This window comes from Dromiciops gliroides, chromosome 4, assembly GCF_019393635.1.
Source record: "Dromiciops gliroides isolate mDroGli1 chromosome 4, mDroGli1.pri, whole genome shotgun sequence".
In the NCBI taxonomy this organism is placed as follows: Eukaryota; Metazoa; Chordata; class Mammalia; order Microbiotheria; family Microbiotheriidae; genus Dromiciops; species Dromiciops gliroides.
In genome coordinates this window covers 294235479-294307567 of record NC_057864.1, presented here as the reverse complement: position 1 = coordinate 294307567, position 72089 = coordinate 294235479, and the positions used below count along the sequence as shown (strand labels likewise).

The window sequence follows — 72089 nt, the reverse complement described above, 5'->3', positions numbered from 1 at the left end:
CAGGTCTATTTTGGGTGATAGAAAAGGCCTTAATTTGTCAATGTTAATTTTCTCCCCCTAAGGTCATCATCCTGAATCATCCAGGCCAAATCAGTGCTGGGTATGCACCTGTACTGGATTGCCACACTGCTCACATTGCTTGCAAATTTGCTGAACTGAAGGAGAAGATTGATCGTCGTTCTGGTAAGAAGCTGGAAGATGGTCCTAAATTCCTGAAATCTGGTGATGCTGCCATCGTTGACATGGTTCCAGGCAAGCCCATGTGTGTGGAGAGCTTTTCTGATTATCCTCCTCTGGGTAAGTATTTTAACTCCTGCATTAGTCTTAGTACAGGAAACACTGAGCAATTTTGCATACTACTGGATAGGAACTAATGAATCTGTTTGCCTCATGCAGGTCGTTTTGCTGTTCGTGATATGAGGCAGACTGTTGCAGTTGGTGTCATCAAGGCAGTTGACAAGAAGGCTGCTGGAGCTGGCAAGGTCACAAAATCTGCCCAGAAGGCCCAGAAGGCTAAATGAATATTCTGTACAACACCTGCCACCCCAGTCTTAATCAGTGGTGGAAGAACGGTCTCAGAACTGTTTGTCTCAATTGGCCATTTAAGTTTAATAGTAAAAGACTGGTTAATGATTACAATGCATCGTAAAAGCTTCAGGAGGAAAGGAATGTTTTTGTGGACCATTTGTTTCGTGGCAGTTTTAAGTTATTAGTTTTTAAAATCAGTAATTTTTAAATGGAAACAACTTGACCAAAAATCTGTCACAGAATTTTGAGACCATTAAAACAGTTTAATGCGAAACCTGTGTGTTCTTTGGTTCAACCATTATTAGAATTCTATGGGGGTGGAAAGCATTTAAAGTAACCAGGCACAAATTTTGTTGGCCACAGAATCTTAGCTACGATTTATGGGCACAAAAGCAAGTGAGTTCACTTGACCTACCAATTGTAATTTTTTTTAAAGTATAGTTTACCTTTGGACAAAGCTGATAGAAATGTTACCTGACCTGTTTAGGGCTGTATGTTAGCCTCTTAATGAAAATAATGGTATTCCCTTTTTTGTAGCTTAAGGGGGAAAGTTCTATAGAATTTTTTTTTAACAATGCCCTTCTAAAGCCTTTGGCTTAGTTCCATTACTTTTTCTATCTAGACAATCTCCTCTGAACCACCAGCAAGGCACCTGGTAAAGGCTTATATAACTAATTTTTAAGGAAATTGGCACTATGTTGTAGAAATTTTTATGTAATCATTTAAATAAGGATGCTTTATGGAATTTAGCATTACTTAAATTCTGATTGTGCCAAATAGAAGTAATGCTAGGGGGTTTGATAAAGGTAACTTAGTGAATTGTTAAAGCAATGAATGTCAGGTGTGCCACTAGCAGAAAACTGCCATGTTTAGCTGCTTTGTTATTTCATAAAAGTGGTGTAATAGTTATTTAGTATGTGATAGTAATAAAGTTCCCAATTATAATTTTAGCACTGAAAGCTAGCATTCTTTCTATAGAGTTTATTACCTCTTCAAATAAATTACCTCAAAAGTTCATTTTTAGAACCAAAACTTGTAATTAAGAAGGACTAAATCTGACAAATGGGGAAACTGCCTCCTTGAAAGATAAATATCCCTATTATAGGTATCTTGGAATTTTCCAGCATTGTTAAACTGCCTCAAAACAAACACTTAAGTATCTAAGTAGGGTGTTGGATATGTTTTAGGGGGTTAAATTTTCTTGATGAAAATAAACATGCATGTTGCATTGTGTTGGGATTCTATAGCAGATGATAGAAGATGAAAGCTGGGAAACTGAAGTAAAATCTTTATGTAATTGACAGAAGGTAAAACTTGCTTTTGCAATTATAGTAAGAAGCATTGTGATCTTAAAGGGTTTATTTTGTGGAAAATAAAGGGCCTACATAAGTTTTTAAAGTGTGGAAGCTTGACAATCCACTTAATCTGAATTTTTGTCAGGAAGTAATAGCATTGATAGTATTCTACCAGGATGAATTGGATAAACGGGCAGTTTATTAAAATGACTCAATTCAAGTAAAATTTTTTTACAAGTTCAGTTGGGTGGTTTTCTTAATGTTTAATTTAGTTAAGCTGTATTAATACCTACTTAGTTGTGGGTATTGTATTAGACATGAGTTAGCATTAAGTAGAGGTTGTTGGAGAACCTCTTCAGTAAAAAGACATGAGCAAGGTATTTGAGCCCACATTTGACACCTGTATGGACAAATGGGAGTTTACTTGGGATGAGTTTACTCCTAATAAGTCATTTACCTAAATGATTTATGTGGCCAGTTCAAATTTTACTGGCACCACAATATTAAGTTACCTTGAGACATCACCAATGATTGCCAAGGATGGCTGGGTTGACTATAATTCCCTAGAATTTTCCTCAATTGTTCTGGATTCTACTTTTTTGCAGTTACTCTAAACCATGTGTCTTAAGAATTCTCTTGGGAAGCCACTGATGCTTTTAAAGTTTGTCCCTGCTGACTGGCTTTGTCTTCTGTAAATAATATGCATAGGCAAAAGTTTTCTTAGAGGCTTCAAGTATGGCTAAATCGCTAGGGCTGTTCAAGCAAACCCATAAACCTGGTTCTGTGTTGGATTTTTTCTTTGACTCAATTTAAATTGTCCTTTAGACTTTTGCAATTGACTATTTACATAATTTGATCAGCTTTCTATAGTGAATTGTAGTTTACTGCTGTGAACCTTGTGGAAAGTGTAGGCTAACTAAAACAGTAAGATTTGGGAAAATGGCCATCTTAGAAATGTAATGTGTAAGAACTGGAAAATGACCGTCTTCATTCTTAAAAAAGCCTTTGGGAACAATAGACTGGGTACTCAATGAATATTCATGGATTACTAGAGCCATAATACTCCCACAAGCACAGCATTGCCAAGGAATCATTGCCAGGTTCTACTGCAATGTTCATTTTTTTCCTTGACATTTGGAAGATTTTAGTTTGTCAGTAACTGTAGACGTGAATCACTGGGTTAACTGGTAACAATTTACTTTGAATATTGCTCATGTTTACATTTGACATGTTTGGAATCTTGAGAACATTTAGGTTCCCATTTGTGATGCCTAATGTCTTAAATTTAGCTTAGCTTAAGGATAACACTTAGGTATGCCATCTAAAAGTACAGTCTATGGGATATTTAAGGTAGAAAATAAGTTAGCTAAATATTTTTCTATCGGTGTAAGAGGTCTTACTGCTATACGTTCAAGATAAAGGAGATGGTCAATAACCTCTTTAACCTAGTGCCATGAGTGGAATTTCAGTGTTTAGTAACTACCACTAACAGGCTTGGGGAGGGGAGAAAAAAATGTATTAGGGTATGGTACCATGTAATGGTTATAGTGAAAAATTACCAGAAAATTGACAAATCTAGATTGTTCTGTTTAATTAGGTTAGATAACCTTGGAATCAAACCTAAGTAAAATTGCAAAACAAGTTGTTGAAACTTCATGAGAGAATCAGAACACTGAGCCCAAATATACCTCTTGCTAGAATTTGAAAACATCAGTGATAATGACCAAGGCACTGTAAGATCATAAAATACCTTTTGTTAAATATTAAATTTTGTTCAGCATAGTTTGTGTGAATTGTATTTAAATTCTTTGAGAGATAGCAATCTGTATGTTGATGCATGTAGCAAGAATAACCAGAATACCCTTACTCCCTAAACCATTTTACTATTTGGAATATTTACTGAAATTTGGTGTCAACACATTTTACCTCATTGACACAATTTGAAAGATGTATAAGCTTACAGTAACTTGATTATAAGTGATGGAGTTGTCTCATTCATTTTCAAAGTCCTTTTCCCATCCAGAATTTAGTAGATTTGGATGAAGAAAAACATTTTGTCTAGCTGAACTGCTTACTTTGGGTGACCAAAGTTCTGTTAGCAAAGGGTGTGGGGGGGTAAATAATGAACAGTTAGACATGTGAGTCGTTACTTAGTTTATGGGAGCACCAAAATAAATTTTGGATTATAACAGGGCTTAAGCTTTTTCCACTTGTGACCCCATTTTTGCCTGAGATTTTTGGTTACTCCTGGTATAGTTATATAAAAGGTATATACCCATTACACATACCTAACTTTACAGTTGTCAAATTTAAGCGCCCCCCCCCCATTCAGTTACATGATCCCCATATGGTCTGTAAAGTGAAATTTTGCATTTTTAAAAATTCAGCTGTCATGAGCCATCCTGACTTAGTGGATAAGAGAGCAAGCTTATATCATTTCATTATAGTGCAAAACCCAATAACACTCAAGTTCAGAATTTGTTGTTGACAGTGTGGACCTGGACAAGTCACAACCTCTTTAGAGCCTCTTAAATTTTCTAAGAATAAATTTTAGTATAGTTGCTGATCACTATGGAAGTTTTCTCACCAGGGGTTCTTTATACCAGTTAGAACAAAGGGAACATACCTTGATCTGTATTTAAACATGTTGAAGGGTTAGGAACTTGCCTAGTGAAATTTGAGGTAGCATGTATTCCCAAAGGAAATGTGATAACTTAGGTTAATCTTAGCAATGTATCAGCAAAGAATTTGGAAATTGTCTTCCCAGTAAAGAGACCGTTAAAAGTTCTATGTGAAGACTCCTCAATTTAGCAATTTTTCCTCCACTTAATCCCAAATCTTACTCTTCCATCAACCAACTGGCCTAGGGCAACAAATGTTCATGAAATATATTTTCTTGAAATCAGTCACCTGAAATGTTTGGATTATCTGTTTTGGAAGCTAAGATGGGTAAATGGCTCTTAAAACCAGTACATTTTGGGCAAGAAAACTACCTAGAGGGTTATATTAATTTACTTGGTTGTAAAAGCTGCTCAATGAATTACTTATAGGAAAATAACCAGGACCATGTGGTACTGGAATGTGCTGAGTAGTGTAAATGATGCTCAGCAAGAAGGAATATACACAAAAGTGGAGCTAACTCAGCTGTATTCACTTTTGCTATCAGTGTATGTAGCTGGGGTAATTTAACTGCCGCAACACTTAAATTGTTACCACCAATCACCTCCACCCTAGTTCAGTGACTGGAGGTAGTAATAATGGCTTTGGCTTATCTTGGGAAGCCTTTTTTAAAGTAGAATGTTCTTGATAGTTATTTGGGGAAAATTGTATTTTTTTTTTATCCATTAACCTGACCCTTGAGTAAAATGTTTCGGTTGTTTGGTACCTTTTCACGTCGAACAGATTTGAAAAACCTAAGGATGAACAAAGGTAACTGTGGCCTGTTTAAAGAAATGTATAAATTCAAAAGTAAAATTAATTATCTGGCCAGTGGTGGAAGTTTATGTCAATGCCCAATGTTTATCTTGTTTCTCCTCAGATACAAAATTTTATAGGCTCTGGGAGAGAATTATTAAATTATGAAGTAGATTTCTTTCTAAAAAAAAAAACCAAACCCATACCCAGCCCATAAATAAGCCATGATACTTAGGTGTTTGCTTACCCAAACTTTTGTATTAAAAAAACAATTTTGTCATGAAAAACTGGTTTAAATCCTGCTTTAGGATTTAATTTTGTGGCCATAAACCAATAAGCTTTGAACTTGAGTTTCTTGTATAAGACAGTTAACTGGAGTATACTTGTGGCAAACTTTAAAGTACTATGTAAATGGTAGTTGAAATTCATCTTTTCATTAAATCCAAGTATAAAGGAAAAATGGTTCAGGGAGATTGATGGCTCAAATTCTGTCCACTGAAAGGCCCGAGACCTATCTTTGTCAATAGCTTCCCTAATCTACAACTGTTAACAATCCTCAAACCCTTCCATTGTGCTAACTCCTAAATGTTACTGTATCTGGGGGCAGCTAGGTGGTGAAGTGGATACACTTATTAGCTGTGTGACCCTGGGCAAGTCACTTAACCCTCATTGCCCCACAAAAAAAATATATCTGGCCTATATACCTCAGAGTAAATAGTAGAAAAAATGTTAACTTTATACACACAAACACCTTAGTAGAAAAGTGTCCAGGAAATGAAGAACAGATCAGCATCAACATTTTTCACTGGAAGCATAATTTGGAAAGGTCATATAGTCCTGCCAGAGGGACATCTGATGCACTTAGTTTATATCTCCTAATCTGAAATTAGGAGGTTGAACCAGATAATCTCTTTTAAAACTTTATTTTTTTTTAAACTATTTGATTCTAGGGGCAGCTAGGTGATGCAGTGGATAGAGCGCTGGCCTTGGTGGATTCAGGAGGACCTGAGTTCAAATCCAGCCTCAGATACTTAACACTAGCTGTGTGACTCTGGGCAAGTCACAACCCCAATTGCCTCACCCCCCAAAAAAAATTATAGAAAAAACTATTTGATTCTGAGGGGCAGCTAGGTGGCACAGTGGATAAAGCACCAGCCCTGGATTCAGGAGTACCCGAGTTCAAATCTGGCCTCAGACCCTTGACACTTACTAGCTGTGTGACCTTGGGCAAGTCACTTAATACCTATTGCCCCACAAAAACCAAAAAACCCACCACCAACAAAAAAACTTTGATTCTAAGAAAGTGTTCCTACTTTAAATTTTGATAAAGGAGAGAAAGGTAATGGTTCAATTCAGAGCCTTCCCAGAGTCCCTTAAAATTAAATCACATCACATTGAGTTGCCTACTCAAAATTAGTTATATCAAACATTTCTAATAAACTTTACATTGGATGTTTTCTTTTTGAGGGGATATTCTCTTTTAAATATATTTACTCTTTAGCTTAAAATAGCCTAATGGGATTGTGGAAGAGGGTACTGGGAAGAGAATGCTTAGAGTTTTTCGATTGTCCAGTTTTTAGCACCATCTAGTGGAAGTTTTATCCAACTGGGTTACCAGGGGGCTGTCATTTAAGCATGCAGCCTGCAGTATGGTTAAAGGTTACAAATCTATAAGACAAGGACTTAACCTTTGAGTTCAGTCTGATTAGGATGAATTGGCAAGTGAATATTTTCAAAATATGTTATACATGGTGTAAACTTCCAAAAGCAACCTTGGTAGGTGGTATTTTTAGATATCAAACAATCAAAAAGGTACTCTAGGAGCTGTGCTTAATGTTCCTATTTGTTGGCCTTGAAATGGGTACCTTCTTAAGAGATGAACATCTCATGGGACATATGGGATCCTAACTGTGTTCTCAAAGACATTCCAAAGAAGTTGAATGTAACATGAATAGCATTAAATAAAATTATGAGTCAATTCAGATGATTTGTTTTGCTTTTCACTAAAAGTCACTGAAAAACAACACACAGCAAAGAATAGAAACAATGTAGTCTTTAAATCATAAAAGACCAAAACAATTTAGAATGAAAGATTTTCCAAGGATATGAAAAGGTAACATTTTAGAGTTGTGTTTCATGAAAGTAAGCATCAGAACAAAAGATAGGAACATGGATTTGGAGCTGGGAGGGATCTTCGATATCACACTCCATTACGATGACGTATTTCTCCTGCATCTATAAAGGGAAGTGATGGAGTAGAGGTACAGGAGACATACATTTTCAGATTTGGCCAGAGTATTGATTTGCTTAAACATACTTATTACAAGGGAAGAGTCAAAATTTCATATACAATTCTTTTTGTTCTTTGCACATTGGTTAGTTTTTGTGGGACAATGAGGGTTAAATGAATTGCCTAGTCACACAGCTAGTAAGTGTCAAGGGTCTGAGGCTGGATCTGAACTCAGGTTCTCCTGAATCCAGGACCGGTGCTTTATCCACTGAGCCACCTAGCTGCCCCCTTGTCAAACCCAAGTTTTTTGACTCCAGCATTTTTTTCCAGCTGCTTCCCCATCAAATACTATCAGTCATTCCTCAATAGATCAAAAGATACATGAGGAAAATAGCAATTATTAGAGGGGTTATGGGAGCACAGGGAGGGTGTGTGTGTGTGTGTGTGTGTGTGTGTGTGTGTGTGTGTGTGTGTGTGTGTGTGTGTGTGAGAGAGAGAGAGAGATTTGTCAGTCTAATGAATTAAGTCTGTGGGCCCCCTCTTAAATGCATAAAATTAAATACATAAACATACAAAAGAAACCAATTATATTGAAATTTTTTTTAAATTCAAATTTCAGGTTAAGAGCCTTTGGTGTAAGCTAACCCCTCCTCTTAGCATACTTATTTCTGTGGAGGGTGCCACCATTCTTCCATTCACCTAGATTCAAAACCTAGACATCTACAACTCCTCACTTTCTCTCACACTGATATCTAATCAGGTGTTGTTGATTCTGCCTCTACGACATCGCTTGCATCTGTTTCCTTCTGTTCATTTATATGGCCTTCATCCTAGTTCAATCCTTTATCTCTCACATAAACTATTGCAATAGCCTTCTAATTGGCCTCCTTGATGCTAGCCTCCCCCAATCCAGTTCATACTCCAGACAGTTGACAAGGTGTATTCCTAAAATAAAATTCTGCCTGATCATGTCACTTTCCTACTCAAGAAGTTTCAGTGGCTCCTAATTGCCTCTGGAATTAAATACACTCTCTTCTACGTGCCATTTAAAGCCCTTCATAATATGGTTCTAACTATCTGATTATATATTCATGTCCACACATTCTAAGTTCTTTCTTTTTCCATAATATGACATATCTCCCATCTTCATAACTTGAGGACCCTCTTTCCACACCCTTGCTTCTTGGAACCCCAAGTTCCCTTCAAAGCTCATCTCAAATGCCACAAGCTACAAGCAACTGTTCTTGATTCTCCAAGTTCTTAGTACTTTTCCCATCACCACACCACAAAAATACTTTGTATTCGTTGGGTGTGTGTGTGTATCCATCTATATATCTATCTCTGTATCTGTGTATATGTAGTTTCTTCCACTTAAATTCTTGGGGGGGCAGGTATTACTAGTACTTGGCGCATAATAGGCACATAATAAATGTTTATCAAATTGGATTATATATTGCCTTTAAAATATATTAACTAATTTGGGTCATTTAGTAACCCTTTGAGTATGTACAATTACAGGCATATTGCCCCCATTTTATATTTGGAATTTCATTTTCCCAAATTACGTGTCAAATACAAATTTTGACATCAATTTTTTTTGGGGGGGGCGTTAAGCATTTATTAAAGCATACTAGGTATTAGTAAAAAGAAAACATGTGGAGTTTAGAAAGTTAAGAAAAGACCTATCTAGCTTAGAGTTCCAGCCTGGTCTGGTTCTTCCTCAAGTTCTCCACCAGGAACCTGCTTCAACCATGAACTACTTGAGCAAACTGAGTGTGGAAGCTTTTTTTTTCTGTTTAGAATTTTATTTTTTCCAAATTATATGTAAAAGCAAATTTTGACATCAATTTTTTTTTTTAGTGAGGCAATTGGGGTTAAGTGACTTGCCCACAGTCACACAGCTAGTAAGTGTTAAGTGTCTGAGGCCAGATTTGAACTCAGGTACTCCTGATTGCAGAGCCAGTGCTCTATCCACTTCGCCACCTAGCTGCCCTTGACATCAATTTTTAAAAATCTTTGTGTTCCAACTTCTTTTCCTCCCTCCCATCCCACCTCCCCGCCAAGAATTCACACAATTCAATATAAGCTATACATGAGCAGTCATGCAAAACATTTCCACATTAGCCAGGCTGTGAAAGAAAACAGATAAAAACAAAACTTCAGATAAAGGAACTAACAAAAAAATTATGCTTCAATCTATATTCAGATACCATCAGGAAACTGAGGCCTACCTAGTTACTTCAAGGATAGAAGTAAACCTCTCCCAATGTGATGACTTACTGCCTAAGTATCATTGTTCCTTCTATTAAAAAAAAAAACTGAACTGCAATAATGAGAATTAAAGATTTACTAAAAGGAAGCTAAGTTTTCTTGAAAAACCAATGAAGATTCCAGATAAGAGATAATGAAACAGGCCTCTTCCCTGAAAGCAAATAGGTGGATGACTGCTAGAACAGAATATTTGTATACATTGTCAGATATTTTCACTGTCTTGGATGTTTTTGCTTAATTGATTTTCCTTGTCAGATGGAGGCTGACAGAATCTGGCAATAGTGAACAGTGAACAGTTCAAAGTTATGTAATAGTGAACTGTCTTTGTTACATCATGTAGATGGAGGGGCTTGGGCTGAGTCTTGAAGGAATTGAGGGGATTCTTTTTTTTTTTGGTGAGGCAATTGGGGTTAAGTGACTTGCCCAGGGTCACACAGCTAGTAAGTGGTAAGTGTCTGAGGCCCGATTTGAACTCAGGTACTCCTGAATCCAGGGCCAATGCTCTATCCACTGCACCATCTAGCTGCCCCTTGAGGGGATTCTAAGAGGCAGAAATGAAAAAAAAGTACATTCTAGGAATGTAGGACAGCTAGTACAAAGGCATGCAGACTCAACATGGAGTGTCATGGTAGGGAACAAGAAGAAGGCCTACCTGGCAGGCTACCCTGAAAAGAGTGTGTAAGGAGTGAAGATAATTAAACCTGGGAGAGCTGATTCATTTGCTGGTGAAGGAGTATAAAGAGAGACTAGAAGGGGGTCCAGTACAGAGCCTTAATTAGAGGGTGTGACATGATGATGATCCAATAAAGGAGACCAAGGAGGAATGAGACAGGTAGGAGGAGAACCAAGAGATGGTGTTATGAAAATCCAGAGAGGAGAAGGTATCCAGGAAGAAAAAGTAGTCAAGAGTGAAGAGGGGACCATCAGGTTTGACAAATAAAACATCGTTGATAACTTTGGAGAGAAACTTTCAGTTTCATGGTGAGCTCAGAAGCCAGATTACAAAGGGTTGAGAATTAAGAAAAGAGGAAGCAGAGGCAACGAATGAGGGTATACAACTTTTTCTAAGGGGTAGCTTGGCTGAAAATGGGAGAAAAAGAGATAATAATGTTTGGTGAAGGGCTTTTTTTTTTGGTGAGTTGTTTGTGTGTGTGTTTTTGCAAAGCAATGAAGGTTAAGTGACTTGCCCAGGGTCACATAGCTAGTAAGTGTCAAGTGTCTGAGACCAGCTTTGAGCTCAGGTCCTCCTGAATCCAGGGCTGGTGTTCTATCCATTGCGCCACCTAGCTGCCCCTGGTAAAGGTTTTTTTTTTTTTTCCTTTTACCAAGTGAAATTTTAATATTAATCTTTAACATTTACTCTAAATAATTAGCTATAATTCCTCTTTGTCTTAACTTAAGTGTTTAGAAGCATGTTCCTCCTCATTCTTTGGAGCAGTTAGGAAATATTCCACTCCAACAGCTAATAAAAATGCTATAAAACCCCATTTGGATCCTCTTGACAAAGCAGCCCACAAAGTAGCAGGTTTTCCATAAACGACCCATGTATCCCCAAGCTTCATTGTGGACCCATGGATCCCTGAGACCTTGCTTAGCCAACCTCTTCTGGATTCGCTGTAGTGGTGTTCCTTCTATCTTCCACTGTCTGTAATCAGGGAGTTCAATTTTTCCATGACCATGTCCATGTCCATGCTCATGTCCATGTGCCATGTCCGACAGGAATCTTGACCTCCCGAGGACATGGGAATCTCAACACCGCCCCCCCAAACCCCCAAACCGTAACCCTGGTAAAGGTTTTTTAATGGTGGGAGGTATCATCCCCTGCCTTGGGATGTAGTTTCAGACTGATGTCAACCAAGGTGGGCACTAATACTCTGAAAATGGCAGTAGTTTTCCTTTGACAATGATAGTTTCAATGTACTCCAATGGTGTGATTGATGGTCTTATTTTGGGGAAATTGTCAAGATGTTATAAAAGGAATACTGCATGGGGGTGGCAACCCCGTGACACAGCTGAGAAAAAAAAAAGTAGGAAAAGTAGGTTAAATTAAAAAACAGTTTCAGTAATGCTACTAAGAGGAAATGGCAGCAGGAGCTAGCTGAAAAATAATGTGGTGTGAAACTTGAATTGTGGAGTTTTCAGAGGTCGGTAGGAGGGCAGAGGTCACACTACTGAGCGTTCTCTGCAAGTGTGTCTCTCACTGTCTCTGTCTCTGGGTTCAACTTTTTTTTTTTTCTTTTGGTTTAAGTACTTGTCCTACTCCACCATTAATCCCATTGTTAGATTTTCAGTGTGGAAACTTACACCTTAGAATTTGGACAAACCTACAAATCAGGGGTTGATTTATTGTTTCATTGATTGTTTTGATTTAAAATTATGAGGGGGCAGCTAGGTGGCACAGTGGATAAAACACTGGCCCTGGATTCTGGAGTACCTGAGTTCAAATCTGGCCTCAGACACTAGCTGTGTGACCCCGGGCAAGTCACTTAACCCTTATTGCCCCACCAAAAAAAAAAATTTTTTTAAATTATGAAAAAAGACATTTGGAGGCAATTGGTGTTAAGTGATTTGCCTAGGATCACAAAGCTAGGGTCTGAGGTCTGATTTGAACTCAGGTCCTCTTGACTCCAGGGTCAGTGCTCTATTCAGTGTGCCACCTAGCTGCTCCTAATAAATGTTAACAATGCAGATTAAATTTAAAAGTATGTTGTTCATGATGCTGACTGAGAGGAGCAGAACCAGAACATTGTACACAGTAACAGCAACATTGTGTGATGAACAATGGTGATAGACTTGGCTCTTCTCAGCAGTGCAATGATCCAAAACAATTTTAAAGAACTCATGATAAAAAATGTTCTCAACATCTAGAAAAAAGAACTGTGGATTGTGAATACAGATTGAACCATACTGTTTCTACTTTGGGGCTGGTTTTTGTTTTCCTTTTTTGAGTTTTTTCCCTTGTGCTCTGATTCTTCTTTCACAATATGATTAATGCAGAAGTATGTTTAATGTGACTGTAAATATATAACCTATATCAGATTGCTTTCTGTCTTGGGGAGGAGGGAGGGAAGAGAGGATGGGAGAAAAATTTGGAACTAAAAATTCTATGAAAACAAATGTTGAAAACTATCCTTATGTGTAACTGGAAAATAATAAAATGTTTTTATTATTATTTTTTTAAAGTATGTTGTTCATACATATTTTTTTTCCTGGAGACCCAGTTAAATATTTACCATCATACCCCTGGGAACATACCTCAGAGTCAGATAGGAAAGGGAGAATGGATAGAGAAGAAGGGTAAGTAGTTGTGGCGTGGAAAGGAGTCTCTGGATGTTCCTTGGTTGGAACACATCAGACCTTCCTGCCTCTATCACTGCCACTTACAGGTAAAATTGACCACAGATTTGATGAGCAAATTTAGAGACCTCTCCCTCCCAAATGATGGTCATACAGACTATTTGTGCCTGATCTGTGGTAGCTCATATTGGTATGATCAGCCACAGCTGGACACACTGTACATTGACCCAACATTGTGATATAGTTTTGGTCCTCCTGGAGCATGATGGGCAAACAACCACCACCACCACCACCACCGCAACATCACAGGCACAGCAGAATGGTGACAAGTACTCAGAAGAAGTGAATGTCTTGCTCCATAGCTTCTTCCCTTTAGCACTCATAGACATTGTTCAAATTGCAGGCCTGCCACTTACTACCTTGTGTAGCCTTGGGCAAATGACTTTACCATTTTATAGAAAAGGAAACTGAGATTCAGAGACATTAGACTAGGGAATCTCTAGGATTTTTTTCCCATTTTTAAATATAATGATCTTTCCAGTTCCTACCACCCTTATTATTTCCTACAGCTCCTAACTAACTGTGCATTTCCTAGGGGGAAGAAGCCCTCTGAGTAGTTTTAATTCTTAGATTGGTAATGTGAAATTCAAATAGAAAAAGGTGAAACCATTAGAATGTGAGCTCCTTTAAGGGCAGAGATCATATTTTCAATATTCTTTGTATAACCAGTACTTCAGCACAGTGCCTGGCACATATTAAATGCTTAGTGAACGCTTGTTGACTGGACTATTCCATCTAGTTGGTATTTCACTGTAATCATCTAGTAAAATAAGGATTCCTCAAGATCTAAGAGTTTTCTGAAGGACTTATGACAAAAAATACTGTCCATCCCCAGTGTGGAAATTTATTTTGATTTGGGGACCCTACCTTTAGGCTGAGATTAGAAAGCCTTAGGCCTTCAGGGTCTCTTCTGTGTGGGAGGTGCTGGTGCTTCAACTGAGCCAAAAAGCCCCGTGGGCTGTACAAGACACCAGGTCAGTCAGCTGGGGGAAAAAAAGCCCCCAGCTCCCTCCGACCTGAGCGGAGCTATCCGAAAGATCCTGGATAGCCTGTGCTGAGGCCCGTGAGGCTGGAGTGCACCCCTCCCCAAACCCCCCATCCCCCCAACCAGCCACAGCCCTGGCTAGCAGATTAGCTTGGTGTGGGGGCGCAAGAAGCCCCGAGATTTGAGTGGAGAGAAGAAAAGGTATATATAGACCTGGGAGTTAGACAGCAAGGGTTTGGATGGACGAGACAAGGCAGAGAAGAGGTCAAGTGGCAGCTGACGAGATTAGAAGGGTTGGGGCATGGCAGACTAGAGACGGAGCTACAAGGAGGCAGCGGAGAACACAGAAGCGTTCAGCACAGGGTACAGGTTGGAGAAAGTGAAGATTAAGAGGAGTTAGAAGAAAGTAGCTGAGCAGGGAAAGTGTAATGTGCCCTGAGGCAGGAGGCAGCTAAGGCCCTTATTGTATTAAAGAAGGTCCAGGCCAGCAGGTGGGAAAGAGATGCAGTGGAAAGAGATGCAGTGGAAAGAGACACACCACAATGCAGTCAGGTTGTACATTTTATTTCCCTGTATTCTTAATTTTAAATAGTATCTCATAAATAAACTCTGCTTTGATTATTTAGTTAAGAGGCTTCTTATTTTGCTTATGAATTTGGGAGTGGAACAGTGTGGTGGAACTTTATAAACGGCCTACATTAAATTAACAGCAGTCAGATAGCCAAACAGTTGACAGTCCCCAGATTAGTCCTCCAGTCAGATTAGCCCCCCAAATTAGGCTAGTAAGTCAAAAAATATTTCTACATTTTAATGGTGACCGCAGCAGGACTTATGGCCCAATTATAATTTCTATAATAACCTATATTTTTTCACATACTTATAATTTTTTAATAAATTCAATTATATAAATTTTTCCAGGTTAGTTATAGTTATTAATAGTTAATTTTTTTACACCAGAGAAAGAACTGATAGTGTCTGAATACAGATTGAAACATTTTTTTTAACTTGAGTTTTTTTCTGGGCCATTTTACTACTGGAATGACGCCACCTGCTGGAGACTTACTGTAGAAAAGCTCCTCCATGAGGTGAAGGCCTCTGAGGGCAAGCCATTTGGTCAAGGTCCTTAGCTCAAGGAAGTGACATTTGCCTGTGGGTACTATCTATCAAGGTTACCAGCCAATCAACTTGAGGAGCCTCCCATTTCTGGGAGGGGGACATGAAGTAGGAAGCTGACTCTGGTGGAGGGGTTCTGTCTCTTTTGGTTCCTGACCTTGCTGTGGTGGGTCGGATCATAGGGTCTCTTATAAATAGTTAGATTTTTACCTTTCTCTCTGATCCTAATGCTCTTTAATAAATACTTAAACTTTTAAATACTCTTGCTAAGGCTTATGATTTGTTGGCGACCACTCATTAGATTTTGGATAGTATAACTAGAATTTTAGCCCCTTTACACTAATATGGAAATGTTTTGCATGACTACACATGTATAACTTATATTGAATTGCTTGCCTTCTTAAAGGGAGAGAATTAGGAACACAAAGTTTAAAAAATGGATGTTAGAAATTATTTTTACATGTAATTGGGGAAACATCAAATTCTTAAAAAAAAAGTTGCTTCATGAGACCTGAGACCCCAGGCCAACAGCAATGATAAATAGGTAGTGAACAGTGAACATGCACTCAGTCTTTGCTCCTTTTCCTGAGATTTGATGGTCATATGATCATAGATCTAAAACTTAAAAGAGCCCTCAGAGGTCATTTAATTCAAAACTTTTTCTAAGCAATTTTTTTTTGGTGGGGCAATGAGGGTTAAATGACTTGCTCAGAGTCATACCGCTAGTAAGTGTCAAGTGTCTGAGGTTGGATTTGAACTCAGGTCCTCCTGAATCCAGGGTTAGGTGCTTTATCCACTGGGCCACCTAACCGCCCTGAAATTCAAAACTTTTAAAACTATAGGCTGCAAAAAAATTGGCAGTAAATGTTTGATTTGTATGCCTATTTTACATACCTATATACCTGGGGTGTGAAAAAATTTTTCCTGTGAAAAGGAGTGGTATGTGGAAAAAGTTTAAAAACTCTGATTTAATTTAATTCCTCATTTTTCAGATGAGAAAATCGAGTCACAGAAAGGTTAAGGGACTTTTCCAGGTCATAGGGAGTAAATGGCAGAAGCAGTAACTATGCATAATAATAATAATAATTTGCATTTATATAGTGCATTACCATTAGAAGCATTTTTTATACTATCACGGACCAACTAGGCAATCTATTATGCTCCCTTTTTATTGTTCTGTCCACCTGGAAAAACATTTTCAGAACAGTAGCTTCTCTGAAAGACTTAGGAAACCTGATCAATGTAATAATGAACTATTATTTCAGGGTGCCAATAATAAAGAATAATACCTACCCCCTAAAAAAAAAAGAACAGTAGCTTATATGTTTTTGATACTTCATCAGGCATTGTTCAGTTGTGTCCAACTCTTCATTATCTCATTTGGGGTTTTCTTGGAAAAGATACTGGTGGAGTGGTTTGCCATTTCCTTCTCTAGCTCATTTTACAGATGAGGAAACTGAGGCAAGTAGGGTTTGAGTGACTTGCCCAGGATCACACAACTCTTAAGTTTCTGAGGCCAGATTTGAACTCCTGAAGATGAGTCTTCCTGACTCTAGGCCTGGCACTCTACTGTGCCCCCTATTATCAGTCACAGAGGTATGTAAGCTCTGCTTCAAACTGCCAACCTTGAAATGCTTCATGTTAGGGACTGGTGATGGACTAGGTGTTTCCCATTCATCCTAAGATTTGCCTAAGAATTCTAAGATCAATGTGCAAAGAGGCTAATTCATATATCTTTTGTTTTTATATCACCTTTATTTTGAGATACATCTTTTCCTTTCCTAACTGGTGAGCTATCCATTGTAACAAAGGAAAAAAAGGAAATTAAAAATAAAAAGCGTTTTAGTAAAACTCACTAACATGTTTGTCAAGTCTGTTGTGTGTGTGATGTTCTACACCCAGTTATCCACCTGTGCAGAGAGGGAGGGAGGTGCATTTTCTCATTTCTTGGGCCAAGTTTAGACATTATTAATTAGATGGCATACTTTACTCCCACCCTCAAACCATTTCCGTTGTTATGATTTTATGTGTTTTTCCTGTTTATTACTTCATTCTGCATCATTTCATGAGACTTCTCATGCTACTCAGAATTCTTCATATTCATAATTTCTTCTGTTTTTTTTTGGGGGGGGGGCAGGGCAATGAGGGTTAAGTGACTTGCCCAGGGTCACAGAGCTAGTGTCAAGTATCTGGGCTGGATTTGAACTTAGGTCCTCCTGAATCCAGGGCCTGTGCTTTATCCACTGTGCCACCTAGCTGCCCCTGGCACATTTATTTATTGATTTTTTGATTGGTTGATTGCAGGGCAATGGGGGTTAAGTGACTTGCCCAGGGTCACACAGCTAGTATGTGTAAAGTTTCTGAAGCCGGATTTGAACTCAGGTACTCCTGAATCCAGGGCCAGTGCTCTGTCCACTGCAGCACCTAACTGCCCCTGTGTGTGACTCTTCATGATCCATTTGGGGTTTTCTTGGCAAAGATGCTGGAGTAGTTTGCCATTTCCTTCTCCAGCTCATTTTACAGATAAGGAACTGAGGCAAACAGGGTTAAATGACTTGTCCAGGGTCACGTAGCTAATAAGTGTCTGAGGCAGGATCTGAACTCAGGAAGATGAGTTTTCCTAACTCCAGGCTTGGCACTCTATCCACTGCAGCACCTAGCTGCCTAATAAAAAAGTACTAGGAGTTGGCGCAGTGGATAAAGCACTGGCCCTGGATTCAGGAGGACCTCAGTTCAAATCTGATCCCAGACACTTGACACTTACTAGTTGTGTGACCTTGGGCAAGTTACTTAACCCTCATTGCCCAGCAAGAAAAAACAACAAAAACAAAAACAAAAAAAGTACTAGGAGTTAAGCATCATGTGTGGCTTTTTCGCCAAATGTATGATTAGAAAAGGAACTTGTTGCTGGTGCCTTTGCGACAGTTTCTCATGTTAAGAAATGATGAAATTGGCATTTCCTTGAGAAAATCTAAGATTGCCTAATATGAATACCAGATTTTAAGAGAAATTAATAATCATCAAGGTGATTTCTGATCTCCCTAATTTAAAAATAAAAGTAGGGGCAGCTAGGTGGTGCAGTGGATAAAGCACTGGCCCTGGATTCAGGAACACTTGAGTTCAAATCTGGCCTCAGACACTTGACACTTACTAGCTATGTGACCCTGGGCAAGTCACTTAACCCTCACTGCCCTACCAAAAAAACAAAAACAAACAAAAAAAGAAAAAGTAGAGGCTTAGCAGTAACTAGTTTGTGCTACACATAAAACAGGAATATAGTGAATCCTGGATATGTAGTACATTTACAAGTACAGTTACTTTAAAGACTAAGTTTTCTTAGCAGCATCAGGAGGTCCTAGCATTGTACATAGAGAGGAGTTCCAGCTAGGGTAAAACCCTAGGATTTTGAGTTGCCCTGTTTATATTCCCTCTCCCACTAGAGTGTGGGAATTTCTGGCAGAGTGAATCCTTATATGTACTGGGGGGGAAGGGAAAAGGAAGGAAATTTCCCCTGTTATATTGCTATGCTGTTTAGTTATATCTTTTTCCTTTGGGAGAAAAAAGAAATCAACTTCTGTCTTGTGCCATTATACCACTTGAATCCAGCCCAATTTTTTTTTTTTAAGTGAGGCAATTGGGGTTAAGTGACTTGCCCAGGGTCATACAGCTAGTAAGTGTTAAGTGTCTGAGGCCGGATTTGAACTCAGGTAACTCCTGACTCCAGGGCCGGTGCTGTATCCACTGCACCACCTAGCTGCCCCTAGCCCAATACTTTCTTAGTGGTTTAAGATTCAAATCCCAAGTTATCTGGCGATTTTGAAACTGCCTTTTTTGTCTAGCTTGAAAAACCAAAGTATATTGTACTTCATAAAAGTTTGAGATTCAGATTTTTATTTTAATCTTTCCTTACAAAACTTACCTAGTGAGACCAACTCAGATTTTTGTCAGGTTCAATTTTGTGCTATGCTTAGGGTTTGTTATATCACTATACTAAATTGGACATAAAACTTAAGAGGTTATGTAAATAGTTTCTTTTTTCCCCTTTATTAATTCAAGCACTGATTCTCTCTCCCTCTCACTTAACCCTTCCTTTACTGAACAAACAAATAAAATGAGAAGAAAAAAATCCTTTGAATAGTTAAGAGAAGCAAATTTCTTTATGGGGCCAATGTTCAAAAATGCATATCTCATTAGGTATTTTCAGTCCATCATTCTGTTAAGAAGTGGATAACATGCTTCATTTTCAGTCTTCTGGAACTATGGTTTATCACTGTCTTGATCAGAGTTCTAAAGTCTTTCAAAGTTGTTTTTCTCAAGAGTGTTGTCGTCATCATATAAACTGTTCACTTCATGCTGCATAGAAGTCTCCCCAATTTTCCTGAATAGTTTCTTCTGAACTATTTCTTCAAAACCAAAATTCAAGTTACCTGAAAAGATACTTTTTGGTTCTTCTCTTGAAATTAATGACAATCTCACAATGATCTAATAAAGTGTGTGTGTGTGTGTGTGTGTGTGTGCGCGTGCATACATATATATATATATAAAATACTTTGATAGCTGTTAGATGTTACCATTAATTTTTATATATTCCTTTAAGAAATTGGTTCAGCAGTCCTTCAGAAATCTTTTATAAGTAAAATGCTATAATTCTATCTTTTGAAGTCTGTCTGTGTCACTTAAGTACTGATCCCTTAGAGACAGTTTATCTATAGATTCCTCTTTTTGTTTAGTAGTCTTTACAAATCTCAGAAGGTTAACAACGGCAGCAGGAGTCATCCCAGGTATTCGACTAGCAGCTCCGATCTAAGAAATGAAAAGAATGAATAAACATAAAGCCATGATCATAATTATAGTGCTATAAGGTTTGCAAAGTACTTATTATTAGGAATAATTATGAATAATATTACATGTTGTCTTGTTTAATCTTCACAAAAACCCTGGGAGGTAGGCTCTATTATTTTTAATTTATAGATGAGGAAAGTGAGGCAGAGAGAGGTTAAGACTTGCTCGGGGGTCACACAGCTAGTAAGTAGGTGAAATTGACCTGAACATACATTTTCCTGACTCCAGGCCAAGTATTCTATGCTGTTTAGTGATATCCCTAATTCCATTAAGAAAAGAGGGACTACCAACTAAAGAGTACACTTCTGGGGGCAGCTAGGTGGTGCAGTGGATAAAGCACTGGCCCTGGATTCAGGAAGACCTGAGTTCAAATCCAGCCTCAGACATTTGACACTTACTAGCTGTGTGACCCTGGGCAAGTCACTTAACCCTCATTGCCCCACAAAAATAAATAAATAAATATTAAAAAAAAAAAAGAGTACACTTCTCCAACCATGTATAATTAATTGATTGCTTAGAGGCAGTTATAACAAACCTTAGTAATGCATCAGTGAAAAACTTTAAAATGAACTTGCTAACAATAATGCCTAACATTTAACACTTGCAAAATTAGCTATATAAAACATAAAGAGGCATGATTCCATTATATAGAAAAATAAATTACCAAATGAAAAGGTCTGAGCTAGGACTGGACAGTTGTTTCTTCATATGGTATGAAAGCTAGGGCAGTGAAGATGGGTTTAGTGATCTCCCATTTTGTTCTGTTTAGCCTTATCTAAAATACTTTAAACTATTTGAAGGAAGATGCCATGTGCTTCACAAGTCTAATAATTTAGTAGATAGATTAAAAAACATTACGTCTGCAGAAAATGTCATCAGTTCATAAAATCTATAGCATTGGCAGTACTTACATTTATCAAAATTTACCTATACCCACTATACATTCCCTCTTTCAGTAAGCTAAGGAAACAAGTTTCCCTGTGGTAAATATTCTCTAGAGCAGCTGATTGAGGTGGGACCCCCACCCCCACCCCCACCCCCAATACTTCTAAGTGTTCCTCAATAAGATTAAAAAATAACTGAAAAATATTTAACAAAATAAATAAAAATACAACATAGATAATACTAGGTTTTCTAAGTCAGTTTCTATTTAAGTTTGACTTCCTAGGAAAATCTAACCAAAAGTTAACACAAAGGTTAGGCGGGGTTTATTACATAATCCCTGATTTTAGTGATTGGCAGGGTTGAGGTGGGGTGGGAGAAGATGGAGGGGACAGAACCTGTGATTTTACTGAGTTTCTGGGGAGAAAACTCCTGTGTGTTGAAGCAGGTCAGCATTTGCTCTGAAACTTTATAGAGTGGTCTGGAGGCACCTGGAGATGAAGTGACTTGCCTAGAGCCACAAACCCTATATTTGGGAAACAAGATTTAAATCCATCTGAATCTTTCCTTTTTTCCCCTTTCTTTCTTTCTTTCTTTTTTTTTTTTGGTGAGGCAATTGGGGTTAAGTGACTTGCCCAGGGTCACACAGCTAGTAAGTGTCAAGTGTCTGAGGCTGGATTTGAATTCAGGTACTCCTGACTCCAGGGCCAGTGCTCTATCCACTGCGCCACCTAGCTGCCCCTGCAAATTATTTTGAAGAGATTGCACATGACACTGTTGGTACTTGATAAAAATCACACATAAGCCATAATTCTTGACTAGAAGTTCTTTGTTCAACTCTCTTCCATACAAAGATAAAGGAACTTAGAAACCTAAGGTTAGAATTTTGAATGCAATACAACCTGAGATTTTGAGACTCACGATAAAATTAAATCTCTATTTCCTCTTACATGTCACAGTCCTCTCATGTGTCACTTACTGTCTGTGGGCGACTGGAATGTAGCTTCTCTCGAACTTCATGGGACAAGGAAACATCTCTAATATTCAAATAATCCAGATCTTTCGGGAGCTGAAGGGCTTCATCTCGTTGAACTTCTTCTATTTCCTGTTGTTGAAGAATCAGACTTAATTCATAAGTGGCTAGTGAAGAAGAAAAGTAGAAAAGTTATGTTACATTATGTACAGATATTATAGATATTCTATATACCATCCTCATTTAAAAAGAAAAAGAATCAAAACTAAAATTAAAGAAAGATTTCTAAAAATAGATTTTGTTCTAATTGGAAAGACTTGTTGGTATACTAAGTCCCTTGATTCTTGATTTATATTCCAGAGCTTTGAGTTTTACTATCAATCAATGTTTTTATAATAATGACCCATATAAAAGAAGCCTAAAATGAATTTTTGGTGAGCAGCACCTTTCCATCTCCATAAAGTTTTTCTAAAGGTGGTGCTAAAGGTACAATTTACCAACTATTAAATTAGCAGCTAATATACATACATATATTCTTTCTTTCGAATTTCCCCCATTACCCGTAACAAATTTTCTCATTGATTTTTTTTTTTGGTGTGAGGCAATTGGGGTTAAGTTACTTGCCCAGGGTCACACAGCTAGTAAGTGTTAAGTGTCTGAGGTCACATTTGAACTCATGTCCTCCTGAATCCAGGACCAGTGCTCTATCCACTGCACCACCTAGCTGCACCCCCTCATTGATTTTTTTTTTTGCAGGGCAATGAGGATTAAGTGACTTGCCTAGGGTCACACAGCTAGTAAGTGTCAAGTGTCTGAGGCCGGATTTGAACTCAGGTACTCCTGACTCCAGGGCCGATGCTCTATCCACTGCACCACCTAGATGTCCCCGAGCAGCTATTTTTTAAGGTCCTCAAAATTTTGAGCAGTGAATATCATATGAAGAGGGTATACTGAAATTCAAAGGAATGTCAATGGTAAGACTGCTAAATTTGATCTAAACAGCTCAGTGAGTTTTAACTTTTGTTATATTATAATGTTAAATTGGGCCACACTAAATAAATACCAGTGAATTACAAAACCCAGTAAGGCTGTGGGAAGAACACCAGGGCAGGAAGCTGCCTTCAGTCGATAAGTATTTATTAAACACCCATTGCCAGGCACTGTGCTAGGTGCCTGGGGAAACAAAGGAAAAGTGAAATTGATCTCTGCCCTCAAGGAGTTTGGGAAAATAACATACATACTTTACCTTCAATTTTTAGTCTGTTCATTAGTTCTTGACATTCAGCAAACTTTGTCAATGGTTCTGGAAAAACCTTTGCTAACAAAGCCACATCAACTTCATCATATTTCAAAATGTCCAGAGCACTACAAATAACAAAAGGTTTACTTAATGAGGGAATCAAATCACATGAAGCAGATAAAGAATCAGAAATCCATGAACTACCTCTACAGAAAGAATTATATTACATTAAAAATGACATCACCTTATTTTCTCCAACTCTTTGATAAATTTTAGGGAAAAAAATTTCTACCTAGAAGAATCATATGCAACCAAAAAATGCAACTGACTGGAGGAGCCAAATAAGTTCCATCTTTGAAAGTAACCAGATGGAATGAAAGCAGAAAGGTTCCTCTTTTAGTAGAAAATGAAACAAAGTAGCAGTTTTTAAAAGTTTTAAAAATTAATATAAATGCAGTTATTCAATGCTGAGTTTCTTTGTTGTTGCCTAAAACCATTGCTGCATATGTCTAGTCTGCTCTCCATTCCCTTTTCCTTTTTATGAGCACTGTAACTCTTCTCCACCCCCATTTAGTAGTCCCTCCATCCTCTGGGTGGAGAATAAAACAAAGCACAAAGAATAGTAGTTTAATATATAAAAATGTTTTATTTATACTAAAATTAGATGTTAACTGTATTACTGTATATTCACAATAGCATGATTCACACTAGGATGAAAATTCCATGGAGAAATGAGCTATGGCTCATTTAATTGTATATATATTTTTAGTGAGGCAATTGGGGTTAAATGACTTGCCCAGGGTCATACAGCTAGTAAGTGTCAAGTGTCTGAGGCTGCATTTGAATTCAGGTCCTCCTGAATCCAGGGTGGGTGCTCTATCCACTGCACCACCTAGATGCCCTCATTTAATTATATTTAAAAATTCAATCAATAAGTATTTACCTACTCTGTTCTAGGGATAAATAAATCCAGATCTGGAGTTACGAGATGGGGAATGGACCTGTGATTTCAGTGATATAGGGAACTCTATTTACCAGGGCAGGTAAGTGACCTCTGTAATTTATAGTTACAGAGTTGGCTGGGGTACTGAGAGGCTAAATGTCTTGCCCAGAATTACACAGCTAATATGTGAAAGAGGTAGGATTTCAAACCAGGTCTTCCTTCCAAGGGTTCTTTTTCTCCATGATCCCACAGTGCCTCTTAGGTTACAAAAAATTAAGTATACTGTGCTTGGGAGGGAGGTGACTAACAAGTGAGAGAATCGGGAGAGAGCTCTTGGAGAAGATGACACTAGAGCTAAGCCTCAAAGAGAGTCTGGGATTATGTACCATGCCCTAAGAAACTATGAACATGATGAATATAGAATGCACGCAGAGTTCTATAAACTGATGTAAAGTGAGGTAAGCAGAGGCAGAATAACAATATACACAATGGCTACAACAATGAAGAATCATCACCAAACACAAAAATGAATGCTGTGAAATCATGAAGAGCAAACTTGAGCTTAAAGAAAAGAAATGAGAGAACATCTTCCCTGGCTCCTTTGCAGAGATGGGGGAAGGGAAGCTGATGGGTGTGAAATATTGCATATAAAATCAGATTTTGGGGGGATATATTGTTCAGTTTTGCTGAATTTTTTTCTTATTTTTTTTTCTTTTTAATAAAATTTTTTTGTTATAAGAGATGGTTCTCTGGGAGGGGGAGATATACAGGAGGAAATCTAGGAGATGTAATAACAATAGATAGCAATAATAATCAATTTTAAAATAAAAGGAGATGAAGAATGAGAGCATTCCAGGCACCTCTAATAGTGAAGATGGACAGCCAAACATCTCTTGGCAAAAAGTTAATAGGATGTCATGTATAGGGAATATCAAGTTAGTTAACTTTCTGAGAGTGTATATTGTATGGGAATAATATGTAAAGATCTGTGATAGACTGAAGGGCTTTAAAAACTGGAGGAACTTACACTTTATTCAAAAGGCAAAGGGACTTAAAGATTCTGAGCAGGTCTGCGACACCATCAGAGGGCAGCTGGGTGGTGCAGTGAATAAATACAGTGCAGGGCCTGGAGTCAGGAAGACTCATTCATCTTCCTGAGTTAAAATCTGGCTTTAGACATTTACTAGTTGTATGACCCTGGGCAAGTCACTTAACCCTGTTTGCTGTAAAACGAGCTGGAGAAGAAAATGGCAAACCCATCTAGTATCTCTGCCAGGAACTCCAAGTCAGATACAACTGAAACAATTAAGCAACAACATGACACCATCAGAACTGCATTTGAGGAGTATCAATCTGGCAACTAAGTGGAGAGGGGAGAATGGACTGGATTCAGGGAGAAGAGGCAACAGGTGATGAAGACCTGGACACCACACAGTGGTGGATATGTAAGTGGAAATTAGTACAGAACAATTGCGTTCAACAAATTTAATAAACATTTATTAAATGCCTACAGCACTATATGCAACGTACTTACTGTAAGTCCTGGAGACACTTCAGTACCTTCTCTCAAGGAGTTTACATTTTACCAGGAGGATATAATTTGTTTTTCTGGGTTTTTTTGCAAACAAAACCAATTATACTGAAATACAGTTATCAAATTATTTTTTTTTTAAGTTCATGGATTAGGGCAGCTAGGTAATGCAGTAGATAAAGCACCAGTCCTGGATTCAGAAGGACCTGAGTTGAAATCTGGCCTCAGACACTTGGCACTTACTAGCTTTGTGACCCTGGGCAAGTCACTTAACCCCAATTGCCTCAAAAAAAAAAAAGTTCATGGACCACAGGTTGGGAAACTATGCCTAATATTATGGTGGCTTTCAGGATATTTGAACCTCCTTTACCTCTGGTATTTCTCTGCCTTAATAGGGACTGGGGGTTTAGTGGGGCTTTTTTTGGTTTGTTTTTTGTGTTGTTTTTTTTTCCCATATAAATATTTTATTATTTTCCAGGTACATTTAGAGAGTTTTCAACATTTGTTTTTATAAGATTTCTAGTTTCAAAAATTTTCCCTTCCTCCCCCCTCACCAAGATAGCAAGTAATCTGATATAGATTATATATGCCCGATCATATTAAACATATTTCTGCATTAGTCATGTTATAAGAGAAGAATCAGAGCAAAAAGGAAAACCCTCAAAAAAGAAAAGCAACAACAATAAAACAATAGAAATAGTATGGTTCAATATGCATCTAGATTCCACAGTTCTTTTTTTTTTTTTCCTGGATTTGGAGAGTATTTTCCATCATGAGTCCTTTGGAACTATCTTGGACCACTGTATTGCTGAGAAGAATCAAGTCTATCACAGTTGATCAACACATAATGTTGTTGATACTGTGTACAATGTTCTCCGGGTTCTCTGTTCATCTCACTCATCAGTTCATGCAAGTCCTTCCAGGTTTTTCTGAAATTCTGGGTTTAGTGTTAAGATCTTGGTTCATATCCTTGCCTCGGGTATTTACTACTGTGTGATCCAGATAAAATCACTTAATCTCTCTGTGCCTCAGTTTCCTTATCTCTTAAGTAAAGGTTTTTGTTTTTTTTTTTTTCAGTAAAGGGTTTTTGAAGATGATCTTTGAGGTTCCTTCTAACTCTACACTTAGAGAGGTACACATATTCACTTAATTCATAGTCTTGAGCCACACTCTCCCAAGGCCCCCATTGGTCAAAAACATGTTATTTAATAATCCCATGTCATAAGATGGAATGCTATTCTCTCTGCAGATGGAACTATCCATGAATGATTCAGACATCCTGTGAGAGGCTCTTTGGGTGGACAGCTTATCCTTCAAAAGAGCTGTTTGCCACTCACTGTTTTTACAAACATATACAGGTGAAACCTAGTTTTATAGGAGAAGGATATAATTTGTAAACAGATGAGATAAATACAAGGTAATCTGAGGAAGGAGAGCACTAGACTAAGGGGCCTCAGAAAAGGCTTCTCACAAAGGGTATTGGCTGAGTGTAAAGTAAAGTAAGGACTCTGAGGTATGAGTCTGCCTGTGAAAAGGCCCAGGAGCATCAGATGGAATTCCAAGGACAGAAAACAGCAAGTAGATCAGTTCAGCAGGAATGTAGAGCAAGGTAAGTCTTGAAATGTGAGGTAAGTAGAAATAAGTTTTGAAAGACAGGCTGGACTTTTTGTGTCAGAAAAGGTCTGAAAACAAAGTGTATGTCCAAGCAGTGGGCAACAGCTAAGCAAACAGGCACATGAATGCAATATTAATTCCAGTACTGCATAAAATGACATATAACAAACATGGAAAGAGTTGTATGAAGTGATACATAGTGAAGAAACCATAAAGAAAATGATACACAGAAACTACAGTAATATAACTGGAAACAATAACAATACAAAAACTGGAAGCTTGACACTGAGTAATTATAAATGATCATGTTTGGCTCTAGATAGGAGTTAAGAAAATACATCTTCCTTTAAAATTTTTTTTTTTTAATTTCCCTACTTTCACTGCAAAGGTATGGGACTGTGGCTATGGAATATTGCCTCTTAGACAACTACGGAATGGCTGAACAAATTGTAGTATGTGAATATAATACTACAATGTAGTGAATGAGAAAACTGCTTTCAGAGAATCCTGGGTATTATAAACTGTTGGAACATGAGCTAAAGCAGGAGAATAATTTATACAAGGACTGAAACATAGTAAAGAAGGGGTAGAAAGGGAAGAAGCATTAATTTAGCTCCTACTGTGTGCCAGGCATTGTGCTAAGCACTTTACAATTATTTCATTTGATCCTCACAGCAACTCTATGAGGAAGGGGACAAGTGAGGAACTGAGGGCAGAGATTAAGTAATTTACCCAGAATAACACACATAGTAAGTGTGTGAGGCTGGATTTGAAACTCAGGGCTTCCTGATTCCATGCCCAGTCCTCTATCCACTGTGCCACTTAGCTGCTTCTAAGGAAGAAAAATTTTGAAAGACTTAGGAACTTTGATCAATGTAATGACCAATGATGTCTCCAGAGGACCCCTGATGAAAACATGTTACTCAATTTTTGACACAGAGGTGATAGACACAAGGTATAGAGACACAGTTTTGGATTTGGCCAGTATGGATTCATTTTTTCTGACTATGCTTATTTGTTACAAGGGCCTTTCCCTCCCACCTCCCTTTCTTTCTTGGTTAATTTGAGAGGGAGTAGAGAAGAGGGATTAACAAAAGATATTTTTTTAAAAAGGGCTACTGAAGTATTTTTTTTTTAATGTACAGAAAAGAAGATTCGGGGGAAAAGCACATAAAAGTAGGACAGTTTTGAAACTGTAAAATTTATTATATACTTAAAAAAGCAAGTGGTATGAAATAGATTCACATTTTCATAGCTAATCTTTCATAGCTAATCCTCTTTGTGTCTTATTGGAATTGCTTTTTTGAGGGGTATTTAAGTTCAAAATTTAAAAAAATGTAAAAATCCTCAAAAGATAGCTACACACACACACACACACACACACACACACACACACACACACACACACACACAATTTTTTTTTTTAAAGAAAGGTGGGCTGAAGCTATACTGCAATTTTACCTCCCAAGGTGAGGAATTTACATTTTACCTTAGAGGTAAAAGGAAGACGGGATTTTTTCATAGAGGAGTGATGTGGTCAACACTAAGATTTCGGGAAGATTATTTTGGCAACTGTATGGATAACAGATTTGAGATAGGCTAGAAATGGGGAGATTAAGTGGTCATTATAACATTCCTGACTAGAGAGGATAAAAGACTTGAATTAGGGTAGTAATCATCTAAGTGGAAAAAGGGGGGACATGGGAAAGATGTAGTAGAGATAATACTGACAAGGTTTGGCAAATGACTAAACATAGGGTTGAAGGTGTCAAAAGACTCAAGAATGTCTGTGAGATTGTTCATCTGAGTGTGCTGGAACCTTCAACAGCAACAGGTGAGTCTAGAGGAGAGGCAGTTTGAGTGGAAAAGATAATGAGTTCTACTTTGGATTTGTTGAATTTGAGATTCTTGAGACAATCAGATAAGAATAATGTTAACATGATTGTACTATATAACCTATATCAGATTGCTTGCTGTCTTGGGGAGGGAAGAAGGGAGGGAGAAAAATTTGAAACCCCAAATCTTAACCACAAAAGAATAATAATAACAATAACAATAAACAGCAGCAGTTAGCATTTATATATAGCACTTTAAGGTTTGCAAAGTATTTTACAAATATCTCATTTGGACTTTAATGCAATTTTGGTGCAGTTGTAAACTGATTCAAACATTCTGTAGAGCAATTTGGAACTATGGCCAAAGGGCTATAAAATCACATATCCTCTTTGACCTAGTAATACCACTACTAGGTTGGTATCCAAAAAGAGATTTAAAAAAAAAGTTAAAGGATCTATATATACAAAAAAATATTTAAGGCAGGGCTTTCCTGGTGCAAGGAATTAGAAATTGAGGATATGCCCATCAATTGGGGAAAGGCTGAACAAACTGTGGGATGAAGTTATGATGGAACACACTATTGTGTTCTAAGAAATGATGAGCAGGATGCTCTCAGAAAAACCTGTAAAGACTTACATGAGCTGATGCAAAGTAAGATGGAATGTATACAAAGTTACAGCAATACTGCAAGATGATCAGCTGTGAGAGTTGGCTTTTCTTGGCAATGCAGTGATCCAAGACAACTCTAAAAGGCCTTATGAAAAATGCAATCCATCTCCAAAGAAAGAACTGATGGTGTCTGAATACAGGTTGAAGCATGGGTTTTTTTGGTTTCTTTTTCTTACCTTTTTTTGGTCTGATTTCTTTCAAAATTTGACTAATGTGGAAATGTTTTACATGACTACACATGTATAACATATTGAAATGTTTGCTTTCTTTTTTTGTTTTTAGTGAGGCAATTGGGCTTGTGACTTGCCCAGGGTCACACAGCTAGTAAGTGTTAAGTGTCTGAGGCTGGATTTGAACTCAAGTACTCCTGACTCCAGGGCCAGTGTTCTATCCACTGCGCCACCTAGCTGCCCTTAATGTTTGCTTTCTTAAAGGTGGGGGGTAGAAGGGAGGGAAGAAGAGAATTTGGAACACAGTTTTAAAAATGGATGTTAAATGTTTTTACATGTAATTGGGGGACAATAAAATTCAATAAAAATCTAAAAAGGCAAAAAACAACCCTCCCCAAACCCCCAAATATCTCATTTGAATTTCACAAATGAGAGGCAAGTGTTGTTATTACCTCTGTTTTCTGGATGAGGAAACTGAGGCAGAGAGAGATTATGTGACTTCCCCAGGGTCACACAGCTAATAAGAGATCTAGGCCAATTTGAAAATTAGATCTTCCTCAATCTGGGTTCAGTGCTCTATTCACTGAGCCATGTACCTGTCTCTTGTATAGAGTGAGAAGAGAAAGCAGCTCAGGACTGTCTTCAAAGAATACAATTATCTAAAACAGCTGCAGGTGAAATGATAATTTTTTTCCCCTTTAAAATTACTGTTTTTTTCTTTCCTTACTAGTGTCAAATCGTGTATAGGGTGGATAAAGCATTGGCCCTGGATTCAGGAGGACTTGAGTTCATATCTGGCCTCAGACACTTGACACTTACTAGCTGTGTGACCCTGGGCAAGTCACTTAACCCCCATTGCCCTGAAAAAAAAAAAATCATGTGTAGGAAAGGATTATCAAATGAAATCTAAGATTTTACATCAGATTTTTAAAACCACAGTGGTCTGTGATTTGGTTATGTGTTAAGAATTTTTTTTTTTTTGCAGGCAATGGCGGTTAAGTGACTTGCCCAGGGTCACACAGCTAGTAAGTGTCAAGTGTCTGAGGCCGGATTTGAACTCAGGAACTCCTGAATCCAGGGCCGGTGCTTTAACCACTTCGCCACCTGGCTGCCCCAAGAATTCTTTATTAAAGGACAAGTCAAGGGAAAACTTTGATTCTAATATCAAGGTAATAATGTGATATCTGTTTTTTTACAAAAGCTAATGTAATTGGTACAATTCAAAGGAAGAAATAGTTTAACTCAAGTACTGTGTCTAAAGAGGGAGGGAAACCAGGACAGTGATGATTTAAAAGCTACACAGGAAACACTGAAAGAACTGGGGATATTTCCATTTCCATATTTATAAGCTCAGAATCCCTGCCTGGAGATAAAAAACTTAATGGAGATCTTCAAATACTTAAAGGACTGCCAGGTAGAAGATGGGCTAGACTTACTGTGATGACTCCAGAGTGCAGATCTAGGACCAATGGGTAGAAGACTGGTAGATGATCAATAAGAAATTCAAAAATGAAATGTACTTTGTAGGATGTAAAGCATGATTAAAATGTCAGCCATTAAATCAGCTTTCTAGAAATAGGAAGTGTCCGCCCACAATACTTAAGAAGAGGGAGGATGAGGCCATATTGTTATAGAGGGGATCCTCTACACAGAAAACTCTATGCCTGTAATTGATTATTTCTTACATATTTTCCTTCATCACATTTTTTTCCCCTCACTTAATAGCATTTTATTTTTTCCCAATTACATGTAGATAATTTTCAACATTCATTTTTCTAAGATTGTAAGTTCCAAATTTCTCTCCCTCCATCCCCAAGACAGCAAGCAATCTGATATAGGTTATATATGTACAATTATGTTAACCGTATTTCCACATTAGTAATTTCTTTCTCTGGATGTGAATAGCATTTTCCATCACCTTTATCACATTTTGAAGATAATTTCATGGATTGTTTCATGGGTTACTACATTCTGAGAAGTAACCACTCAGTGGCCAACTTACTCATGCCATCCTTAGCTAGACTGTTTTTTGGAAAGCAGTCTACCACCAGGCCCATTACTGAAGTACATTTTTTTTTTTTTTGCTGGGCAATGGGGGTTAAGTGACTTGCCCAGGGTCACACAGCTAGTAAGTGTCAAGTGTCTGAGGCCGGATTTGAACTCAGGTACTCCTGAATCCAGGGCCGGTGCTTTATCCACTGCACCACCTAGCTGCCCCACTGAAGTACATTTTTGAAGGCAATTATTAAAAATAATAAGCCTCTGCAAGGAGGAAACAAAATTGTCCCTTTTTACAGATGATAAGGGAGTACTTAGAAAAGCCTAGCTTAATCTAAAAATTGGTTAAATAATTAAAAACTTGAGCAAAGTTGAAGATATAAAATAAATCCACATACATCATCAGTATTCCTATATATAATTAACAAAAATACAGTAAGAAGAACTAGAAAGAGAAATTACATTTGTAATAACTACAGAAGCTATAAAATATTTGAGAATATATTTAATAAGATTCACACAGGGACTGTATAATCTAACTATAAAACATTCTTTGCAGAAATAAAACAAACCTAAATAATTAGAGAAACAGGAATTGTTCATGGGTAGGTTGAGTCAATACAAATGTCAATGCTACTAATAAATGACAAAAACCCCCAATATTTCTTGATTTATTTACTTAAAGCTTTGACGATTTAAATATCTCAGAGAATATTTGAACAGAACTAGAAAAAATAAGAAAATTCATATGGAGGAACAAAAGGTCAAGAATAGCAAGGGTGAGACTGAAAAAAATGGGAAGGACAAACAGGCAGATTTCAAAGGATGAAATCAAAGCTATCAACAATTCTATGAAAAAAATGTTCTTAATTGCTAATAATTAAGAAAATGGAAATTAAAACAACTTTGAGGTTCTACCTTATACTTATCAGATTGACAAGGATGATAAAAGAGGAAATGACAAACATTGGAAAACAGGTATATCAGCGCCCTGTTGGTAGAGCTGTGAATTGATCTAACCATTCTGGAAAGCAATTTGGAACTATATTCAGAAAGTTACTAAACTATGCAAACCATGTGACCCAGCTACCCCACTAGGAAGCCTATACCTCAAAGAAATCAAAGAATGAGGGAAAGGATTTCTATATAGAAAAAATACTTATAGCTACTCTTTTTTGTGATAACCCAAAATTGGAAACTAAGGGGGTATCCTCCTACTAGTGAATGGTGAAATGACATTTGGATTTGACAGAATACTACCGTATCATAAGAAATGGTAAAAACAATTTCAGAAGAAACTGGGAATATTTATCGATAGCTAAGTGGTACAGTAGATAAGATTAATGGGCATGGAGCCAGGAAGCCCTGAATTCAAATACAACTTTTACTCTTATTGTGTGATCCTGGCCAAGTCACTTAACTTATGTCTGCCTTAGTTTCCTCAACTTTAAAATGGGGATAATAACTGCATCTATCGAGGGGAAGCTAGGTGGTGCAGTGGATAAAGCACTGGCCCTAGATTCAGGAGGACCCGAGTTCAAATCCAGCCTCAGACACTTGATACTTCCTAGCTGTGTGACCCTGGGCAAGTCACTTAACCCTCATTGCCCTGCAAAAAGACAAAAAAACCCAAAACAATAACTGCATCTATCCCAGGGTTGTTGTGAGGATCAAATGAGACAATCTTTGTAAAGCACCTAGCACAGTGCCTGAAACACAGCAGGCACTTAATAAATGCTTGATTCCTTCTCATCCTCCTTCTTAAACTGATTCAGAGTAAAATGAGAAGAATTAGGAGAAAAATGTATAAGAATATTATTATAAAGATTATGTGAATTGTGAAGGAATTGTGATCCAATCATTTTGGAAAGCAATCCGGAATTAAGCCCAGAAAGTTATTGGACTGCCTGTACCCTTTGATGCCACTACTTGGTCTGTTTCCAAAGATAATTAGGGAAAAAGGAAAATAACTTATATTTTCTAAAATATTTATAGCAGCTCTCTTTGTGGTGGCAAAGAACTGGAAATTATGGGGATGTCTGTCAACTGGGGAAAGGTATATAAACAAGTTGTGGTATATGATTGTGATGAAATACTACTGTGCTATTAAAAATAATGAGCTCGATGATCTTAGAAAAACAAGGATAGACTTGCATGAAATAGTGAAGAATAAAATGAGCAGAACCGTGAGAACAATGTATACAGTAACAGCAATATTGTTTTATTTTTATTTATTCTTTTTGCGGGGCAATGAGGGTTAAGTGACTTGCCCAGGGTCACAAGCTAGTAAGTGTCAAGCATTTGAGGGCGGTTTTGAACTCAGGTCCACCTAAATCCAGGGCCAATACTTTATCTACTGCGCCGCCTATCTGCCCCTGTTTTTACTCTTCTTTAAGTATCAGTATCATATTTGTTTCATAAAAGAAGTTTGGTAGGACCCCTTCTTTGCCTGTTATTCCAAATAATTTATTTAATATTAGAATTAGTTCATCTTTAAATGTTTGATAGAATTAATTTATTGCTTGTTCAATTTCTTTTTCTAAATTAAATATTCGATTTCCTTTTCTGCTAAGAAGGAATAAAAACTGGTAAAAAAACTTCCATGTTTTTCTAATAATTATTATTATGAATACTGTCAAGTGAGAAAGATGTACTCAACCTCTTACCTTTGAGGCTCACTTTTAATAATGCTGACAGGGGCTTCTGGAATCAACTTTTTCCATTTGTAGCCAGAAAATTGCAGAGATTTCAGCACTGAAATTCCTTCTTCTAAAGAAGACTTCATCAAAGAAGCTCTACTGTACCGCTGCTGAGATATGCAACCAGTTTCCTTGTACCCTGGGGAAAGAGAACAGGGGAGTAAGATACATTTTTTGTTTTTGTTTTTGTTTTTGTTTTTTGCAGGGCAATGGGGGTTAAGTGACTTGCCCAGGGTCACACGGTTAGTAAGTGTCAAGTGTCTGAGGCCAGATTTGAACTCAGGTACTCCTGAATCTAGGGCCGGTGCTTTATCCACTGCGCCACCCAGCTGCCCCCAAGATACATTTTTAAAAGCCAGTTAAGCACCAGCCCTGGATTCACAGGAGGACCTGAGTTCAAATCCGACCTCAGACACTTGACACTAGCTGTGTGACCCTGGGCAAGTCACTTAACCCCCATTGCCCTGCCCCCCCCCCAAAAAAAAAGTCAGTTATGTCAAGTGCAGAAGTTAGAGGGAGAAGATATGATTACCTCGGAAAGTAAGTCTGCTGTCAGCATTATCAGGCCTGAGAGACAAACGGAATTCCACTCGGCTAGTAAACATTCGATATGGTTCGCTAGTGCCCAGTGTGGTAAGGTCATCAATCAAGACCCCAATATAGCCCTCTGTGCGACTAATGATAAATGGAGGTTTGCCACTGACCCGAAGACTGGCGTTGATTCCAGCTATTATACCCTACAAAAAACAAAACAAAACAAAACAACAACAAAACCCTGGAATGTTGTTGTTGTTGTTGCTTTTTTGGTGAGGCAGTTGGGGTTAAGTGACTTGCCCAGGGTCACACAGCTAGTAAGTGTCAAGTGTTTGCAGTTGCATTTGAACTCAGGTCCTCCTGAATCCAAGGTCTGTGCTTTATGAACTGCGCCACCTAGCGGCCCCACCCTGGAATGTTTTAAGGATAAATGTTAAATTAATACAGATGTCTTATTTAAAGAGGATCACATCCTAAAAGCTAGGAAAATAACATGAAGCATGCCTATCAACTTAAGTGAAACTTAGAACTGAGCTTTAGAACTGAGAATGGCTAATATTTTCACATTAGCCAAAGAACATGATTTTCAATCACTAGAAAGGATAAATGCATCGTTTCTCTTTTCCACTTCAGAAGCATAATGTTGTAAGAGGCAGTATGACATAATGGATAGAATATTAGAGTCTGAAGGCAGGAAGTATGGGGTTGAAATCTTGCCTCTTGCCTCTCATACTGTGTGACTCTCAACTGTGTGACCAAGGGCAAGTCACTTAATTTATTGCAGTCTCAGTTTGCTCATCTCCACACAAAAACACATGGAAGACTTCAGTATCTATTGGGACCCCTTCTTCCAATTGGACTCTAAGCTTTATGTTCTCCATGATAGTAGCAAGTATCTTTGTGGAACATATATCTCCCTGTTTTATGACTCACTTGACAGAGTAATCAATTATTTCTGTGGTAGTTGTTATGAAGGGATATTCACATATGCATGAAACTACTTCTTGGACAAGAATCTTTCAGGCTGAACTGTGTTCTGCCTAGTTGAAAGCTTTCTTTAACCAACAAATAATAAACATAGCAGGATCTTCTATTTTCTACACGTTTCAGGCAACTTTGTGACTCTGAAGCTGGGATCTGCTGTAGAAAACATCAGTAAAGCTGTCCCTTCTCACTTTTTTTTTGGTGTGTGTGAGGCAATTGGGGTTAAGTGACTTGCCCAGGGTCACACAGCTAGTAAGTGTTAAGTGTCTGAGGCCGGATTTGAACTCAGGTACTCCTGACTCCAGAGCCAGTGCTCTATCCATTGTGCCACCTAGCTGCCCCTCCTTCTCATATTTTAATCAAGCACACATATAGATAATTTTTATAAAGATGAGAAAGTAGGAATTATAATTATTGGTATTCTATTGATCACCTTTTTTCACAATATCTTCTGTGATCCTTTTCTTTTCTTTTGGTTATGTTCTCCTCTCTGAGATATCTTACTTTTTATTATCATGAACATGTAAATAGGAACATTTCCCAATACAAAGAAGAGAAAATAAGTACTATCAATGAAACTATAAATGCTTACCACATGTAGTTTAGCTCTTTTTGTATATTTCAAATTTAATATGGGACAATCAACAGTTCTCTGCTAATATGTCCTCTTCTGACTTTTCATCTGTTTTTTGTCTTTTTTAAATGATTCACTGAAATTCTTTTCTTCCTTTTTTTTCGCATCACATTTATTATCCCCTTATTTTTCCCTACTCTATTCTCCCCTTTCTCCAAATAAAATTCCTCCTTTTTAACAACAAAGTATAGTCATACAAAACAAATCTATACATTTGCTCTATTTTAAAATGTATGTCTAATTCTGTATCTCTAATCCATCACCTGTCTGCCAAGAGGTGGGAAACATTATCATGATTATATATCACGTTTTGTGGGGGAGTGATTTGTCTTTTCATTGATCTGAGTTCTTAAGTTTTTCTTTATAATGTTATAGTCACATTGTATAATGTTCTCCTGGGTCTGCTCACTTTGGTCTGCTTCAGTTCACACACATTTTTCCAGTTTCTTTGAATCTGATCTAATCTCGCCACTTTTTCCTGAGATTGCAGTTCTTCACAAGCTCCAATAGGAATATAGTCATTTCCTCTTCTGAGGGGTGCAGCAAGCAACTTTACACTTTATTCATACTGAATCTGAAGTGCCCGATGCCTTAGAAAAAGAGGTAATGAAGTAAGCAGGAACATTTGGCTTGTCTTTCTTTTGCTTTAGAACTGTTAAAGGATGATAGAACAGATCCTTTTTTTTTTTTTTTTGCAGGGTCTTTTTCAGTGGAGGGTCCATCTAGGAACTTCCTTCAAGACATGATAAGACATTCTGAAAAAGAACTATGGAGTCTGAATGCATATTGAAGCATAATATTTTCATTTTAGGGGGCAGCTAGGTGGCGCAGTGGATAAAGCACTGGCCCTGGATTCAGGAGGACCTGAGTTCAAATCCAGCCTCAGACACTTAACACTTACTAGCTGTGTGACCCTGGGCAAGTCACTTAACCCTCACTACCCCACAAAAAAGAAAAAAAAAATTCACTTTTGTTGTTGCTTTTTTGCTATTGTTCTTGTTTATTCTTTTTTTTTTTGGTGAGGCAATTGGGGTTAAGTGACTTGCCCCAGGTCACAAAGCTAGTAAGTGTTAAGTGTCTGAGGCCAGATTTGAACTCAGGTCCTACTGACTCCAGGGCCCGGTGCTCTATCCACTGCGCCACCTAGCTGTCCCCTTTGTTTATTCTTTCTTGCATTTTTTCCCCCTTTGTTCTGATTCTCCTCTTACAACATGACTAATGTGGAAATATGTTTAACATGATTATAATGTATAATCTATGTCAAACTGCTTGCTGGCCTCAGGAGGTGGGAGGGAAGGCAGGGTAGGAGAAAAATTTGGAACTCAAAAAAAAAAATCTTTACATGTAATTGAGAAAAAAAATTAAAAATTAAAAAAAAAAAAGACTCGGGGCAGCTAGATGGTACAGTGGATAGAGCACTGGCCCTGGAGTCAGGAGTACCTGAGTTCAAATCTAGCCTCAGACACTTAACACTTACTGGCTGTGTGACCCTGGGCAAGTCACTTAACCCCAATTGCCTCACACACACACACACAAAAATGTAAAAAAAAAAAAAAGACTTGATGAGAAACTTTGATAAATACAGATTGTAATAATTCCAGGGTCATGAGAATCTTCTTAAACTCCTTCAGTAAATTCAGTGTTCTACAAGTTGGGGTATATGAATGTAATGGAATATTATTATGCTGTAAGAAATGATGATCAAGCAAAATTCAGAAAAACTTAGACTTGCATGAACTGATGCTGAGTGAAGTGAGCAGAATCAAGAGAACACTGTACGCAGTAACAGCAACATTATGTGATGATCAACTGTTATAGACTTAGCTCTTCTAAGCAATACAATGATCCAAGACAATGCCAAAAGACTCATGATGAAAAATGCTCTCCATATCCAGAAAAAGAAATATGGCGCCTGATGATCGAAGTTGACTGTTTTCACTTTTGTTGTTGTTTTGTTTCTTCTTTCTTGTGGTTTTCCCCTTTTCTTCTGATTTTTCTTTCACAACATGACTAAGGTGGACTAATGTAATGTATAACCTATATCAGAATGCTTGCTGGCTTCCGTAGGGGGAGGGAAAGAAAAAAATGTGGAACTCAAAATCTTATAAAAATGAATGTTAAAACTATCTTTACATGTAATTGTGAAAAAAATACCATTTAAAAAAAATTCAGTGTTCTAGATCTCCTCTGAAGAATACATGTGCAGACATGGGGTGAAGGTATCATGGAGGGGCAGCAGGAAGGGAAAAGGCATTCTTCCCTTCATACTTATGTGCTGCTCTCTCTTTCCCAGGCTTTCAACAGTATTCTGCAGGTCAAGGATAGTCACACCACTTAGTCTTGCTTGGCTGTGACTATGATGTTGTGTCAAGATAATGGAATGTGGTAGATGAGGAGATTTGGCAGATACTCAGGGGCCCACCTGGAGATTGATTTAAACTGATTGAATTGGATAAGGCGACTGACTGCTGACTGGCTTACTTCCAGTTAAGTAGACTGTAGGCACATCTGGCTGGTACTTAAGAGGGTATTGTTCTCAGAAGCTAAAAACTTTGAACTTTACATCAAGACTGCCTTTGGGTTCAGTGAACCAATGAATTTGAATGACGCTAGCCAATCAGCTTGAAGAACTTCCTATTTCTGGGAGGGGAACATGAAGGAGGAAGCAGATGCTGGCGAAAGAGTTCGCTCTCTTTTGGTGCAAGACATCGGCTTGGAGGCAGAGGACTTCAGAAGTGGGAGGTTTACAAAGGCGAGGATTTCCAGGCTATATGAAATCTGTTCTCAATGTTTCTCTTTCTTTTACTATCCTTCAATAAACCTTTAAAAAACCTAAACTCGTTTATCAGTGATTTTAGTCAGTTTCCCCCCAAAACTGGGGAGGGGACAGATTAGAACCCACATTTAGAATTTTAAATTACACAGTTTTTTTTTTTTTTAGTGAGGCAATTGGGGTTAAGTGACTTGCCCAGGGTCACACAGCTAGTGTCTGAGGCTGGATTTGAACTCAGGTACTCCTGACTCCAGGGTCGGTGCTCTATCCACTGCGCCACCTAGCTGCCCCATAAATTACACAATGTTGAAAATAGATTAGAAGTCATCTGCTAAATCTGTTCCAATTTCTGTCATCGTCATTGTCTTTTTTTGGAGGGGGGGGCAGTGAGGGTCAAATGACTTGCCCAAGGTCACACAGCTATTAAGTGTTAAGTGTCTGAGGCTGGATTTGAACTCAGGTCCTCCAGAACCAGTGCTTTATCCACTGCGCCACCTAGCTGCCCCTGATTTCTGTCTTCTTACTGTCCTCCTCTGGCTTGTGTCCGTAAATATTTTGGGATCAACTCATTTAATTAAGTCTAATGTCAGGCTTTCTTCAGACCTGCTTGTATTTCCACTGCTTTTCAATGTTAAGAGGCAACACTGCTCATAATCTCCCAACATCTTCCTCCATAATAATTCACTAACATGTTTATTCTCTAAAAATGGTATTGTCTTTGGTTGACCATCTCTGGCAATGAGATCAAGTATTTGCTGGTTAGGTTAGTTTCAGCAATCTTTTGAACTCTGTTGTGGCATCTATTTTCCATCAGTTAAAATTCTGTAGGAAGTAGTAAAGGTATTATCTTTACCTTTTTACATTTCCAACTTCCTTAGTGACAGCAACTCATTTGATTAGGTCAGATTGAAGCTGTTATTTTAGTGTTGCCTTCTTTATGTATCCTTTCTTCTAATTTAGTTGATATTTATCTCTATTGAAACTAATCATTAGTTTGACTGTATACAGATAGCCAATTCAGAAACTACTGTAAATCATGACTAGTTGTTTTCTTTTTGTTAAAATGTGGTCAATTTTGGGGCAGCTAGGTGGCCCATTGGATAGAGCACCGGCCCTGGAGTCAGGAGGACCTGAGTTCAAATCCGGCCTCAGACACTTAACACTTACTAGCTGTGTGACCCTGGGCAAGTCACTTAACCCCAATTGCCTCACTTAAAAAAAAAAATGTGGTCAATTTAATTTTCTATGTGATAGTTTGATTTTCATCATGTCCTTCCAAACCTCTATTATTTTTTTTTTGCGGGGCAATGGGGGTTAAGTGACTTGCCCAGGGTCACATAACTAGTAGGTGTCAAGTGTATGAGGCTGGATTTGAACTCAGGTCCTCCTGAATCCAGGGCCAGTTCTTTATCCACTGCGCCACCTAGCTGCCCCCTTCCAAACCTCTTAATGAAATATTCATGATATATAGATGTGAAGTTTCTTAGTATGAATGAATGAAATAAAAACATTGACCAAATATTTACCATGTGAAAAGTCCTGTCCTAAGCACTGGAAATCCAGAGAGAAAAGCAAGACAGTCTCTATTCTGAAGGAGTTCATGTTATAATAAAGGAGATAACACATGTATATATGTATATACATGTATATGTATAAAGTTTCATCTGCAAATCAGAAGTAAAAGCATCATGGTCCTTATGGTACAGTGGCAAAGATGGAAACACATCCTTTTAAATTTTATTTCCACTGAAAAAACCGTATCTGTGGTTTTTTGTTGTTTTTTTTGGGTGGGGGCAATGAGAAGTGATTTGCCCAGGGTCACACAGCTAATAAGTGTCAAGTGTAAAACCATATCTCTTAACCATGTTTAATTATGTGGTACTACTAAGGACTTTGGTGGCAAGAAATCTTTTCTGGATTTTCAGTAGCTAAAGAAGCAGAGGCTATATAGCATCTATAGAAGAAGGTGCCAAGATGCATCTCCATGAGGATTCTTTCCTTGGAGGATAGCTGCAAGGGCTAGACTGGAAGCAGAACCAGTGGCCTGGGGGTGTATGATGTTATTCCTGGGGCTCTTGGGCTCACTCAAGATCCTGACTATCTCTATCAGGGTCTTGCCTGGAATATATGACATCCTGTCTTTTAAGTCATCTACAAGCTCTTGTCTTTGTTCATTTATTAAATCCGAACCACATCTTCCAACATACTTTTTGTTGTGTTCCCCTTTGCAGTAAAGTCACTGTGAAAGTATATGGCCTTGTTTTGGAAGATTTTTTTCAACTTCTTCATGTAACAATAAAATAGCAACTGCCCTTGTAATTCCCCAAGCTAGCAATACAATCAATAAATATTTCATTTCCAATTATTATTTTATAGCCCCCAGGTATTGCCATCTGATCTGCTATTATGACCTAAAGACGTCTGGACTTTTTCATCTGTCTTTATACCTTAAGGACTACCACATTAGGCCTTTCCATATGACCTGAAGCTCAACTGTTGTGTATGTTTCCTCCCTAATTAGAATGTGAGCTCCTTGAGAGCAGGGACAACCTTGCTTGCTTTTCTATTTTTATCCTTAAGCTTAATGCAACAAACACTGTATGCCCTTAATGAATCAGAACTTGAGTTTAAACCCCACCTCAGATACTAACTATGTGTGACCCATGCAAGTTTAACCTCATTAGGCCTTAATTTCCTCATCTATAAAATAAGGGAGGCTGGACTTGATTTATTCTAAAGTTCCCTCCTACAATAAATCTATGATCCTACAAATGCTGACCCATTCCATTCCACATATATTCACTTACTTGGGCGGCTGCTTCTTCATAACCAGTGGTACCATTTATTTGTCCAGCAAAGAAAAGCCGCTGAACCAAATGAGTCTCAAGAGAAGGAGTGATCTGACGGGGGTCCAAATAATCATACTGAACACCATAACCTATCCAAAGAATAAGCAACAAGGATAAGGTAATGTCACCTAGATTTTCATGAGAGTAGAAATGGCACAAGGAAAATTGTTATGATTTACTCAATAAATAAGACAGTACTTTTTTTTGGTTACCTCCCCCCCCCCATTTATTTAGAATTTTATTATTTTCCCAAATTACATGTAAAAACAATTTTTAACACCGATTTTTTTTTGTTTTTTGTTTTGTTTTTTTTTTCGGTAAGGCAATTGGGGTTAAGTGACTTGCCCAGGGTCACACAGCTAGTAAGTGTTAAGTGTCTGAGGCCGGATTTGAACTCAGGTACTCCTGACTCCAGGGCCAGTGCTTTATCCACTGCGCCACCTAGCTGCCCCCTTTAACATCGATTTTTAAAACTTTGTGTTCCAAATTCTCTTCCTCCCTCCCTCCCCATCCCCCCTTAAGAAAACAAGCAATTAGGGGCAGCTAGGTGGCGCAGTGGATAGAGCACTGGCCCTGGAGTCAGGAGTACCTGAGTTCAAATCCGGCCTCAGACACTTAACACTTACTAGCTGTGTGACCCTGGGCAAGTCACTTAACCCCAATTGCCTCACTGAAAAAAAAAGAAAAAGAAAACAAGCAATTCAATATAAGTTATATATGTGTATAAGACAGAGTATTTTTATGGCCATAGTTTGGTGTTTAGATTTTGTATTCCCAGACTGTAAGCAGTGATATAAACTACGACCTCTTCTCTATACTCACACATCCACCCCCTTAGTTCAAATCTTCATTACCTCCTGCCTAAAGCGTTGTAATGGCATCCTAACTGGTCTTTTTGCCACAAGTCTCTCCTACTCTAGGCCACCCTATACCCCGCTGCCGAAATGATTTTCTTCCATGTTACTCCCCTCTCACTAAGTTCCACTGGCTCCCTATTGCCTCTAGGATAAAATATGAACTCCTTAGTTGAGCTTTTAAACCTTGTGCCAACCTAAACTTCTGGCCTCATTGTATATCACTCCTGTTTTCTGATCCTCTCACGTGATACTTTTTTTTTTTAAGTTTTCAACATTTGTTTTTATAAGATTTCTAGTTTCAAATTTTTCTCCCTTCCTCTTCTCTCCCCAAGACAACAAGTAATCTGATATAGGTTATATATGTACAATCACATTAAACATATTTCTGCATTAGTCATGCTGTGAAAGAAGAATCAGAGAAAAAATGAAAAACCTCAAAAAAGAAAAACAACAATAAAAACAATAGAAATAGTATGGTTCAATCTGCATCTAGATTCCACAGTTCTTTTTTTTTCTGGATTTGGAGAGCATTTTCCATCATGAGTCCTTTGGAACTATCTTGGACCATTGTATTGCTGAGAAAAATCAAATTTAACATAGTTGATCAACACACAATGTTGCTGACACTGTGTACAATCACATGATACTCATCTTCTATGGGTTTCTACAATGACTATTCCCTATGCTGGTGACAAAATATTAGGAGACCCCCTTGTTTTCCAGAACTAAAGCCCAGCAGGAAGCTGTGCCCTGAGCTTGGCAAGACAACAATCCTTTGTGATCACTCTCTAGATGATATTAACCTCTGGCAAAATCACATAATTCACCAGGTGTTCTCTGAGCTGGACAAGCATAGGACAAACTTGAAAGTCCTTGTCACATTCCTGCTGTTACCCTTCATTGTAAGGGCTACAGTTCACTGGACAGCCACTAGTACAAATACTGAAATCTCCCCACACTGCCTTGGGCCTCCCCACTGGGGTGGGGGTGGGGCTGGCAAATGTGTCCTTGCTTGCAAACCATTTTCTTCACTTTGAAAACTAAATTTCTCTTTGATTCCTGACTCTCCTATCTCTAGACGGTTCTGGTCTGTTGACACCTGGATTCATTCTTTTCATTCAAGACACAACTCAAATATCATCTTCTACATAAAGCCTTCTCTGACCCCACACTCCATTGCTTGTATCTTCCCCTCCTAAACTGCCTGGTATTTATTTTCTTTATTTTTTTTTCTGCATATACTTGTATATGTATTTATTGTCTCCCCTGTTATAATTTAAACTCCTTGAGAACAGGGATTGTTTCACTTAGTACTTGTGAATCCCCACTGCCTATAGCAGATAATGGATGCTTAAAAAATATTCGCTGACTGATTCGCTAGAAGGTAAAGTAGTGCTAAGCTTGCGCAGAAGAACAAATATAACATATTACCTGGCTGTACAATCTTGGCTTTTTCCAAGCCTCTGATAGATGTGATCAGCTGTTCTTGCACATTAGGTGGCAGTGTCATAGAAAGCCCTTGTGGATAGATGAGATCAGAATCCATTCCTTCTGGTTCCAACCAAACTTGATGTATACGGTTTGGAAAACGTAAAACCTTTGACTCAATTGAAGGACAGTATCTGTCAATAGAAAATTTGAAACAAATGAAGGAAAAACCAAGGTTAACAATAACATCAAAAGAAGATTCAATAAATTGGGAATTGGTTAATTGGAAAAGGGAAAAAGCAATAAAAAAGGCCTAGTATGGCTTCATTTAGAAGCAGTCAGGCCAGACTAACTTTATTTTTAGAGGGTTACTAACCTAGTAGATCAGAGGAATGCTGTAAAGATATAGTTTACCTAGATTTTAGCAAAGCACTTGACAAGTATTTCAGGTTAATCTTTTGAAAAAGGTGGAGAAATTAGACAATAGCACACTTATACAGATTCAGAACTGGTTGAATGGCTAAATTCAAAGAATATAATGGTTCAATGTCCACTTGGAAGGAATTTTCCAATAAAATATCCTCAAAACATTAGTTTTTGGTCCTGATGCTGTGCTGTATAACATTTTCAATAGTGACTTGGATAAAGGCATAGATGGCAAGCTTATTAAATTTTCAGATGATACAAATCTGGGAAGGGGGATGAAAAATGGATGACAGGGGCAGCTAGGTGGTGCAGTGGATGGAGCACGGGCCCTGGAGTCTGGAGTACCTGAGTTCAGATCCGGCCTCAGACACTTAACACTTACTAGCTGTGTGACCCTGGGCAAGTCACTTAACCCCAATTGCCTCACAAAAAAAAAAAGAAAAGAAAGAAAAAGAAAAAAAAATGGATGACAAATCCAGGCTCCAAAAAGATCCTATGGAAGATAGGAGGCTCAGTGGATAGAGTACTAGATTTGGAGTTAGGAAGACTTGAATTCAAATTATGCTCAGATACTAGCTATGTGATACTGAGAAAATCTTTTCAATGCTATTTGCCTCAGTTTCTTCATCCATAAAATGGGGATTACAATAGTATCTACCTTATATAGGGTTGTTGTGAGGACCAAGTAAGATAACATGTAAAACACTTTGCAAATCTCAAAGTGCTATGTAAATGCTAGCTTTTGCTATTGTTATCTTGTTAGGCTGAATTTAAAAAGATGATGTAAAGGATTACAATGAACCTCAAATAAAATGGGCATTTCTATAAGAAAAAAAAAGAGGACTATACATCAAATTGCAGGTATCATATGCATCTTGCTTTTCTTTTTTTATACTATTTTTTTTTTTTGGTGAGGTAATTGGGGTTAAGTGACTTGCCCAGGGTTACACAGCTAGTAAGTGTTAAGTGTCTGAGGCCTGACTTGAACTCAGGTCCTCCTGACTCCAGAGCCAGTGCTCTATCCACTGCGCCACTTAGCTACTCTTGCTTCTTTGAAAACATAATCAATTCAACATTATACTTGGTTTCAAATACAATATACTTGGTTACTTGGTTACAAATACAATATAGGACTGGCTTGATTCAATAGCAAATGTGTCTCAAAAAAGAGCTAGAGTAGAATGAAAGCTAAATATAATTTAACAGTATAATACTGCAGCCAAAAAGATAATATGAAACATTAACTAATGATAAGCATAACATCTAAGAATAAGGAAGAGATATAATCCAACTGTACTCTGTCCTAGTCAGACCATATTTGCGATATCATGTCCACTTCTAGGTACTACATTGACAAAATTGAGGATGCCCAGGATGGTGAAGGGTCTTAATCCCAAGCCATATTAGGACCAGTTGAAAGAACTAGAAGTATTTATTTATCCTGGAAAAGAGAAGACTTGAGAGTTGTGGGTGGAGAGGGCAGAGACATGTATTCCAAGTATTTAAAGGGTTATCAAAAGGAAGACATGGTCCAACCATGCCATCCCCCTATTCAATAAATTCTCTATCACCTCCAGGATCAAATACAAAATAGTTTTTGACATTCAAAGCCCTTCATAACCTTGCTCCAGTCTCCCTTCCCACCCTCCCCCTTGTCTAATGTCCTTAAAACTTATTCCCTACTGGATTCCAGTGACACTAGGCTCTTTGTTCCAAGAACAAAATATTCCATCTCTAGGGTCTGGACATTTTTTCCTTCTGCCTGGAATCTCCCTCCTTCCAGCTTACTTCAAGTCCCAGCTAAAATCTCATCTTCTATAGGAAGCTTTTCCCTACCCCTCTTAATTCTAGTGCCTTCCCTCTTTTAATTATTTCCTATTTATCTTGTACATATTTATTTACTTGTTGTCTCTCCCATTAGACTGTGAGCTCCTTGAGGGCAAGTACTGTCATTCATTCATTCATTCATTCATTCATTCATTCATTCATTCATTCATTCATTCATTCATTTTAAACTCCCCCAGCCCTTAGCACAGTTTCTGGCACATAGTATGTGCTTCATAAATATTTGTTGACTGACTGGAAGAAGAATTAGAATTGTTCTCTGACTCCAGAGGGCAGAACCCGGAAGTTGCAAAAAGCCAAATTTATGCTTGTCAGGATAAACTTCCTATTCATTAATTCTGACAGTGGAATGGCAGTAAGTTTCCTGTCATTGGAGGTCTTCAATTAGGAGCCAGGTGATCACTTTCTGGATATGATGAAGAGGGGATACTTTTTTGAGTATGGGCTGAACTACATGGCTGCTGAGGGAGAATCCTTTTAACTCTGAAATTCTGTATTTTTTTTTTTACTGGAGGAAAGTGATATTTTATTTTTAAATATCACAAATTTTAAAATAGCACAGAAGTAATAATAAGCAAAGACATAAAACTTCCAAAAGTCATATGCTTTGGATACAACTGAAAGGGGACAAATGTTTCTTCCTTTCTCCCACTGAGTCAAAACATAAACAGAAAGTGGGCAGTTGGACAGATTATGGAGAATGGATCCTTGTCTCCAGGGACAGAAGAGGAAGAAAGGTGTTGTGAACTGGGTTTGTACATCTCATCACCCCCATAGTATAACTGCTTTTGTTTGCTCCCACTTGTGGTCACTGCCTGGCTTCACTCAATTCTTTTTTTTTTTCATTTGTTTAAGTGAAATTCTGTATTCTTAAAAAAATACATTCTTCAGCACATTCTCAGAACAGTCTATTCTTACCGTGGTCCTTTGACAGTTTCCTTCACATGAGTGTTAAGATGAATGTTCTCATTAACAATTTGTTCTACTCTTGAGTTGGTATGGGTTAAGTAACATGGTAGCTGGTCTTCTGGCTATAAAAAAAACCCATCATATTTGTTACACAATTACTTTGAATCTTTAGTTTTTCTTTAATTAAATCATGAATTATGGGATTTTATATACATACATACATATATACATATATACACATACACACACACACACATATATGTAAGATTCTTTTTTGTTCTTGCATAAATTTTTTTCCATAAAAGTATTTTATTATTTTCCAGTTACATGTAGAGATAGTTTTCAACATTTGTTTTTATAAGATTTCTAGTTTCAAATTTTTCTCCCTCCCTTCCCTTCCATCCCCCTCCCCAAGACAGCAAGAAATTCGATATAGGTTATATATGTATAATCACATTAAACAATATATGTAAGATTTTAACTGATATTAAAATCTATGAAGAATAAAAGCATTAACTGCATTAATTCCTTTATTTTAAAGAGAAAGTGGCTTGTCCACAGTCACATAATTGGAGTCATGATCAGAAACTAAAACATTCACTTTAAAGTTCTCAACTCTTAAATGTACAGTACAAGTTTTTTAAAAAATTGAAACAATGAAGAAAGCTATAGGGAATAGGATTTTAAGAAGCGTGGAGCTTAATCTTTTTTTCCCTAAATAAATCCTTTTAAAGATTTGTTGCTTGTACCTAAAACAAGAGCATCCAGAAATCTGGACTGATATTAAACAAATATGAAGTGACTTCCTTTAGAGTTAACTATCAAGATTTCTACAAAAAGTTTCTAATGTATTACAGTCACTATCAGAGTTTTGAAAATTCTTACCTTAAGCCAGACTGCTTCACTGAGAAAGCTGAATGGTACAGATGGGTTGTCAGGCATCTGCTTATTCAGAATGCTAAAATTAATAGAATCTTTGGCAATTCGAGGTGGAGTCCCTGTCTTCAACCTCCCCACAACAAACCCCAATTTCTCCAGAGTCTGTGCCAAGCCAACAGAAGGCTGATCTCCTAGACGCCCTGCTGGATATGTTTCCAATCCCATTAGAATCATTCCTCTCAGAAATGTGCCAGTAGTTAGGATAACGCTCTCAGCATACACTCTGCTTCCATCTTCTGGATAATTAAAAAAAAAAAAAGAACAAAATCAACTGTTTTTATTCTAGTCATTACAAAGAACAAAACTGGGTTTTGTTAATTAAAAGCTTTCCACTAGTCAAATGACTTAGAATAGTGGTGACCATTCTAAGTCATTTGACTAGTGGAAAGCTTTTAATTAATTTCATTCTCTAGAAATTTGAGATTGGTACTGAATTTGTAAGCTGGGCTTTACTTTGTCAACAAGTCCAAACTTCCTAGGTGGGGTTTCAAACTTGGTGTCTACAGATAAACAAGGATTCTGTGGATAGATTTCAGGGGGTCTTTGAACTTGGATGGGGAAAAAAAAAATCACATCTTTATTTTCACTGACATCTAACTAAAATTATTTTTAAAACATCATTCTGAGGGGTGGCTAGGTGGCGCAGTGGATAAAGCACCGGCCCTGGATTCAGGAGCTACCTGAGTTCAAGTCCGGCCTCAGACACTTGACGCTAGCTGTGTGACCCTGGCCAAGTCACTTAACCCCAACTGCCTCACTAAAAAAACCAAAAAACCCACCAAACAAACAAAAAACCCCACCAAACAACAATAAAAAATGACCACAAAAACGTGTCACTTTAAAAATAGAGGGGCAGGGGCAGCTAGATGGCGCAGTAGATAGAGCACCAGCCCTGGATTCAGGAGGACCTGAGTTCAAATCCGGCTCAGACACTTAACACTTACTAGCTGTGTGACCCTGGGCAAGTCACTTAAACCCAACTGCCTCACCAAAAAAAAAAAGAAAAGAAAAGAAAAGAAAAAAAAATAGATGCCATCATATATCCTATATCCAACATATACCTAACACAACACCACTGACACGACATTTTCCAGGATGGTCTGAGTCTGGTTCCATAAGAAGAAGATCTTCTACGGCTGTCTCTTGAACAGTTAGCCGAGGTGTGGCCAAGATTTCCTCCTACCAACAGAAATGATTGAGAAATTTTAGTCAAATTGTTTCCCAGCCAATTAATGATTCCCACATTTTCATTTTTCCTTTATAAATCTATACGAATTTATTGTTTTTGTTTTATTTTGTTTTCCCATAAGAATTTTATACATGTCTTTCTTTTTTTTGCAAGGCAATGGGGGTTAAGTGACTTGCCCAGGGTCACACAGCTAGTGAGTGTCAAGTGTCTGAGGCCAGATTTGAACTCAGGTACTCCTGAATCCTGGGTTGGTGCTTTATCCACTGCGCCACCTAGCTGCCCCCTTCCCATAAGAATTTATTAGTCTAATTACTGTATTCCAGGCATTAGGAATATAAAGACAAAATGAAACAGCTCCTGACCTAAGTAAGCTGACATTTTATTAAGGTGACAACATGTACAGAAACAAGGATAGGCAAAATAAATGCAAGGTAAATTTGTGGAGTTTTTTGGGGGTTGGGGGAAGGGTCATTAACTGTTCTACATGAAGTAGGTAAGGCTTCATGTAGGAAGTATAAATTGACCAGAGTTTTTGAGGAATAAGGGATTCTGTGAGGCAGAGGAGAGGTGGGAGTATATTCAAGGTATGAAGGTCAGCTAGTGCAATGGCAGAAAAATGTGCGAAAGGAACAATAATGAGGTCAGTTTGGCTAGACAATAAAGTGCAGGAAGGGGAGTAATGTATGATAAGGTTGGAAAGATTGGTTGGAGGACAGGTTAGTAAAGGGTTTTACAAGCTAAACTGGGGCAGCCAGATGGCGCAGTAGATAGAGCACCAGCCCTGGATTCAGGAGGACCTGAGTTCAAATTCGGCCTCAGAAACTTAACACTTACTAGCTGTGTGATCCTGGGCAAATCACTTAACCCCAACTGCCTCACCAAAAAAAAAAAAAAAAGAAAGAAAGAAAAAAAAAAAGCTAAATCAAAGTAGTAGATACTCTATCCTTGAGGTAATGGGTAGCTTCTGGAGTTTATTGGGGTAGGGGAGTGACAGTACAATAATCTCCTTTACAATATACTGAACTTCAGAAAAATTACTTTAGCAGATTGATGCAAGATGAATTGGAGGGGCAGCTAGGTTGCTCACTGGATAAAGCACCAGCCCTAGATTCAGGAGGACCTGAGTTCAAATCTGGCCTCAGACACTTGACACTTACTAGCTGTGTGACCCTGGGCAAATCACTTAACCCTCACTGCCTCACCACCAACAATAAAAAAAGATGAATTGGAGAAGGGAGAGACTTGAGGCAGAGAGACCTATTAGAAGGCTAATCCAAAAGGCTAGGTAAGAGGTGCTAGGGGCCCAAACAAGGGTGATGGTTATGAGTAGAGAGAAGAGGATGTATGTAACAGATATTGTAGAGGTAAAAACCTTAAGATTTGTCAACTGTCTGGATATGGGGGGTGAAGGAGAGTCAGGAATCAAGGATAACATGACCCTGGCTGAATAGAAGAACGGTACTGTTCTTGACAGAAATGGGTCAGTTTGAAAGGAAGTATTATTGGGTGAGGGGTGATGGGAAAGACATTATCAGTTTTACACTTTGAATTTGGGAAGCCTAAGAGAAGCCTAAGAGTTTGAAATAACCAAGAGGCAGTCAGGAATGTATCGCTGGAACTTGGGAGAGAGACTAGGATTGGATATATTGATTTAGGAGTCATATTCATGGAGATGATAATTAAAACTACAGGAGCTGATGAGATTACCAAGTGAGAAACTACAAGAATAGAAGAGGGCCCAAGGCAGGGTGCTAGGATACACCCACAGTTACGAAGTGTGATATAGATGGTGCACCATCAAAAGAGACTGAGGGATTGTGAAATAGGTGACAGAAGAACCAGGAGAGAGCAATGTCACAAACACCCAGAGGAGAGAAAGGGCATCCAGGAAGAGAGGGTTAGTCAACAATGCCAAATGTATTAATTTAATTCTCACCTGCATCTTTTGCTTATAAAGTTTCCTATCAATCTGAGCTCGGAGACCCCATACAGCTGGGCCCTTACGCCGGTTCAGTACTTTATAATGTATACCAGACTGATCACAGATCCGAGAACACAGACCATCCAGAGCATCCACCTCCCTCATCAAATGCCCTTTCCCTATGCCTCCAAAGGAGGGATTGCATGACATCTGACCTGAGAAAAGAACATACCAAAACAAAATAAAATTACCTTTGTAATCATCACCATGAAATGCAAATGAAAACCAGTTCAACAACATATGAAAAACTAAATAACTACTATGTCTCATATTTAGTCAAACTTTTTTTCTTGTTTTTGTTTATTGATGTTTCTTCCTTTTTTTAATTTAATTTTTATTTTTAGTGAGGCAATTGGGATTAAGTGACTTGCCCAGGGTCACACAGCTAGTAAGTGTTAAGTGTCTGAGGCCGGATTTGCACTCAGGTACTCCTGACTCCAGGGCCGGTGCTCTATCCACTGTGCCACCTAGCTGCCCCGACAATGACTTCTTAACAATTCATATGAGTCTAGTGATTATCAAAACTGATATAGAACTGAAAGGAACCTTACAACTTTCTAACTTACCTCCTTCCACTTCATTGATAAGGAAACTGAAGCTCTGGGAGATCAAATGACTTGCCTCAAGTAATACAGTGTTAAGTTTCAGAGGTGGGATTTGAATCCAGGCTCAAAGTTCTTTCTACTGTATTTACAACCCAAATTTATACATAATTATATTGTAACAATTCAAGTTATTTACAAAACTTTAAAAACTAATTTAATGCAATCAAGGTATACCTGAGATGGAAAGGAGGAAGAAAGAATAATTGCACTGATAATTCACAAAATAATTAGTCCAATTATGAGGAAGATATTCTGTGGTAAGATATTCAAATGGTATTCCATCCAAGAATCTGAAGTGGTTCATGAACTACACCAACTGTCTGGGACTTGGTGTGTTTGACTACGAATCTCCTAGTGTACCTTTGTCCTCTGACCCTTTTATTTGTTTCTCATACTTCAATATAGCTGGACCAGTCTGTTCCATGCAGAAGATATCTGCTACAAATTTTTCTCAATGAAAACCCTGGGATAATTTCTAATTCAGGTCTCTCTAGTTGGTGGTGGCAATGCCTGGGCACTGAACAGCTACTGCATACAGTACTAGTGGGAAAGCCAGGAGGAAGTACGTAGTGAAGGGAATGGACACATTATAAAACAAACACCCAGGAGAACAAGGAGGAAAATCCAATAAAAAAAAAAAATCCAGGGCACCTAGATGGTGCAGTGGATAAAGCACTGGCCCAGGATTCAGGACGACCTGAGTTTAAATCCGGCCTCATACACTTGACACTTACTGGCTGTGTGACTTTGGGCAAGTCACTTAATCCTCACTGCCCCACCAAAAAAAAAAAAATCCATCAACTAAGACCTGTTAACTTCCATCCAATTTAACCCATACTGAAAAAAAGAAGCCCCACTATAACATACTTAACAAGTATTCCTTTTAGTCTCTGCTTGAAAATCACCCGTGAGGGACTCAATACCTCCCAAGGTAGCTCATTCAACTTTTGGACAACTTTAATTGTTAGGCATTTTTTTCCCCCTCACAAAAGCCTAAAATTGCCTCTTTGTAATGTCTACTCACTGCTCATGATTCTAAGCTTGGGTCAAACAGAAGTCGTCTAATCCCTTTTCTAAATGATAGCTTTCAAATACATGAACACTGTCACCTTATCCCCTCCCTCCTCCCAATCTTATCTTCTAAAGGTTTAATGACTCTGGTTCCTTCAACTGAATCTCATGTGACATGCACTCAAGAAGCTTCAATAACCTGGCTGCCTTCCTCTGGACATTTCCCAGATTATTAGTGAAGTAAATATATCACTTCAAATAGTTTGAGCAGGGTAGAATATAGGAAATCAGTTCTCTGTTTCTATAAGCTACGTCTCTCTTTAAGCAGTTTAAGATATTAGCTTTTCTGGCAGCCACATCACACCAATGATTCAATATTATATCTGTTATCCCTAGATTTTTGTGATTCATCCTCTCCATCAAAGAAATGTTGAATTGATTCTTCAGTCCTCAGTAGTGATGTTACAGCACAACCAATCAAATAATCAACTGATTCTTGGATACTTTCAGAGTTTCATGGAGAGTCACAAGAGTTTTTCTTTACTTTGGCTGCTTTTTCTTCAGGCATCCAAGTCTCTTTGCAAATTACATGCCTATTTTAACTGTTAAATGCTAAGTACAACATAAAGATTCAATATAAGATGTGTAAATGACAGCTTTACATCTCTAGATACCCTAGATAAAATACTGGATACTAGTATAAATAGATTTATCAATAAATTAAAAATAAACACATAAATGATATAAATATAAATATATATAAACAAATCAAACTATGACTGAGCTAATAAATAAGCAAAAAAGACTAGATATTAAAATACTAGATACTCTAGAAAGATTTCATAAAATTCAATCTAGCAAATGTTTATTAACAACTATGTGCAAAGAATTATGCTAGGCAGTGGGGATACAAAATGACATAAAACACAGTTCTGCACTCAAGGATTTTACAATCTAGTAGGGGTGGAGTTGAGGCACAAGTAATTATAACAGAGAAGACAACTGTATATTATAATAAGATTACAAGCTTTAATGCAAATTAGAATAAGTGCAGATGAGTGATCCAAAGTGCTATCAGTGAATGGGAGAGATCAGACTTTCCTCCTCTAGGGGTCGGGAAGGGCTTCATTGCTGGGGAGTGGGAGGCACCTTAGGAAAGACTTTCAAGGGTTCTTCACTTGGGATGCTTGAACTTGTTTGCTAAAAAAAAAAAATCGGACAACTGTATTTTCAATATAACTGATTTTCTTTGTCATTTTGCGTAATTATTTTATGTGTTTAAAAACATTCTAGGGGCATCTAGGTGGTGCAGTGGATAGAGCACCGGCCCTGGATTCAGGAGGACCTGAATTCAAATGCGGCCTCAGACACTTGACACTTACTAGCTGTGTGACCCTGGGCAAGTCACTTAACCCCAAATACCTCACAAAAAACAAAAAACAACATTCTGAAAAGGTGTCCATGAGCTTTACCAGACTGTAAATGTGTACACACCAGGACACAAAAATGGTAAAGAATCCCCAATTTAAAGATTGGAAAAGTCATCTCATCCAACCCTCGTTTTACTCACGGGGAAAACAGTCCCAGAAAGGTTAAGAAGCTTGCTCAAAATTAAAGAGAAAGTGGCTAATTCCCTTCCCTTTCCCTCAGGATGTACAAACGACGGCAGTCGACTCTTCAAGACTAATTCAACAACAGACCTAACTTCCTGCGACCCCTTTCCTCTCTCGCATCCTCCCGGAAGCCGCGGAAAGCAGGAGGAATCTGCGGTGCGGCAGGGGAGGAAGAGAGTAGGAGAAGGGCGCAGGCGCACTCGGGGTCCCTCCATCCCAGTCCCGGCTCCGATCCCGCTGCATGTGTTCTCACCGATAGTGTCCACGCGGTGCGTGAGCAGCAGAGTCTGCGAGCCACAGCGAGCCGCCGCTGCCGCCGCCTCCGTCCCTGCATGCCCCCCGCCAATGACCACCACGTCGTAGTGCGGCACCGCTTGGCCTCCGCAAGAGCGGGACAGCGGCAGGGGCTTTTTGCTGAGGCGAACCGCTACCCGGCGACCCCAACGGCCGAAGGGGAGCATGGTGAGAGCCGGGCAGAGGCTGCCACTGACAGGAACCGTGACTGGGGCACCACTGGGGCTCAAAGTCAGCGGCCACTGGCTACTAGCCGGAGACTTCTGGGGGCCGCCATTTTGTTGACGTCATCACGCAGCACGCCCGGCTGTCGACCGCTGTGTACCTGCCCCGTTACGCCTCCAATGGCCCTGTGCCCCACGGGGCGGGAGAGAAGAGTAGGCGGGCATGACCACGTGCTCCTGCGCTAATTTCCACATGATTTCCTTCCCCTTTCCCAGATCTCAGTGTTTGGTCAGAGTCTAAGCCAGGGGTTTTTGACGTGGCATCGGATCCAAGTTAGATAAACTTGTATGGGGGAAAAAAAGACACCCTTATTTTTCACTAACCTCAAACTGAAATGTAACATTTCCTTTAATTTTTAATTAAAAAACAAAACAAAAACACTCTCCCTCCACATTCTGAAAAGAGAAGCACCCGGTTGTCGGAGGGATGCATGACACAAAAATTTTAAGACACCGAGCTGCCACCCCCCCACCCCAAATCTCCATGAAGAGTACATTTGCCCATTCCATAGCCCCTGACGCCTGTTGGGTTGGCATCATCATTAGTTCTCTCTGTGTGTATGTAATTACATATCTAAATCCCTCTTTTATTTTTTCTTTTATTTATTTATTTTTCTAAATTCCTCTTAAGTGATGTTAAAACATTCTCTCCTTCCCTTACATGCTGCCCTTTATTTCATTTTGCCCAGTACTCCTCTGTCTTTTGCCCTAGTTAGCATTTTGTCAGTCAATAGCAAGCATTTAATAAATGTCTACAACCTGCCATGTTCTCTGCTAGGAGCTGAGGGTACAAAGACAAAAATGAGACTGATCCTGCCCTCAGAGAACTTACATTCTACTGGGAGTATCGACTTCAGTCAGCCTCACTTCCCCAAGCTTCAGTTCAAGTTCCTCTTTTTTTCCCATAAAATTATTTTATTATTTTCCAGTTACATCTAGAGATAGTTTTCAACATTTGTTTTTATAAGATTTCTAGTTTCAAATTTTTCTCCCTTCCTCCACTCCCTCCACCCTCCCCAAGACAGCAAGTAATCTGATATAGGTTATATATGTACAATCACATTAAACATATTTTCTGCATTAGTCATGCTGTGAAAGAAGAATCAGCAAAAGGGAAAAAACCTCAAAAAATAAAAACAACAATAGAAATAGTATGGTTCAATCTGCACCTAGATTCCACAGTTCTTTTTTTTCTTCTGGATTGGGAAAGAATTTTCCATCATGAGTCCATTAGAACTGTCTTGGACCATTGTATTGCTGAGAAGAATCAAATCTATCATAGTTGATCAGCACATTATGTTGGGTTTTTTTGTTTGTTTTTTAGTGAGGCAATTGGGGTTAAGTGACTTGCCTAGGGTCACACAGCTACTAAGTGTTAAGTGTCTGAGGCCAGATTTGAACTCATGTACTCCTGACTCCAGGGCCAGTGCTCTATCCACTGTGCCACCTAGCTGCCCCAACACATTATGTTGTTGATACTGTATACAATCTTCTCCAGATTCTGCTCATCTCACTCATCATCAGTTCATGTAAGTCCTTCCAGGTTTATCTGAAATCTGCCTGCACATTGTTTCTTACAGCACAATTCTATTCCATCACATTCATATACCACAACTTGTTTAGCCATTCCCCAATTGATGGGCATCCCCTTAATTTCCAATTCCTTGCCACCACCAAAAGATCAGCTATAAATATTTTTGTACATGTGGGTCCTTTTCCCATTTTTATGATGTCTTTGGGAAAACGACCTAATAGTGGTATTGCTGGGTCAAAAGGTATGTACAGCTTTATAGCCCATCAGTTCACTGTTTCTCCCTTTTTAAAGTCATTAATGGCATTTTTATGTCCTAACAAACAAACAAACAAAAAAACCCAACCAATAATTGTAAAAAGCTAAAACTCAAAACTAAATAACATCTTTAATATTCCAAATCACAAACTGTCATAGGGGGACCTAGATAACACAATGGATAGAGCACTGGGCTTGGAACCAGGAAGACTCGTTTTCATGGGTTCAAATCCAGCCCCAGGAACTTATTAGCTGTGTGACCCTGGGTGAGTCACTTAACCCTGTTAACCTCAGTTTCTTTTTTTTTTTTTAATTTTATTTTACATATAAGGTATTTTATTTTTTCTGTTACATGTAAAGATAGTTCTCAACTTTTGTTTATACAAGCTTTACAATTTCAGATTTTTCTCCCTCCCTCCCCTCCCTCCCCCCTCCCCTAGACAGCAGGTAATCTGATATATAACCTCATTTTCTTCATCTGTAAAATGAGCTGGAGAAGGAAATGGCAAAGCACTCCAGTATCTTTGCCAAGAAAACCCCAAAGGTAGTCAAGAAGAGTCAGACATGACTGAACAACAACAACTCCAAGCAAACTTCCACTCCTTAGGGTCTTGGTTTCTCTATCTCTTTATATTTTTCTGGAGTCTTGTATTTGGAGATCAAATTTTCTGTTCAGTTCTGGTCCTTTTCTTACGAAGCCTTGGAAGTCCCCTATTTCATTGAATGTCCATCTTTTCCTTTGAAAGAGAATGATAAGGTTTTTTTTGGTTTTGTTTTGGTTTTTTTGCGGGGCAATGGGGGTTAAGTGACTTGCCCAGGGTCACACAGCTAGTTAGTGTCAAGTGTATAAGGCCAGATTTGAACCTGGGTACTCCAGAATCCACAGCGGGTGTTTAATCCACTGTGCCACATAGCTGATACCCAAGAATGCTCAATTTTGCTGGGTAATTGATTATGGGTTGTAATCCAAGCTCCTCTGCCTTCCTTAATATCATATTCCAAGCCTTGCGATCCTTTAATGTTGAAGCTGCCAGGTCCTGTGAAATCCTGACTGTGGCTCCATGATATTTAAATGTTTCATTCTGACTGCTTGGAGTATTTTCTCCACCTGATAATTCTGGAGTTTGGCTACAATATTCCTTGAAGTGTTCCTTTTGGGGTCTCTTTCAGGAGGTGATCAGTGGATTACTTCAGTGATGATTTTATCCTCTGATTCTACAATGTCGGGGCAGTTCTCCTTGATAATTTCCTGGAATATGATGTCTAGACTCTTTTCTTGATCATGGCTTTCAGGCAGTCTAATAATTCTCAGATTATCTCTCCTGGATCTATTTTCCAGGTCAGTTGTTTTTCCAATTAGGTTATTTCACATTTTCTTCTATTTTTTCAGTCTTTTGATTCTGCTCGACAGCTTCTTGGGGTCTCATGGGGTTATTAGCTTCCATCTGCCCAATTTTGATTTTTAAGGCATTATTTTCCTCAGTAAGCTTTTGCACCTCTTTCTCTATTTGGCCAATTGTATTTTTTTTTAAGTGAAGCAATTGGGGTTAAGTGACTTGCCCAGGGTCACACAGCTAGTAAGTGTCAAGTGTCTGAGGCTGGATTTGAACTCAGGTACTCCTGACTCCAGGGCCAGTGCTCTATCCACTGCACCACCTAACTGCCCCCAATTGTATTTTTTAAGGAATTGTTTTCCTCAGTCAATTTTTGTGGTTCTTTTTGCAGTGTAACTCTCATTTCTCTCACTTCTTTTCCCATTTTTTCTTCTACCTCTCTGCTTTTTAAAAGCTTTTTTGAGTTCTTCAAAGAAGGCTTTTTGGTCTTGAGACAAGATCATCTTGCCATTTGAGTCTTCACTTGTAGGCATTTTGACAAACTCATCTGAGTTTGAGTTTTGATTTTCCCTTTCACCATAGAAGCTGTCAATGGTAAGGGTCCTTTTTTGTTTCTTGCTCATGTTGTAGCCAATTTTTTTCTTTTTTAGTGAGGCTATTGGGGTTAAGGGACTTGCCCAGGGTCACACAGCTAGTAAGTGTTAAGTGTCTGAGGCTGCATTTGAACTCAGGTCCTCCTGACTCCAGGGTTGGTGCTCTATCCACTGTGCCACCTAGCTGCCCCATGTAGCCTATTTTTAAACTTATAAAGTTGAAGTCTGCTCCTGGGGCACAGGGTTCATTGTTGCAAACTTCTTACTGCTCTCAGCTGCCCCAGTTTCAGCTGCACCACTCTCCACTGTGTCAAGTTCCTCTTGAAAGTCAAACTTGCAGAATCAAGGTTTCTAGGAAGTAAAAATTTACTTAGCGGGCCCAATCAAGTTGTTTTTTTTAGCTGAATTTATTTTAGAATTATGTATTTTTGTGGAGAATGTCAGTAAAAATTTAGGAAATAGAATTTGAAGTCTGTAGACTAGAATTTCATAACAAAAGAATTTCTAATTTAAGTGACTAAAAAAGCCCACACATATTTTTTTCCCTGTGGTTTTTAGAAACTGGTTTGTATGGCTGTGGAAAATCTGTTGGCCTAAATAACATTGTAATATTTTTAAAGTGCAAGTATATATGGACTAAAATTGGGTTTATTTGTGAAGTAAGAAAATAGACTAAAATAGTTTCTGTATTTTCAGTCAACTGCTTGAAAGCCATTACTTACATTTCCTACACATACACACACACATACTTTCCCCTTCAAGAGAGGAAAAAAAATCCCAAACCGTATAAAATCTCAAAATTGATATACATGACTTTTCAGCCTAAATTTTTTCAGATCTGGTTAAGTCATGGTTGGTTAATCCTTACTTCTATATTAAAAGGGTTTAAAGTCATAATTGCTCTTCTAATATGTATGTAGTATAAGTTTTGTTCATCTGAAGCTTCTAAATCCAAATAAAAATGGAATTTGCAAAGTTTAAAAAAAGAAGTCTACAGCCTGGACTTCTGTCTTGGCTTCTGGGACTTTCCAGGATTCAGCCTGTTTATCTGCACCTTCTGCTTTACCTACATCAGTCCCATCCAAGATGACTACCTGTGTTTTCCTCACTTAAGGTGTCCTGTGTCAGCCACTTAGGGGCTGGAACTTCAGACTTTTGTCTTGTTCCAGTTTCTCCAGGGCCCTAGAGGCTAATCCCAGACAAGAACCACCTCAGATTGCCAGCTTCTGACTTTTATCTGAACTCCTATTGGTTCTTTGTCAGCTCCTGCCTGTTTGTGAATTGGGCCTCTTGGGTCTCAAAAGACTCAACATCACCATGTTCCACAAATTTGGACAAAGTAAAGGCCCTGAGGATTAATTTCAAGTCACTGATAATCTGTTTGAACTCATTCTTCAATGGTTAGCATACTCCCACCCCATCTCAGTAATTCTAAACCCAGGCTGGCATTAGACAAATGCCATTCACAGTCCTCTACTGCCCTAGCCTTCTCAATCTCCTCCTCCCCATAATCTCTTTTTCAGAACTTCCAACTTCTTCCACTTGGCTCTCTGGAATGCCTGCTCTATATAGTTAGCAGACTTGCTTTCATCTTAAACCTTTTCCTTTTTCAGTCTTTCCATCTTCTTTCATTCACTGAGACCAAGCTTCCCCCTTATGATACTGCATCCTTGGCCACTCTTTCGAATACTAGTTGCACTTTTATTCACTCATCAATTGTGAAGGGGAAGTGAATATTCCTTGCTACTCTTTGCTACTTTGGGACTTTTGCTGACTTTTGCTCTACTACTATCACTCAGGAAAATCCTATTTTATTCATTCAATCTATATTTATCACCCACTTAAGAATCTGGTCACTATTATCTCCTGACCCTCAGGATTCTACTTCCTTCCTTAATGAGTTTAGTTCCTGGTTCACAGTCTTTCCTCCCCAACTCCTACTACCATACTAGGGGACTATGTATATACATATTGTATGTACATATTGATATTCCTTCAAACACCCTAACTTCTAGCTCTGAAAATTCAGATCCTATCATCTATTCCTCTGCTTCACCTCAACTACATGCAGAGATAGTCATTTCATTGATCATGCTATCACTCGTAAATGTTCCACTTCCATGTTGATGAACTCTTAAATTCCTTTATCTGATCCCTGTTCTTTATCTTCACAATGACCTACAATCATTCCACACCTTGGTTCTTTCCCAGGCCACAATCCCTGATTTGGCTTCACTTCCTATCCAGGAAGCAAGGGTAGCCAGAGTGTGAGAAGGTGACCTTTGATTCCACAATTCATGTAAACTACCTTGAGTTGATATAAAAAGAAAAAGAAGCTCTAAGTATCCCATGGGGAAACTTGCACATGACTCTGGACCATCCCTGGTACTATTTCTTCTTTGTTCTGTTTTTATATAATATCTGGCCTGGCCTAAGGGTGCTGTGGGGATCTACCATTCTGTCCTGTTGCTGCTCAGAGCTAGTCTTGTGAGTACCCCCCCACCCTCAATTAACCCTAATAAAACCTATTTACTTCCAAATTGGTATGGGCCCCTCTTTCTTAGTATCTCAATATTCTCTCAGAGGGTCAGCCACCCTATAATTGGCATAATCAGGGAAAAATAGATCTGCCACCTTAAACTCCCCTCTGTTGCCTATTTTGATCCTTTGATGAACCTGTTCAACTTTACAATATCCTCTACACAGGAGTCCCTTGTTTTTCTCCTATTACCAAATATGTCTCACCAAAACTTGCATTACTACCACCAATGTTCTGCCTTCTCTCCTATTCTGTATTGCAGAACAAAGCTGGGGACAATTGCTAAACTGTACAGACCTGGTCCACTTCAAATTACATTATCTATAAATTACATGCACAATGTACAAATTACATAATCTCAATTGACTCAATTTCAGCAAGGCAATTCTTATATAGCTCCCTAATCAATCAGATTTTCCAGACCTTTTTTCCTTCTCCTTAAATATCTTAGAGCTTCTTACTTCCTATGCTCTCAAGCTGAAAATTTCTTTCTTCCTCTTCTCAAATCACTCAGATACCTTTTCCCACCATCTTCTTCACTTTGTCTTACATAAAGAGATGGCCTTTCTCCTTGTATTAGTGATATCATTCTGTCCTGTCTTCTCCTGCAGATTGACTCCTCTATCCTTGCTGCTCTCTCACTGATCTTCAATCTCTCCCTGTTTATAGGCTGCATTCCTATTGCCTACAAAAACACCCACATCTCCCAGATCCTTAAAATACCTTCACTTGATTCATCACTCCCTTCTTACTATCATCCTAAATCTTCTTCCTTTTCATGACTAACCTCCTGTAGAAAAGCCATCTATGATTAGTGCCTCCATTTCCTCTCTCCTCACTGTCTTTTTGTTTTGTTTTGTTTTTTGGTGAGGAAATTGGGGTTTAGTGACTTGCCCAAGGTCACACAGCTAGTAAGTGTCAAGTGTCTGAGGCCAGATTTGAACTCAGATCCTCCTGAATTCAGGGCCAGTGCTTCATCCACTTCACTGACTAGCTGCCTCTCCTTAATACTCTTGTAACCCAAGTCTTAAAATTCATTAGTGTGGGACTCTGTCTTTGTTGGTGGTGATCAATGCCCTGCACCTGTGTAAGGAATGAGGTGGAATTGTAGAGGAGAGTCTTCTCAATCTCTTTGAATCTCTTCAGTTTCTTGGGGTTCTGTAGTCACTTTGGGTCTTTCTGGCTTCTAGCTTTAAGAGAAATGGATGATGTCAAACCCCACTTTAGATTGCTGAAGGAAAAGACTTTGGGAAGAAGTCAATGTGAGAGGAGCTTGCAGTCTCCATCATGTTCCTATTTCCAGCTTGCTACACTAGAGACTTTGTTATAGTTTTCTTCACTTCACTCTATCATTTCATAAAGGCCATGCCAGTTACCTCTGAAAGTGCCCATTTTATTGTTTCTTACGGTATAATAATGTTCCATTATATTCATATATCAAAATTTGTTTAGCCATTCTTCAATAGGTACTTACTACTTTAGTTTCTATCTTTTTACCACTTCAAAAAAGGGTTGCTACAAATATTTATATATACACATGGGTCATTTTCCTCTTTCTTTGATCTCATTAATATATAGGTATAGTAGGGGGATAATTGAGTCAAAAGGTATGGAATTTTGTGATTTGGGGGCATAATTCCAAATTGCTTTCCAGAATGGCTGGACCAATTTACAGCTCTACCACAAATACATTATTGTGCCTGTTTTGTTGCAGCCCTTCCAACATTTGTCATTTCCCCCTTTTGTTATCTTTGCCAGTCTGATGAGTATAAAGTCAAGTGGAACCTTGGAGTTGCTTTAATTTGTATTTATTTAATTATTGGTGATATGGAACATTTTTTATATGGTTTTGGATAGCTTATCTTGTTTTTCCTTTGAGAACCACCTCTTCATATCCTTTATCTATCGGGGAATGCTGTTTAGTTTTATAAATTTGAATCATTTCCTTCTTTATATATCTTGGATATGAGCTCTGTATGAGAGAAACATGCTTCAAAAATTTTCTGACAATGTTACCCTCCTATTCAATAAACTACAGTAGTTACCTGTTACCTCCAGTATCAAATAGAACATCCCCTGTTTAAAGTCCTTTACAATCTGCACTTTCCTGCCTTTTTCCAGTCTTATTACTCTTTACTCAATTCCATGTGTTCTATGATTCAGTGACATTGGGCTACCTACTGCTTCTGACAGACTAAATCCATCTCCAACTCTGCCTTTTCACTGGGTGTCCTCCAGCCTGTTATGGTCTCCATCCTTACTTCTGAGTCATAGCTTCTTTGCTTTCTTTTAGTCTTGGCTTATGTGAATGACTTAACTATTCTCAGCAATATTCAATGACAATCCCAAAGGACTAATAATGAAGCATACTATCCACCTCCAAAGAAAGAACTGATATTGATTGAACACAGACTGAAGCGTGCTATTTTTCACTTTTTTTCTTTTGAGTTTTCTTATGCAAAATGACTAATATGGTAATGTTTTACATAATTACACATTTATAACCTATATCTGATTGCTTGCTGCCTCAGGGACGGGGAGGGGAAGGAGGGAAGAAGGGATAGAATTTGAAACTCAAAACTTTAAATAAGTCTTGGCTTAAAACCCATGTGGAATGGAGTAAAGTGTATTTTATTGAATGGTTGGGGTGACATTGTTAGACCTACACATTAGAAAGATCACTTCAGCAGCTGAGGAGAAGATGGATTGAACTGAGGAAGACACTTGAGGCAGGAAAGCCAATTATGAGGCTCTTGTAATAGTTCAGATATAAGGTTAAAAGGGTCTATACAAGGGGGGCAGGTGTGTCATGTGGAGAGAAGGGGATGTATGGGAAAGGTGTGGAGGAAGAAACAAGATCTGGAAATAGATTAGATATACAATACTGTGAAGCTTAAAATCTAATTGTGGTCACCTTAAATTAGAAACGCATAGTACCAGTCTTTGGGGCATTAAGCATTTATTAAAGTATAATAGGGGTTAGTAAAGAAAACATGTGGAGAAAGAAAGACCCTAGCTTTCTGCACCTGCAGCTGTTCTTATTTCGACCTCCAATGGAAAAGTCCAATCTCCCGTTCTCTCAATCAGAAGCTCTCTGTGGGCAGCCCAGGCACAGTCCCTACACACAGCTCCAAGCTAATTGGCTGGTAGCATTGATTGACATGACTTACAGGCATTTCTATGAATAGACATAACAGTTCTTTGAATGGATGTAACTTCCTGGATGCTAGTCACATGCTTTCTCCTCAGGGTGGAGCTGCCCTGGTTCTCACAATGTCTTTCTCAGCAGGGGGGTGGCACTCTGATTCTCACACTCCCCCCTTTCACTTCATGAAGAAACATCATTTCCTTACACAAAGCAATAACATTACAGATATTTATGACTAGCAAAGTAAAGTGAATGAAAAGAGAGAAAAAGAAATTGAGTGATGCATTAATAAAGGCTAAAGGGGGCACTTCACTTTTAGCATGTGGACATTACAAACATAGAAAAACTAAAGGGGGCACTACACTTTAGTAAGTGGACATTATAAACAGTGTATACAATGTGGAAAAAGAAAACAGGAAAATGTCCATTTAAGTCTTTGCAAGTCTTTTCTCAGATGATTCTTGGGATGTCCTCTGGGTGTAGTTGTGGAAAGTCTTTCCAGTGTGGATGCTGATGATCAAGACTAGCCAGTTTCAGCTGTAGAGTTTCCAGTGTGATTGTAAAGTCCCTCAGGTGTTTCAGATACTGGTAATCAGCTGGGAAATTTTCCTACAAAATTGAGTTTAACACAACTTTAAATAGTTTTGCCGATAATCAAATCAAACAGTGAGAGTTCTCAAAAACATGTCTAAGGAAATTCAGAATCTTTTAGAGATTTTACAATTATTGTCCAGTTGTTACACATGAAACATATACTAAAACCAAAATTGAAACATTCTCTAAAACTTAATATTACTATACTCCCTGCTGTGGAGAATAAATTGAGATGACAATTGTGATATTAATTTAGAAAATAATTTTTATCTTTATTTCATCACTTTTTGCATCATCTGCCTAATTATCCTCATGCAATTATGAGAAATTAAAGAACCTAATATAATTGGTAGCAGATGTCAAGGCCAAATCCAACATTGTATTTATCATGACACCTGAGGAATAAAAGAACAGAGAAAAAAGAGAAATGAGCATTGACAAAATTCATGGCTCTATAGACAGCCTATGCAGAATGTTGAGGGGAAACTGAGTCAGGCTTAATCAGATGCATAGGATTGAGATGTCCATGGCATCAATACTGGATGACCAAGGATCTGGTTGCTACTTCTTTTTGAATACCTCCATAGCCAATCACAGATCTTTCTCTTGACAGAACTGACCAGAGCCAGTTACAGAATGTCTATAGATACTCTAATGTATCTCTGAGACATTTCTATTACGTGGTCTTTACAACTCTCCTGTTTAGAATTTTATTTTTCCCAAATTACATGAAAAAACATATTTTTACATCGATTTTTAAAACTTCGTGTTCCAAATTCTCTTCCTCCCTCCCTCCCTCCCCATCCCCCCTTAAGAACACGAGCAATTCAATATAAGTTATACATGTGTAGTCATGAAAAACATTCACAACTCTCCTGAAAAGAGTCTCTTTAACCTCTCCCACATGGAGACATGCCATCAAAAGCATTATGCAATGTGTCAGATCCCATTATACTTATTTGACAAATGTTGCCACCTACTTCTCCATTGCCTTCTCTGTAATACTCATTTTTAAATTCATCAGAGCCTTTAATGTTTCATGGCTCACAGTCATACAATATAAAAAAGATGTATCTTGCAGAAGATATTGTACATGCCAAAATATATAAAACAACACTTTTTGTGGTAGCAAAGAACTGCAAATAAAGTAGATGCCTATCAGTTGAGGAATAGCTAAACAAATTGTGGTACATTCATATAATGCAAGGCTTCTTAAACTGGGGACAGTGAAAAACAAATATTTTGATAACTATATTTTAATATAATTATGTTTCTTTGTAATCTGATGTATTTTATGTATTTAAAAGCATTATTATGAAAAGAGGTCTAGTACATTTTTGGGTGGGTAAAATTTTAAAATTTATTTTAAATTTAAATACAAAACAAAAAAAAAACATTTCCATGTACACAGCAGGACATGAGAAGGTTCAGTATAAAACAATAAACTTCCATTTTAAGAAAATCTATATAATAAATAGTATATGTTGTTTTCAAAGCTGCCTAGCTTTTCTTTGCTTCCTTGTAAGTTTTTTTCGTTTGTTCTCTGCTTTGCACTTTTACTTAATTCCCCCCCCCCTGCCCTACATATTTTGGTTTTTTTTTTGTTTGTTTTTTACAGGGCAATGAGGGTTAAGTGACTTGCTCAGGGTCACACAGCTGGTAAGTGTCAAGTGTCTGAGGCTGGATTTGAACTCAGATCCTCCTGAATCCAGGGCTGGTGCTTTATCCACTGAGTTACCAAGCTCACCCCCCCCACCCCCACCCCTCACCCCCACCCTACAATTAAGCATGGAAATTTTATAACACACATATACATATAAACATTTATATAGATATATCTAAACATACACATATATACTCATACATATATATGTAAGACTCTACTATGCTTATTTACACCTGTCATTTGTTTCTCTGAGGGTGTATAGCATCTTCCTTCATAAGTTCAAGTTTCTCCATGTTTTTCTAAATCAACCAGTTCATCGTTTCCTTTACCATAGCAGCATTCCAACCCATTCTATCTGAGAGATTGTGAAAGTCTTTCCCCCCCAATTTTCTGCATTCCTTCTATTCTTGGCTGCACAGGTTTATTCATACAAGAGAATTTTAATTTAAAATAATCAAAATGATCCATTTTATATTTCAACAATGTTGTCACCCTATAATACAGTTTAAGTTTTGATTTGGCTGCATCTGCTTCTTTTATATCCTTTCCCCCTAATTTCTTTGAAATTTTCTGACCTTTTATTCTTCCAAATGAACTTTATTATTTGTTCTAGTTCAGTAAGATAATTTTTTTTAGTAATTTAATTGGGATGGCATTGAATAAATAGATTAGTTAGGTAAAATTGTCATCTTAAAATTATATTGCTTTACCTACCCATGAACAACAAATATTACTTCAATTATTTGGATCTGACTTTATTTGTATAAAAAGTGTTTTAGGTTTATGTTCTTATAGTTCCTTTGTCTGTTTTGGCAGGTATATTCTCAGGTATTTTATACTGTCTAGTTATTTTAAATGGTCTAAAACAATTGAATAGTATTGCTGACAGTGTAGTTTCCCTATTTTTCTCTTTTGATTAAATCTAATTCAACCTTAACTTTGTCTGAGATCATGTTTACTACCCCTGCTTTATTTACATAATAAATTTTAATCTGACCTTTATCTTTGTGTGTATCTCTCATTTTAATAGCATTTCCTGAAAGCAAAATACTGTTGAATTCGAATTTTTAATCTATTAGTTTCGATTTTATGGGTAAATTTATTCCATTCACATTTCTAAGCTATAATTACTTGTGTATTTTCCTCCTACCTATTTTTCCTTGCTATCCTTCTCACCCTATTCCTATCTTTTCTCACTCCTTTTCTTTACTTCTACCCACTACCTTGTCAATTTTTTCCTTAAGTTCTTCTGTTTTTATCACAAATGCCTAAAAGTCTCTCAGTTCATTAAATGCATAATTTTTTTTCATTCAGGATTATACTTAACTTTGCTGGTAATTGACTCAGTCATAACCCCAGCTCTTTTGCTCTACTAAAAATAGTATTCCAAGACCTATGGTCCTTCAGTGTAGTAGCTGATAGGTCTCCTGTAATCCTTATTGTAGTTCCATGAAATTTAAATAGTTTTTTCTTGTTGCTTACAATATTTTCTCCTTAACTTTGAAGTTTTGACACTTGGCTATGCTATTCCTGTAAGTTTTCCTGCTGGGATCTCTTTCAGGTGGTAATCAGTGGCTTTTTTTCTATTTCAGCTTTGCCTTCTTGTTCTAGAACTTCAGGGCAAATTTCCTTGATAATTTCTCATAATATTGTATCAAGATTCCAGGGAGAGGGGGGCAGCTAGGTGACGAAGTGGATAAAACACTGGCCCTGTGGATTCAGGAGGACCTGACTTCAAATCTGGCCTCAGACACTTGACACTTATTAGCTGTGTGACCCTGGGCAAGTCACTTAACCCTCATTGCCCCGCCCCCCCCATTGTATCAAGATTCTTTTTTTAATTGTAATTTTCAGGTAGGCTGACTATTCTTATATTATTTCTCCTTAATCTGTTTTCTAGATCAGTTTTTTTTTGGGGGGGGGGGTGAGGCAAGTGGGGTTAAGTGACTTGCCCAGGGTCAAACAGCTAGTAAGTGTTAAGTGTCTGAGGTGGATTTGAACTCAGGTCCTCCTGAATCCAGAGCTGGTACTCTATCCACTGTGTCACCTAGCTGCCCCCAGCCACACGGTCTTGCAAATCATCTTGTTCCCTAAAGTACCTCTTGTGGATGCAAACTACAGCTGTCCTCTGTGCCTTGGGACTGAAACCAGGGACTCACCTCTCCTCCAAGTCCCCATAGCCAGCAGGGTCCCCATCCCTCTGCTACCACACAAACCAGGTGTGTGCTAGTTTCTTCTCCCCCACAGCAGTAGCCCAGGACTCATCTGGTCAGCACAGCTGTGTTTGGCATTCCTTGACAGTGGAAGGTCCTTCAATGAAACAAGAATAGTATAAAGCCAAGTGTGTTTGAAATAGCCTAATTAATACCCAGGAAACAAACCAAGACCTTCAGAGCGATCTGTCAGCTGGATGGACTATTATTGATTCTTCCACAGTGTGGGGTAGTCTAGTCATATTGAAGTTGGAAAAACTGCAGTAAGTTGAATTAAACAAACAAACCATCTACTCACCATTGCCATAGACAGGACAATACAAGACCGGAATACTGAAGACTGGGAAAATTGTACTTTTTATTGTAGAAACTCACTTTTTCTTTCTTTTTTTTTTTCTTTTTTTTTTCAGGGCAATGGGGGTTAAGTGACTTGCCCAGGGTCACACAGCTAGTAAGTGTCAAGTGTCTGAGGCCGGATTTGAACTCAGGTACTCCTGAATCCAGGGCCGGTGCTTTATCCACTTCGCCACCTAGCTGCCCCCAAACTGTTCATTTTTTTTTTTTTTTTGCAGGGCAATGGGGGTTAAGTGACTTGCCCAGGGTCACACAGCTAGTGTTAAGTGTCTGAGGCTGGATTTGAACTCAGGTACTCCTGAATCCAGGGCCGGTGCTTTATCCACTGCGGAAACTCACTTTTTCAATCATAGTTATACCAAAACTATTTCTCAAAAGTTCTGGTGACCCTGTAAGATCTGGGTATCTTCATCAGACTATTGACACATCCACCAAAAAAATTATGTTTGGGGCATTTTAAAAAAGTTCTAATGGATTTGGAAATCTTATTCCCTTTTAGGGAATGATGAACTCTCATATTTTGACATTCTGAGAAGCAGAATTGTTCTGGAATTATAGAAATTCTATAATGGAGAAAGAACATTGCAGTTCAAACTTGTAACATGCCACAGCTCAGAAAAGATTAAGAAACTTATCCAAGAGAGGGAGATAAATATGCTTTGATGGCCTAGGATTACACCATATTTAAACTGGTTTAAAAAACCTATGGACACTGAAAACTTATATTGAACAAGTTTGGACACAAGTGTAACCCTTATCCCAAAGTTCATTGGTATGGGATTCTCTTCTAATTGTAGGAGATGAATGCCCTTTCCTGTATTAGGGCCTGGGTAGAGTTGGCTAGGCAAGAGAGCTTCAGTTTCCCACCTTTGAGGCCTTTTGGGATTCTTAGGAGGCCAGTTCTCTTCCAGGCTCCACAAGCTTTATGTTTTGTTTTGTGTTTTAAATCATAAAAATATTTTATTATTTTCTAGTTACATGTAAAGATAGTTTTTAACATTTGTTTTTCTAAGATTTTGAGTTCCAAATTTTTCTCCCTCTCTTCCCTTCCCCCTTCCCAAGACAGAAAGCAATCTGATATAGGTTATATATGTACAACCACATTAAACATATTTCTGCATTAGTCATGTTGTGAAAGAAGAATCAGAACAGGGGGGCAGCTAGGTGGCTCAGTGGATACCGCATTGGCCCTGGAGTCAGGAGTACCTGAGTTCAAATCCGGCCTCAGACACTTAACACTTACTAGCTGTGTGACCCTGGGCAAGTCACTTAACCCCAATTGCCTCACTAAAAAACAAAAATAAAAAAAACAAAACAAACAAAAAAGAAGAATCAGAACAAAAGAGGAAAACTTCAAACAAGAAAAAAAAAGTACAAGCAGTATGGTTCAATCTGCATCCAGATTCCACAGTTTTGTTTTTCTTTTTTTCTGGATGTGGAGAGCATTTTTCATCATGAGTTCTTTGGAATTATCTTGGATCATTGTATTACTGAGAAGAATTAAGTCTATCACAGTTAATCATCACACAATATTGCTGTTACTGTCTACAATGTTCTCCTGGTTCTGTTCACTTCACTCAGCATCAGTCTACTTAAGTCTTTCCAGGTTTTTCTGAAATCTGTCTGCTTGTCATTTCTTTTCTTTTCTTTTTTGGTGAGGCAATTGGGGTTAAGTGACTTGCCCAGGGTCACACAGCTAGTAAGTGTTAGGTGTCTGAGGCCAGATTTGAACTCAGGTCCTACTGAATCCAGAGTCAGTGCTCTATCCATTGCACCACCTACCTGCCCCTGCTCGTCATTTCTTATAGCACAAGAGTATTCCATTACATTCATATGCTGCAACTTGTTCAGCCATTCCCCAATTGATGGGCATTCCCTTGATTTCCAATTCTTTGCCACCACAAAGAGAACTGCTGTAAATATTTTCATACATGTGGGTCCTTTTCCCTTTTTTATGATCTCTCTGGGATATCGAGCTTTAGATATTTTCAAGCATTGAATTGCTTTTCGTGCTTCTGGTTTCAAGAGAGAGCATGGAATAGGCTAACCTTACTTTAGGTTGCTGAAAGGAAGACTCTGGAAAGACATGAGAAGAGTTGGCAGTCTTCAGCATGTTCCTATCTCCTCTTGCTACACTTCAGGGAGCTTCCACTTGGATGAGACCAAGGAGGGTC

At 38.2% G+C, this 72089-nt stretch overlaps 2 protein-coding genes and 1 pseudogene across 6 annotated transcripts in view; 1 reads left to right on the top strand and 2 right to left on the bottom strand.

Annotated features, from left to right (window-relative positions):
- EEF1A1 (eukaryotic translation elongation factor 1 alpha 1) overlaps positions 1–802 on the top strand; it is a 4094-nt gene extending 3292 nt beyond the window's left edge. Inside the window, exons 7-8 of the mRNA XM_044000950.1 lie at positions 63–297; positions 397–802. Of these exons, the coding sequence (XP_043856885.1) occupies positions 63–297; positions 397–521 (360 nt within the window). The 3' untranslated portion in view covers positions 522–802. The remainder of the gene's footprint in view (positions 1–62; positions 298–396) is intronic.
- Positions 803–11129: 10327 nt separating this feature from the next.
- Positions 11130–11454, bottom strand: LOC122755043 (annotated as a pseudogene).
- Positions 11455–19063: 7609 nt separating this feature from the next.
- Positions 19064–55776, bottom strand: MTO1 (mitochondrial tRNA translation optimization 1). 5 transcript variants are annotated; one of them, XM_043963619.1, is made up of 12 exons: positions 55421–55774; positions 51894–52093; positions 49830–49947; positions 48715–49004; positions 47839–47951; positions 44653–44843; positions 42323–42453; positions 35123–35327; positions 34558–34729; positions 23137–23255; positions 21897–22057; positions 19064–19996 (listed from the first exon to the last, which is right to left on the bottom strand). In XM_043963619.1, exons 1-12 carry the CDS (start codon positions 55626–55628, stop codon positions 19835–19837), a joined length of 2070 nt encoding a protein of 689 aa, XP_043819554.1. In that variant the 5' UTR covers positions 55629–55774; the 3' UTR covers positions 19064–19834. The 5 variants fall into 5 exon arrangements, 4 of the variants coding, with proteins under 4 accessions (XP_043819554.1, XP_043819556.1, XP_043819555.1 ...); XM_043963621.1 differs by lacking the exon at positions 55421–55774 and adding an exon at positions 55255–55364; XM_043963620.1 differs by lacking the exon at positions 55421–55774 and adding an exon at positions 55125–55224.
- Between the last annotated feature and the right edge of the window lie 16313 nt (positions 55777–72089).

What these genes read in the sequence shown, in the direction of transcription:
- MTO1 (XM_043963619.1), bottom strand. Translation starts at nt 55,628, where the DNA reads ATGCTCCCCTTCGGCCGTTGGGGTCGCCGGGTAGCGGTTCGCCTCAGC. An exon ending in TTTATAAGCAAAAGATGCAG is followed by an intron (nt 49,948 to 51,893) that starts GTGAGAATTAAA and finishes TTCTGTTGGTAG; the next exon opens with GAGGAAATCTTGGCCACACC. An exon ending in ATTCCAGTCGCCCACAGACA is followed by an intron (nt 19,997 to 21,896) that starts GTAAGTGACACA and finishes TTCATTTCTTAG; the next exon opens with ATCGGAGCTGCTAGTCGAAT.